Genomic DNA, 72,089 nt, shown 5'->3' on the forward strand with positions numbered 1-72,089 from the left:
AAATGAGCGGTAGCCTTTGTGGTTGCGGTGCATCTCAGGATTGATATGTGGCGCTCGCAAAGCCACATGGGTGCAGTCGATGGTGCCCTGCACCATGGAGAAGCCTGATATCCTGGCAAAGCCACGTGTGCTCGCCTCCTGCTTTCTCCTGGAGTGCAGAGCCTCTGTGACCTCCTGGATGAAGCGATGGCCGGCAAACTGGGAGACATTAGCTATGTCACCTACTCCAGGCTGGAAGAAGTTGGTGGCGAAAAAATTGAGGATCACTGTCACATTGAGGGTCACTGGCACGCTGTCATTGGTCTGCTCTGAGGCTACTGGTCTGGTTCCAAGAGTTTTGTGACCACCTTCCTTGTTGAAGCGGAGCCTCCAAATACACTGCTCCTGGCATCAGTGCAGGTAGGAAACGTGCTCTCAGAAGAACCTAGGTGGGTAAGGCCTCCTGCTGAGAGCCCTCCTGCCCCTCCTCCACCTCCCTCTGTGAGCAGCTTGTCCTTTCCTTCGCTGGTGCTACTCCATCTCCCTGTCATGCTCCAGCATGAGGGGGACTACAAGTAGAGCCCCCATGACTGGAAGAAAGTAGTCTGAGCAGATCCCTTGAATTCAAAAGCAAAGCCTTCTCCACTTGCAGCAACACTCCCTGTCACCTCACCAACTTTAAGTAACTTTAAATGTTAGCTGTGGCTCAGTGAACAGGTGTTACTGGTTGCCTGATTGCAGCAGGGAGCTGGAGTGAGTTTGTAAAAAGTTGGTGCTGGGTTTTGGGGTTTTTGTTTTCAGGTTTTAGGGCCTTTTTGGCCCATAAAAAACAGCCAGATGGCTGCCGGGCCCCTCAGAGGACAGTATTCCCAGATAAATTTAATTGGGGAAGAAACTGTGGTTGGAAGGGAAAGAAAATGGCCCAAAGATTTGGGCTGGGACCCCAGGAGGTTTGGAAAAGAAAACACAGTGATGGTTCAGTGCGAGGATAAGGAGATACGAGCTTGGGATATTATCCAAGCGGTAGAGGACTGTGGTGAGGGAAGCTGCTTTGCCTGCCGACCAAAGCCGAATGTTGGGTTCGAGGTGATGGTCAGTGGCTGAGAGGAGGTGGAAAGACTTTTACTCCGTCTGAAAGTTGGCGATGTTCTTGGAGGTATCTCTGCTATATTCGGAAGAGGTGGTGATCTCATTCTTAAACTTGCCAGTTTATATTGAGGATGAAGTGCTAATCAAAAAGTTGGAGTCGTGGGACATTAAAATTTGCTCAGCAATAAAGAGGAGATACTATCCAGGAACACGGGTAGCAGCTGGAACCCGTTACGTAAAGGTGCGGTTCCCAGAGGGGGTGAAGTCATTACCGTACAGCATGAAATTCGAGACAATGGAAGGAGTGCAGTACTTTTGAGTACTGCATGATAACCAAGTGAAGGTTTGTTATTATTGTCTTGGACACGACCATCTTGTAAGAAACTGTCCAGACTTGTACTGTTATAATTGCAGCGAGTCTGGACACATCGCTCGGAGCTGCAAGGCGGCAAGCTGTGGGGTGTGTCACAAAGGCCCCACCCGCTGTGAGTGTGAGGCAGAAGGAAGCTCTATGAATGATGAGGAGATGTGAGAAGGAGCAGGAGGTGTGAGTGGAATGGCTGGCGGAGTGGAGCAGTCGGAGGACACAGCTGGTAAATTGAAGGAGAAAAGAGCACAGGAAGAGGCAGAAAATTGCGGAGCAGAGAACAGGATGGAGATGGTAGAAAACACACCAAGTACAGTGGAAAAGAACAAAGACAGCAGTGGGCAGCAAGGGTCGAGTGCAGACTCGAGCCTTAATACGGTTCAGCTCTCCCTAAAGAATCTGGTGTCCGCAGGGGGAGAGGAGGTGGGAGCGGGGTGCATGGTAAATGTAAGTACTCCAAAGAAAGACGGGGAGTCGGACATCTCGGTGAGCAGGAGGGGGCAAGACAAGGAGAGGGTGCAAGAGGCAGGAGACTTAAAGGGGCAGCGGGACGGGATCGACGAGACAAAGGCGCCAGAAGGGAACAATATAGGTGCACCATTGTCCCATAGAGAGAAGGATCAGGGAGCAAGGGCCAGAGGTGGAGATGAGGTCGAAGGGAGCGGCACTGTTGGAGAAATCACGATAGCAGGAAGACTGTCTATGGGAGATGATGTATCTGACAGGGAGCAGGATTATGTATCTGATGGGGAGCAGGCACAGAGGGTTACAGAAGAGCTTGAGAGTGAGGTATTAGAGGGGGACAGAGACATAGAAGTGGGGGGTGGGGTGGCATCATTTGGAAAGGGAAAGGTTAGTGAGGGGCAGAAGGAGGGAGAAAGGGCAGCTCCTTGGCCCAAACTTAATGCAAGGAAGAGGCTGAAACAGCAGGGCAGGTTCAAACAGGAGGTGAAAAAGAGTCGGAGGCTGCAGGAAAAAGCAACAGCTGGCCGAAAAGTTGGGAAGGAGCATGTGAGGAGGGAAGGGCCAGAGGTTAAATGATGGGGAGATTATCAGGCATACTTCCCTTCTTTGGAGCCATGATTACATTGGTCTCGATTAATGTGAACGGACTGAGGGGTGAGAAGAAATTGCAGCAGTTGTTGCAGGGTTTTAAAGGCATGGACTTGTTGTGTCTGCAAGAAACCTTTTGGGATGAGGATATCCTAGAAAGAGTTCAGAAGGTTTGGAAGGGAGGGGTGTTTGCAAGTTGTGCAAACAATAACCGTAGAGGGGTGGTTGTTTTGGTGAGTCCGTCCATAAAAGAGAACGTTGCCTTGGTGGACAAGGACACTGAGGGGAGATTTTTATGGCTAAGGGTAAAAATAGAGGAATTTAATTGCGATCTCTTTAATATCTATGCACCGAACGACCATTGCAAGCGTCGCGAGTTTTTTCGGGGGTTATTCACTGAAGCGGCAGAGGTGGAAAATCCTTGTATAGTGAGGGATTTTAATGTATTTTTATCTCGGATGGACATTTCAGCCCAGATGACCTTTAAGGATGATAACTCCAGAGGGATGATTGTAAAAATGATGGCAAATTTACATTTGAGAGACTTATGGAGGGACCGGAACCCCATAAAAAGGGAGTTCTCCAGATCAGGCTGGGTGGGTGATGTTTTAAAACAGAGCCGAATAGATTTTGTGTTAATGCGGGAAGGGTTAAGTTCTGAGGTGATGGAGATTTATTATAAAAAAGTATTTTTTAGTGATCACTCAGCTTTGGTTCTTAGAATTAGGAACAGCAGAGTTAAGATCGGTTCAGGGGTGTGGATTTTAAACAATCAATACCTGAAAGAAATTGCTTATAAAGAAGGGATTTTAAATATAATAAAGAATGCTCGGAAGGAACCTTTGTTCTTGAAAGAAAGAAGAGTTTGGTGGGACAATTTCAAATATGAGGTAAAAGTTTTTTTGGTACATTATGGGAAAAAGAGAGCGGCAGCTAACTTGTGTCGAGAAGAGAATATAAACAAAAGGTTTATGGATGTCAGTAAAGCAGTTGACGGAGGGGATAAGGGAGCTGAGACTAAGTTCTGGGTGCTAAAGAAAGAGTGGGAATTATTGCAAGCTGAAAAATGCATTCTCCGTGCAAAGGCTAGAGATGCATTGGAGGGCGAAAGATGCACTAGATATTTTCTAGAGCAAGAGAAGCTGCGACAGAGATTATCATTAATTGCAGAGTTAAAGGTTGGGGAGAAGATCATTCATGAAAGTGGGAGATTTTAGAGGCGGCTAGCAGCTTTTATCAAGAGTTATATACAAAAGAAGACATTTCCAATTTGGCGATGGAGAAGGTTACTGCTTTTATTGAAGAGGGTTTAAAGGAGGATGAGAGAAGCATGTGTGACAAAGAAGTAGGATTAGCGGAAATAAAAGTAGCAATAAGTGGAATGAAGGGGGGGGGGGGAGTGGAAAGCCCAGGGTCCGATGGACTAAGTGTAGAATTTTATAAAGAATTTTTCGAGATTTTAAGTTCATTGCTCTTAGAAGTTTTTAAGGATATTAAAATTGAGGGAAGCCTGGCCCCATCTATGAGGAGAGGTATCACAAGCTTAGCTTATAAAAATAAAGGGGATAGTCGGGATCTGAAGAATTGGAGGCCCATCACATTATTAAATGTGGATTATAAGATCTTGGCGAGGGTTATGGCAAATCGTTTGAAGGAGGTGTTGCCGCAGATAGTTTTGCCCTCTCAGTCCTATGGAGACATAGGCCGGGACATCGCTGACTCTGTGGTCTCAATCCGAGATGCGATAGAGCTCATGGAAGAGAGTGTGACTGAGGCTTATGTATTAAAGATAGATCAAGAGAAAGCCTTTGATAGGGTCTCTCATGAGTTTTTATTGAAGGTTTTGGAAGCATTTGGTTTCAGGGAAAATTTCATTCAGTGGATAAGGATTTTTTATTCAAACATATTTAGCTGTGTTAAATGTAATGGTTTTTTATCCAAGTATTTTCTGATACAGAGATCAGTGAGACAGGGTTGTTCCCTGTCCCCATTGTTGTACACATTGGTAGCAGAACCATTAGGTTACATGATGCGAAAGAAACAAGGTGTAGTTGGGATTGTGGTTCCCAGTTCTGGGCTGGTGTCGGTGATACACCAATATGCAGATGGCACAACCTTAACATTGAGAAATGGGGAGTCAGTGAGGAAAGCTATGGATGTAGTGGAGGAATATTGTAGAGCTTCAGGAGCCAGAGTGAATTATAGTACGTCCCAATGCCTGGTTGCAGGGAGGGGTAGGGGGGAATGGTTGGGGGAATGTCCCTTTAAGGTGGTGGAGGTTTTGGAAGTTCTGGGGGTGCATATGGGGTGCAAGAAAGACAGGGGTGGAGTGGATCGATTAAATTGGGAACCGAAGGTTATGAAAATTAAAAAGATTTTGGGAAGATGGGAAAGAAGCTGGTTGAAAGTGCAAGGAAGAGCGACAGTGGTGTCTGCTCTCCTGCTATCTAATCTATGGTACTTATTGACGGTGGAGGGTATTCCTGAGTGGGTGGAAAAGTCCATCCGAGAGGCTTGTGTGAGGTTTTTATGGGAAGGGAAACCAGCCTTGGTGGTTTACAATACCATCATTGGACGGAGAAATCAGGGAGGACTCAATTTCCCAGATATTGATTTGAAGAAAAAATCCTTTAGAATCAAATGGGTGAAGAGATTTCTTCAGAAGTCAAATACAAGTTTTTGGAAGAGTTGTTTTGAGCATTTTTTTAAACGAAGTGGGATAGGAGGGCAGGGGATATTGTATATGGAATACAATAATATGTTTTTGAAATCGATTAAACTTCTCCCCAGGTTTTATAAGGGGGTTGTAGAGACTTGGGCCCAATTTTTAAAAAGTGTGCAGTTTATGCCCAAGGGGGCTGAGGAATTTTTAGAATAGCCCTTATTTTTGAACAGGTGGGTCAACATCGAAGGAGAGGTTTTATTTAATCAAGCTTTTATAAAAGCTGGGATTATATGTGTGAAAGGTGTATTATACGAGGTAATTCCAGGTTGGTTGCCGGAAGCGATATGGTGTGGGAGGAGGATCAGGAGGTAGAGGAAAAAGCAATAGGGATCATGTATGAGAAGATTGTGAGGGCAATGCCACAGGATTGGATGGAAGAAATAAATGCGGAAATCTCCAAACTAAGTAAAATGCGTCCTGCTTTTCCAAGCTTTCTGCTGGAGAAAGGGGGAGAGTTGGTCCAATTTAACAACTGTAATACTCGAGATTTCTATGAGGTATTTAGAGAATGGAGATTCAAGACACCTGCTGGTCAGGAGTTTTGGCAGACTATATATCCACAGCTGGACTTCAACAGGACTTGGAAGGGAGTGTGGGCGAATTTTAAATGTCCAGAATGGATTGAACTGGATTTCAAATTGGCTCATAACCGGATTTTTACCATGACGGTCTTGTGCAAGATTGGACGAGTGGAGGTGGCAACTTGCCCTGTGTGTAGGACACGGGATGAGACTCTGTCCCATTTACTGGTGTTATGTCCGCATTTAAATGGCTTTAAGTACAGTACTATGTTCGACAGTTGTGTGAAGCTTTTTTGCTGGGTGGGGACCGAAGAGCGAGAATGGGAATCCCGTGGGACTCAATTTTGAGATGGGGATTGCAGGAGAGTCTGCCCGAGTCTAGCAGAGTGGCAATTAATTTAATGTTCAGTTTGGCTAGATTCGTGATTGTGCAAAGAAGGAATGCTGTTTTTCAAGGGGAGGAGAGATCATTATAAGGCTCTGTGGATGTTTTATTCAGAAAGGAATTCAAAGATAGTATTTTACAGCCAATTTTTAAAGTACAATCAATTAATATATGTTACAGGAGACAAATTAAACTTCAGGTTTTGATGTTAAAATGTGGTGGCGGAATGACTGTGCAGAGCGGCGGAATTGATTTGTATCATACAATGAAATGATCACGATGTTGTAAATGTTCTTAATGTTCAATAAAGTATATTAATAAAAAAATAAGTGGGTAGCACCCTCACCTCTGAGTCAGAAGGTTTTGGGTTCATGTCCCACTCTAGAGACTTGAGCACAAAAATCTAAGCAGTACCGAGGCCCAGTCTACTCTCGGGTAGATGTAAAAGATCCCATGGCACTATTTCGAAGAAGAGCAGGGGAGTTATTCCTGGTGTCCTGCCCAATATTTATCCCTCAATCAACATCACAGAAACAGATTATCTGGTCATTATCACATTGCTGTTTGTGGGACCTTGCTGTGCGCAAATTGGCTGCCGCATTTCCTACCTTACAACAGTGACTACACTTCAAAAAGTACTTCATTGGCTGTAAAGCGCTTTGGGGGTGTCCAATGGTTGAGAAAGGCGCTATATAAATGCAAGTCTTTCTTTTTTTCTTTTAATGGTAGAAAGCTCCAAACAGTTGCACAAACTTACACAGAGCCAGTAGAAATCAAAAAGCAAGTCACCTGCAAGTTGTTGATGATCGCTTTAAATAACACTGGTGGGGTGTTCCCTCGTGCAGTTTAACGCACGTTCTGCTGTGAGTGATTTGGAGAGGGCGTGCAGTCAAGGGTCGATATCCAAAATAACAGGTCACGCGTCAAATCAGCGTTGCACGCTGATTGACGTCACGATCTGCTTCATTAGCATTCTTCTACTGAACGCAGGCAACGGCCGCGATACCAACCTGCCCAAAATGGCAGCCGTCGCGGCCCACGCCAGAAGTGGGCGGTGTCTGGCCTTAACAGCCGGCCTTCTTTCTTTTACGATGCTGAATTTCACAGCCATTATACCTCTACAAGAAATCATTTCAGTCAGGGGTAGTATTACGCTAAGGACTGCTTTCCCACCCCTTGATATCACTCCAAATTTTAAATCGGAAAATTGAGAGTGAGCAGCAAATACCATTGACTACCTGTCAACCTCCCATTCCCCCTCCCCACTAGCCTATTAATATGGTGCAGTCATACAATACCCAACAAAAAATAGTACAGTATTACTGGCAGGGCAACAACACTGAAAAGCTGAATAGTCAGGGAGAGGAAATTAAAAATAAACAAAGAAAAGCCCAGGAAAGTTCTTGGATTCAATTCTCTCTTTCTCTCAGTAAATGAAGCATTAGTATTGTGAGTCACATTTTGGTTGACTCGTTGCTGTAGCGCTCGCAGGGTGACTAGACTGGGATGGGAAAAGTTTAATAAGTTTAAATATAGCAGCAGCCGGCTGAAGATTGCAAGCCCCTGTTGACTAACGCTGGAGAGAATGCCATGAGTGGTCCAGATGCCATGTACTGAATAGAAAAGAGAAAGAGCGTAATTAAGTAATAAACTGAAGCACCTCAGGAGGGTGACGAGAAAAATTCTCCCAGGCAACCAAACAAATAACTTTTAACTTTGAAGTGTCTTTAATCATTCATGTGTCTGTGTCTGCATGCTTGGTTCTGTCTGCCTGCATGTAATATTAGAAGTGAGTGTGTTTGTATTTGGGGATATCTGTATCTGTGCATGTGTGTGCATTTGTGACTGCATGTATACGTTTATGCATGCATGTTTATTCCTGTGAATCTGTACACGCCTCTGTTTGCATCTGTTTATGTATGTGTGCCTGTTTGTTTGTGTATCTTCTCTTATGGTTACACCTGATTGAGGGATCTAGAACAAGGGGATATAGAGATAAGAGATTTAGAACAGAGAGCAGGATCATTAATTTTTCACAGAGGGTTGTGAGACTGTGGCGTGCACTACCAGTGTTAGTGATTGAAGCAGAAACTATGTTAATATTTATGAATAGGTTAGCTAGGTGCTTGAAGGACAGGGCAATAAAGGGATATGGGAATAGAGCTGACACATGGGGTTAGGACGACTGCTCAGACACCAATCTGGACTGGTTGGGCCAACAGCCTGTTCCTTGTTGTAGTTTCCATGTAATTCTGAGTGTATATGTCCGCATATTTATGTGATGATACCTGTGTTTGTGTGCAAATAGCTGTGCAAGATTGTATCCATTTCCACATGCACATCTTTGCATGCACACAAGTGCCAATGTGTATTGATTGGAGTGGGGAGGATAAAGGTTGATCCAATCTCAAGGGATGCCCCTAAATCTCTTATCAGTAAAGCCAATGGATTTTCATGGTAAGTGACTCGTTACAAAGGAGATCAGAGTCCAGTTTTTAATTAACTGGCTATAACTTAAAGAGAAGAAACCAAAGCTATTCTATCCATGGGTATATTTTCCTCTGATTGCTAATATGTGCAAAATAATTGCTGCAAAGGTAAAATGAAAACGAATATAATGCTGGCATTGACTTTATCACTCGCATTAACAAGTGGAGGAAAATGTACCTCTGAATAGTACCCCTGCAAGATTCAACTGTTATGGTAAGGTTGTAATATTCCTCAGCAGTCAGGACTGGATAGCGCCCTCAGATCTCTCACAAGGGACATCATTTAGAACATTGTACAATAGAGAGTGAACATCCCCAAAAGGAACACAGCTAAAGCCAACAAGTTGGGATATTCTACAATTGCTTTGATACAGTGATGGCTAATGCTCATCCTTGAGCCAGGATCAATCTGTTACTGATTTGCCCATTGGCAGAACGAATTAGAGCTTCACAATCTAACAACTTTTACACAAAATACCACTTTGAGGAATTTTTCTGAATTAACAGTAAAACTGTGAACTTGCTATAATTACGACTGGTCAATTTAAAACAGGCTAACGTCATGAGTAGAGCCTTGATGTAGACAATGGCGGTCCTATATTTGCTTCTGACTATAAAAGAGTGAATTCACAAGAATAGTATGGAAACAACAAATCTCATTTCTATTCAGAGAAATATCATAACAATGTGGTGGTGCATCCAATGAAACAGGAATTTTACAGTCTGTCACGGGATACTTTTCTAAGTAGAAAAGAAATATAATTGCAGCATTAGGTTGCGAGCATTGTTCTTATTCATCCACCAATGCTAATATTGCAATGGCACTCAAGCATTGAAAATTGCAAGTTTGGTGGTACCTGGCTTTTTTGCTATGGAGGAGGCACACCTTTTTGCACATTGTGCACCTTGGTAATGTCCGTCCTTCCATCTGCCCTAGGGCAGGTCCTAACTCAAGTCTTGCACATGAGATTCTCGAGCCACTTACTAGGGAGGAGTAGCTGCACTGGTTTCCTGTTGCCTTTCTCGTAGTTTTTATCTTCAGGGTAACATCTCCTAGGTGGACTGCAACCAAGGCTAAAGAGCCCCACCTATCCTTTACAAATGCGGGGTTGGGGGTATAGTAGTCTGGGATGTAATGTTTAAGTTATCCACCAGATGGAGCCAAAGATTAAGGTATCACATTCACCAGTGTTTAAGGTAATGGGTCATGTAGTCAATGTCCTGGTACACCAGTTATTAAGGTAATGTGGCATTGCATTATGGGTGTGACTCAGAGGTGAATCCTCCATCTTGGCATCGGGCAGTTAGAAATACTGTGTTTTGCTTGCAGCCTGTAAGAGATGTTTCTCTGCTACACCGTGTATTAACAGTTGGGTTTTGTTCCTTAAGATCTCGCTTCTCTCAGTTTCTGACCTTACCACTCGGATATCACATATTGGCGACGAGGATCAACAGATCACATCTTGAAGAAGAAAAAAAAAGAGCACTGAATAAAGGATCATGGCTGCTGTGGTAAGAAAGATCTCTGCTTTTGATGTTCAGACTCAGACCTAGGATGAGTACTGCGAGGTGCTGATGCATTTCTTTGAAGCAAATGATATAGATGATGTCGGAAAAAGGAGAGCTATTTTGCTCACTTCCATGGGAAGTCAGATGTATAATTTAATGAGAAACTTATGCAGTCCTGAAAAGCCTGGAGACATTACATTTGCTAACTTAGTGGCCTTGCTGAAGAACCATTTCAATCCCAGACCGAGTGAGATTGTACAGCGTTTCAAATTTAATTCATGGAACAGGAAACTGGGAGAGACTGTATTGGATTATGTAGCGGTGTTGAGAAAATTGGCACACAATTGCAATTACGGGAACAACCTGAAAGACATGCTGAGAGATAGGCTTGTTTGCGGGATAATGGATGATCAAATGCAGAGGAGATTATTGTCCGAGACTGGGCTTATGTATGAAAAAGTGTTGGAACTTGCTCAACCCATAGAGACAGTGAACCGAGATGTAAAAGAAATACAAGGTTCCGACTGGGCTACTACGAAGCAAGTTGCAAGTCAGGTTGTTGTGCACAAGTTAAAGTTGCATCAGAAACCACAACGTGATGATGTAAAGGCATGTTATAGATGCAATGGCGATCACCTGGTGAGGGAATGCAGGTTCCTGGAGGAAAAGTGCCACAAGTGTGGGAAAAAAGGACACATAAAACGTGCATGCAGGGCAAAAGCAACCGTGGAGGAATACAAACCAAAAGGGGGAGGAAAGCAAAACCTAGGAAGAGAAGTGAAAAAAAAGGGAGCACATCACATTAGCGGAGAAGCTGAGAAAGAAGACGACATGTTCATAATGCATAGTATGCTAGAGAACATTCCAAAAGTGGATCCTATCACTTTGCAACTGACAATAAATAACTCTAAGGTCAACTTTGAAGTGGATACAGGATGTGGCGTAACCATAATGAACAGGGAGGAGTACTCAAAATTGTGGAACCGTGCAAAAGTTCCAGAGTTAAAGTCTTGCTCTATACAGCTTAAAACATATACTGGTGAACGAGTGGCAACATTGGGTACAGCTACTGTAACTGTGCAACACAGGGACACCGTGGAACAGCTACCTGTAATTGTAGTATTGGGTTCTGGACCAAACTTGTTAGGTCGGGGCTGGATAAAAGAACTTAAATTAGATTGGGGAGCAATAAATCAAATAGAGGGAGGCAAACAGTTATCTTTGCAAGAAGTGTTGATTGAAAATGAGAACGTGTTCAAGGAAGAACTTGGCACATTTAATGGCCCCCCAGCTAAGATTTATGTAGACAAGGAGGCAATGCCAAGGTTTTTTAAACAACGACCTGTGCCGTATGCCATGAAACCGAAGGTAGAGGCTGAGCTTGACCGTCTTTTGAGAGAGAACATACTGGAACCCTTAAAATGTTCAGAATGGGCAGCTCCCATTGTACCTGTTTTAAAACCGGACAATTCGGTAAGACTCTGTGGAGATTATAAATTGACAGTAAATAGGGTGTCTAAACTAGAACAGTATCCTATTCCCAAAACAGAGGATCTCTTTGTGAAAATGGCTGGAGGGAATAAATTCACGAAGCTGGATATGAGTCATGCATACTTGCAGATTACACTAGATGAGGAATCCAAGAAGTATGTAACCATAAATACACACAAGGGTTTGTTTACCTATAACCGCTTACCATTCGGTGTCTCATCTAGTCCAGCTATTTTCCAGAGGACTATAAGAACATAAGAACATAAGAAGTAGGAGCAGGAGTAGGCCATACGGCCCCTCGGGCCTGCTCCGCCATTCAATAGGATCATGGCTGATCCGAATCTAGACTCACGTCCACTTCCCTGCCCTCTCCCCGTAACCCCTAATTCCCTTATCTGTTAGGAAACTGTCTATCTCCATTTTAAATTTATTTAATATTGCAGCTACCGCAACTCTCTGGGGTAGCAAATTCCATAGATTTACTACCCTCTGAGTGAAGAAGTTTCTCCTCATCTCAGTTCTAGTCTCACCCATCAGTGGAAACATCCTCACCGCATCCACCCGATCAAGCCCCCTCACAATCTTATATGTTTCGATAAGATCGCCTCTCATTCTTCTGAACTCCAATGAGTAGAGTCCCAACCTACTCAATCTTTCCTCATACGTCAACCCCCTCATCTCCGGAATCAACCGAGTGAACCTTCTCTGAGCCGCCTCGAGAGCAAGTATATCTTTTCTTAAATATGGAAACCAAAACTGCACGCAGTATTCCAGGTGTGGCCTCACCAATACCCTGTATAACTGCAGCAAGACATCCCTGTTTTTATAATCCATCCCCCTCGCAATAAAAGCCAAGATTCCATTGGCCTTCCTGATCACCTGCTGCACCTGCATACTAACTTTTTGTGTTTCATGCACCAGGACCCCCAGAGCCCTTTGTACTGTAGCACTTTGCAGTTTCTCTCCATTTAGATAATAACTTGCTCTTTGATTTTTTCTGCCAAAGTGCATAACCTCACACTTTCCAACATTATATTGCATCTGCCAAATCTCTGCCCACTCACTTAGCCTGTCTATGTCCTTTTGCAGGTTTTTTATGTCCTCCTCACTCACTGCTTTCCCTCCCATCTTTGTATCATCGGCAAACTTGGATATGTTGCACTCGGTCCCTTCCTCCAAATCGTTAATATAGATTGTAAAGAGTTGGGGTCCCAGCACTGACCCCTGCGGAACACCGCTAGTTACTGATTGCCAGCCCGAGAATGAACCATTTATCCCAACTCTTTGTTTTCTGTTAGATAGCCAATCTTCCACCCATGCCAGTATATTAACCCCAATCCCGTGATTTCTTATCTTGATCAGTAATCGAGGGGGTACTGCAAGGGATTCTGCATTTTTCAATCTATCTGGATGACATTCTGGTGACGGGAAGAACCGACCAGGAGCATCTGAGCACTCTGAGAGAGGTACTACAAAGATTGGATAAGGCTGGGTTACGGCTCAAGAGGAGTAAGTGCACTTTCCTGGGGAATGAGGCCGTGTTCCTGGGACACAGAGTGGATGCCACCGGGCTCCATCCAATCAAGGAGAAGGTACAAGCACTGCAGGAGGCCCCAGCTCCTACCAATGTGACTGAGTTAAAAGCTTACCTGGGACTGCTAAACTATTATAACAGATTTTTACCAAACTTGGCAACAGTATTAGCACCTCTTCACAAACTTCTGCGCAAGGAGACGCAGTGGCAGTGGGGAGAGGAACAGAGGGTTTCATTTGAACAGTCCAAGAAACTGATGCTGTCCACGGATGTGCTGGTTTACTACAATGCAGAGAAAGACATCATTCTCTCTTGTGATACTTCACCTTACGGGGTGGGGGCGGTTCTTTCACACAGCTTGGAAGATGGAACAGAAAGACCAATAGGGTTTATGTCTCGAACTCTGACACCAGCGGAAAAAACTATTCCCAGTTAGATAAAGAGGGATTAGCAGTAATGTTTGGGTTACAGAGGTTTCACAAGTACATACATGGCAGGAAGTTCACCATATGCACCGATCATAAACCTCTTCTACCTCTTTTTAATGAAATGAAAGCAGTACCACAGATGGTGTCACCCCGGATCCAGAGGTGGGCAGTGACGTTGAGGGCATATGAGTATGTCATCATTTACAAGGCGGGCAAGTACCATGGGAACGCAGCTGCCTTGAGCCATCTTCCACTGCCAGGTACACTTATCCGTGCAGCTCCAGAGGACAGAGTTTTGATGTTGGAGGACACGGACACGGCAATTGTGACCGCTGAACAAGTGAGGACTTGGACCGGTAAAGATCCAGTACTGTCTAGAGTCCGAGAATATGTGATGAGGGGTTGGCCACAGCATCCGGAAGGGACTGATTTCACACCTTACAGTGTCAGGAAGACAGAGCTGAGTGTGCAGGATGGTTGCGTGTTGTGGGGAGCACGAGTGATTATTCCACAGCCAGCACGACAGTCTATCCTAGGGCAACTACATCAGTGTCATCCTGGAGTTTTGCGTATGAAAGCCTTGGCAAGGAGTTACTTGTGGTGGCCAAAACTAGATGAGGAGATAGAAAATCTAGTCAAGACATGCAGCACTTGTCAAGTACACAGGAAGGCACCAGCAGCGGCTCCTCTCCACCCCTGGGAGTGGCCGGATAAACCATTGAGAAGATTACATGTAGGTTATGCGGGTCCATTCATGGGAAAGATGTTCCTCATAATCATTGATGCACATTCCAAATGGATGGATGTGTATCCTGTAAATTCTGCTTCCTCTACTGTTACTATAGACTGCCTGCGTAGGAGTTTTAGTAACCAAGGGCTACTGGAGATCATAGTAAGTGACAATGCCATGTGTTTTGTGAGTACAGAAACAAAAGTGTTCATGAGAAACAATGGCATAGTGCACGTGACCTCAGCTCCATATCATCCGTCTTCAAATGGACTTGCGGAGAGAGCCGTACAAACATTTAAGGAGATGATGAAAAAAAGTGCGGAAGGGAGTTTGGCAACCAAGGTGTCACGAGTTCTGTTCAGCTACAGAATAACACCTCAATCTACCACAGGACTCTCTCCTGCTGAGCTGTGGTTAGGACGTCGACTACGCTCCACTCTGGGCCTGGTTCACCCAGACCTAAAAAGGAAGGTGGAAAACCGACAAATTAAACAAAAGGAGAACCATGACAGAAGGACAAAGAGCTGCAGTTTTGGAGAAGGAGATGCGGTCCTTACCAGGCATTTCAGTTATGGCCCAAAATGGATTCCTGGCGTCATAGGCTCAATGACCGGTCCAGTATCATATACGGTCATGGTGGGAACTGGTCAGGTAGTACGCAGACATGTCGATCAGATACTGACCAGACAAGGGGAAATCGAACTGGAGGTTCCAGAGGAGATGTCAGAGGACAAGTTGGCCCCCAGTTATCCAAATGCATCGGTGGTACCAACACCACGAACAGAGCCTGTTTCACCTGGACCCCTTCGTCAAGAGGAAACCATCGTAGCAGAGTCAGATACTCTGAGTACTGCTCAGGAGCAGCAGGTGGCTCTACCACAACCAAGCAGGGACTTGACTGTAAGACGTTCACCAAGGTCTCACAAGCCGCCAGAGAGATTGATAACGACCTGCTAGATTCGTTCAGTATGGACTATCGTTAAAGGAGTTTCGTTATGGGACTTTTTAAGAATGTTGTTAAGAAATTAATGTAAACTTAAGAGGGGGGGGATATAGTAATCTGGGATGTAATGTTTAAGTTATCCACCAGATGGAGCCAAAGATTAAGGTATCACATTCACCAGTGTTTAAGGTAATGGGTCATGTAGTCAATGTCCTGGTACACCAGTTATTAAGGTAATGTGGCATTGCATTATGGATATGACTCAGAGGTGAATCCTCCATCTTGGCATAGGGCAGTTAGAAATACTGTGTTTTGCTTGCAGCCTGTAAGAGATGTTTCTCTGCTACACCGTGTATTAACAGTTGGGTTTTGTTCCTTAAGATCTCGCTTCTCTCAGTTTCTGACCTTACCACTCGGATATCACAGGGGGCACCCTCACCCATCGAACGCAAGTACCCGCGTTGGATGGCATGATGTATTCAGAGCCAATGCTTCGGACTCCGCTCGCCAGGGCTGTCTGGAGTGGAGCCCCAACCCAATCGTTCTGACTCAGAGGCAGGAACACTACCACTGAATCAGAGGTCACTCCGTCTGGATGTGAGTGTCCTGCTGGATGTTAACCCAGTAGTCAGAGACCATATTCTAGTCTCCACTCGCTGGGGCCCTTGTAATATACCAGTTTTGAAATCACTGCATCCTGCTAAACAGTGAATTAATGAGACATTCTCTTTCTCTGATCTCTATTGCTACAGCTTCGCTATTTTTTCTCTCAATATGTGGAAATGAGTCATGTTCCTCTAAAATAGAGGAATCCTGCAGATATGTGATCATTGATAATGCTTCCAGAACCATGAAAAAATTAAGTAGACAGAGTTTTCAAGGATTTAAGAACACTTGAAGGGCTAAATACCTGTCATGTGCCTCAGTAACACAATCCAACTGTCGACTGTACGAGCAATAGAATGGTGTCTGGTGCACTCATATACATGGTCAAAGGACAGATGTGGCCATTTGATTATTGCATCTAAATGAAAATCTAAATACACTATCCTAGAAGTGAATTTGCTCCAAAGAGCAAACTACTGCAGGCACATTAATCTTGTCCCACTTTCTGAGCAAACTACAGGACCAGAAAGACCTGCTGACAGGCTGTTGTTAAAATGTCTCGCTCAACTAAAGAGCCCAAGCTTCAAAGAGATTTACATAAGCCTCTATTTCCACTCTGCCCCTATGGGTGTTACTAAGCTGTTTGACCATTTCCACCCCTGTCAAATTTTCAGCCTAAAATTAGTCAGAACCTTAAGGGATTCTTATAAGGTGGAACCTATTCAGCCTAAGGACGGCGGAAATGAATCAGTAAGATGAAGTCTGAATAATTTTGCTCCTTATTAATATAAGACTGTAGAATTGTTTTGCTAAAGTTGATCTGATTACTCAAATTGTGCCATAAGCTGAATTTTAAATTAGTGACCTGTTTTAGATGAACTAAGTAACTATTTTGGATGTATTTTGCTTTTGCTATACATTATTTTCTGCTAATGACAGGATCAAACATTGCCAAAGGCAGGTGCAAAGCTGCACTAATCAGTGACTAAACCAAAAGCCAGTTGCAATTTGTTGAGAGCATTTAGGATGCATTCACACATCTGGAAGGATGTGAAGGCCTTAGAGAGGGTGCAGAAAAGATTTACAAGAATGGTTCCAGGGATGAGCGACTTCAGTTACGTGGATAGACAGGAGAAGCTGGGGTTGTTCTCCTTAGAGCAGGGAAGGTTGAGAGGAGATTTGGTAGAGGAGTTCAAAATCATGAGGGGTCTAGACAGAGTAGATAGAGGGAAACTGTTCCCATCGGCGGAAGAGTCAAGAACCAGGGGACACAGATTTAAGGTGATTGGCAGAAGACCAAAGGTGACAAAAAATGTTTATGCAGCCAGTGGTTATGATCTGGAATGCACTGCCTGAGAGGGTGGTTGAGGCAGATTCAATCATGGTTTTCAAAAGGGAATTGGATAAGTACCTGAAAGAAAAGAATTTGCAGGGCTACGGGGAAAGGGCGGGGGAGTGGGACTAGAAGTGCTCTTGCAGAGAGCCGGCACGGGCTCGACGGGCCGAATGGCCTCCTTCTGTGCTGTAACCATTCTATGGTTCTATGATTCTATGATTCTATCTTTAGTGTTGCTGCGAAGTGAGAATTACAGCAACACTAAATACTACTGTGTGCAAACAGGTCAACAGCACATCAATTCGATCTCTAGGATGATAGCAAAATACTGCGGATGCTGGAAATCCGAAATAACAACAGAAAATGCTGGAAAAACTCAGCAGGACAGGGCAGCATCCGTGGAGAGAGAAACAGAGTCAACGTTTCAGGTCGATGACCTTTCGTCAGAACTGGAAAAAAGCAGGAAATGGGAAGCAGGTTTGGGGCTGGGAAAAGGGGGAGGGGATGAAAGAACAAAAGGAAAAGTCAGTGATAGGATAGAAAACAGGAGAGATTAAGAGATATTGAGAGACATTAAAAGATATTCAAGGCGAGAGGAGGTGGTAATAGGACAGGTGAAGGAACAAAGGATGGCTCTAGATGGGGTGTGAATTGTGCTGGCAGACTGAAGGACAGCTGCCATGTGGGAGGGAAGAAGAAAAAAAGGGGGGGCCAAACAAAAATTGTGGATAAAAAAAAAAGAAAATATATATATGTGATAGGGGCCGAGGTTATGGTCTGAAATTGTTGAACTCTATGTTGAGTCCAGAGGGCTGTAGAGTGCCTAATCGAAAGACGAGGTGCTGTTCCTCGAGCTTACGCTGAGCTTCCGTGGAACAATGCAAGAGGCCGAGGACGGTGAGGTCTGAGTGGGAATGGAGCGGTGAATTAAAGTGACAGGCCACCGGGAGCTCGGGGTCCCCCTTACAGACTGAACGGAGGTGTTCCGCAAAGCGGTCACCCAATCTGCGTTTGCTCTCCCCAATGTAGAGGAGACCGCATCGTGAGCAGCGCATACAGTACACTAAATTGCAGGAAGTACAAGTAAATCGCTGTTTCACCTGGAAGGGGTGTTTGGGGCCCTGGACAGTGGGAAAGGGGGGCGATATAAGGGCATGTGTTGCATCTCCTGCGCTTGCACGGGAAGGTGCCGGGCAAAGGGGAAGGGGTGACGGGGGTGGTAGTCCTGACTATAGAAACCCTCAGCACCAAGTAGCTGCAGACCCAAGTTGGAGATCTCAGAACACAGTGTAAATATTCTGTTCTGTACATCAGGTCCCAAAGGGCAAAAATCAGCAGGGCAAGAGAGGAAAACAATTTAACTAATACCTCAACTCATTACCTATTCACTATTCGCTATTGATGCTGTAGTGTTCAGCTCAGTTTACAACTCCTCCAATAATGAAGCCACCCATTCCAGCCTACAGCAGGACCTGGACAACATGCAGGCTTGGGTTGACAAGTGACAGATATCATATGTGCCACATGAGTGCCAGGCAATGATCATCTGCAACAAGAAAAAATCCCATCCATCACCCCTGACTTTCAGAAGCACCATTGCCGAGACCCCCACTGTTAACATCCCCGTGGTCACCTTTGACCAGAAGCTTAACTGGATTAATCATGTCAACACAATGACAAGAGCAGGGCAGAGGCTGAGTACTCTGTGATGAGTGTCATCTCCAATCCTCTTAAAGCCTCACCACCACAAGGCTCAAGTCAGGAGTGTGATAGAATACTCACCACTCACCTGGCTGGATGCAGCCACAACAACACTCAAGAAGGTTAATACCATCCAAGATAAAGCTGTCTGCTTGATTGGCAATCCTGCTACTGAACTCAATTTCCACTTGCTCCACCATCAGCTTATTGTGGCTGCAGTATGTAGTATCTACCCATGCACTGCAGCAACTCGCCAAGCTTAGCTCAACGGCATCTCCCTCCTCTGCGACCTCTATTACTGAGATGGACAAGAGCAGCAAGATCATGGGAACACCATCACATTCAACTTCCCCTCCAATTCACACACCACCCTTGCTTGGACATGCTCCTTCGTTATTGTCCGGTCAAAATTCTGACATTCATTACCTAACACAATTGTTGGAGCATCATCACTACAAGGACTGCAACAGTTGAAGGAGAAGGCTTACCACCACCTTCTCAAATTATAGGCCTATAAGCTTTACTTCCATTTTTGGGAAAATTCTAGAAAATATATGAGAGAGTATTTTGAGGGGCTTGAGCTACTTCAAGATAGTCAGCATGTTCTTAGGAGTGGGAGCTCATGCTTAACTAATTTATTGGATTTCCTTGAGAAGAGGATAGACCTAATAGGTAGGGGAGAGACAGTTGATGTTTCCTACCTGGATTTTAGGATGGAATTTTACACTGTCCCACATGATAGACTACTACATAAGGTCCAAACACTTGGGATAGATGGGAATGTATTAAAATTGATTGTCAAATGGTTGGTTGGTAGACAACAATGAGTAGTGGTGCATAGGAAAGAATCTGGTTGGCAGCCAGTTACCAGTGAAGTGCCACAAGGTTCAGTGTTACGGCCATTGTTGGTTATAATTTTTATAAATGATTTAAAGGAAGGAATTGTGTCCAAAGTGTCCAAATTTGCAGGCGATACCAAATTGGGAGCAGCAGCAAATGATGAATATCTACCCGCACAAATTCAAAAGGATCCTGACAAGTCAATCAGTGGACGGAGATGCAGTATAATGCAGGAAAATGGCGAATTATGATATTTGGCAGAGGATAGGTTGATGTGGATTATCTGCCAAAAGGGAATGTACTTTAGGTATCGGAGTAGGGGAGAGATCTTGGGGTTTTAGTGGACAGGTCACTAAAACCATCAGTACAATGATTCTAGGGATTATAAGCAGTCCTTGAAGGATTTCCTTGGATTCATTTGTACATTAAGGACTGTACCTCCTTCTAATAAGTGGAGCCTCATCTCAAATAAAATGCAGCCTTCTTATCAATCATACACTTCCAGCACCCAGAGAACTTTCACTGAAGGCCATGTGGAGGCAGAAATGATGCCTCTGTTGGACCCAGTGTCCACCATTAAACCCAACTCAGTGCAAGTGTTGGTCCACCTTCATGGGATCTAGCACTTATGAAGTTGAATGCTGCTAGATTCTAATTTCTAACAAAGACTTTCCTTTTTTAAAATCTTTTTCTTCTTTAGACACCCTTTGAAACCAATCACAATAACTGAGTCTCTGAATTGTGAAGAAATCATAAAATGAGCTAAGCCCACACAGCCTACCAGCACAGAGCACTGGTAAGCACACCACTGCTTGTCCTACCAGGAAACTGATAACCAGTTGGTCGAATGACAAGTGTAGGTTTGAGCTCTAATGAGATGGTCATGAGGTATCAAAATCTCCTCCCAAGCAGTATGGCGAGCAGCACAACTAATCATAAAATCTGCTAGTGTATTGCCACCATTGCTTGGATCACAGCATTGGCACACAATCTTGTGTCATACAGGGTGGTTAGAGAAGTTGAATGTACGGAGTTTGAGGCTGATTCTCTGGAACCCAATCATGGTAGACACCAAACCCTGGCTATGAGCCTGTGTTCAAATCCATTGCTGTGAACCAGGTTTAATCATGGAATGCTGAATCCAGTTCCTCTTGTGGGAGGTTTTGGGAAAGAGGCATGCTCACAATGAATCTGACATTGGCTGTAGAGTATTCTACACCTGTAATCAGCACCTGTGAAGAGACGCTCGGTCACTCGACCAGGAAATACAAAGACTGGTTCGACGAGAATGACCAGGAGATCCAGGAGCTAATAAGACGCAAGCACAAGGCATTCCTGATCTGGAAGCAGCAACAGAACTCGAGAGCAAGAAAGCAGCTCTACAGAAACCTGAAGGCCGAGCTCCAACAAAAAACTCGCGACCTAAAGAACAGATGGTGGGTGGAGAAAGCGCAGGAGATCCAGCAGCTAGCCGACAACCACGACGTGCATGGATTCTTTAGCGCAGTCAAGGCCATCTACGGCCCAAGCACTCAAGGCCCTACCCCACTGCGGGCCAAGAACGGAGAGGTACTCATCAAGGACAGAGAGGCAATCAATGCCCGCTGGAAGGAGCACTTCGACGATCTCCTTAACCGCGACTCTGTTTTCGACGCGAGTGTCCTCAACTCCATCCCACAGCATGATACCCGCCACCATCTCAGCACAACCCCAGCCTGGCATGAGGTTGAAAAGGCCATCCAACAACTGAAGAACAACAAGACCTCAGGAGCAGATGGAATTCCCGCCGAGGCACTAAAGCATGTCCGAGAAGCCCTACTGGTGCAAATTCATGAACTAATTTCTCTTATCTGGAAGGAGGAGAGTATGCCAAGGGATCTCAGAGATGCCGTAATTGTGACCATCTTCAAGAAAGGTGACAAGTCCGACTGCGGTAATTACAGAGGAGTTACCCTGCTGTCTGCCACAGGGAAAGTCATCGCAAGAATCCTCCTCAATCGCCTTCTCCCAGTGGTGTAAGGCTCGTAAAATTGTACAGACTCCCCCAAACCAAGAAAAGGAGAGATTTTGGACTGTTTGAAGGAATATTGGGCCAAAAAGGGGTTTAAAATCAAAACCCCAGGATCTCTGCTAGTTTAAAAGGCATGTTCAGGCCTGTGGAAAAGCTGCAACAAAGGGAATGGGTTGGACACTGGGACAGACAATTTGAGTATTGGAAAAGGCCAGATTGTCTGAGAATGTTCTGGACTGTCCCAGTCATTCTACATAAAGACAATAGGCCCACGGAAGGACAGTTCCCGCCAAAACCCACAGGGCCATCAAGTATATGAATAATACAATACATGCCAACAACCAACAAAAGAGACCCTGGCCCCAGCAGGAGAAGACAATCGAACAACAGTTCAAACCACTCAGAAAGATTTTCAAAACCACTTTGCACACTTCTTAAAACTGATTTCAAAGCAATCCCGAAACCAGTTAAAGGCCAATTAAAAATAGATGGGACCAGCCCCGAAATTCAATAAGAATTTTAAAGTTAACGAGCCCGCCCAAAATCTAACAAGTTAAAAGGGTTTGTTTAGTATAAACTAAAGACCTGTCTCCAGAAGAAGTCAGTTCGATGAATTCGATGGGTTCGATCAATTCGATCAGTTTTGTTCAGTCAGAGAATTGAAACAGCAGTCAGTGAATTGAAGTCAGCAGTACAGTTCGGACAGACACAGACAGCGGCACAGCTCATTCGAAAGACATCAGCCTCGGGACAATCAATCGACGGAAGGACAACAGAAGGAGAATGGAAAGGAATCGCGGCAACCAAGGGCCCCACGAAACAAACAACCAACAATATTACCAACAACTAGGTAACATTGGGCCACCGGGCCACCGCGACCAACAAGAAACCAACTCGGAAGAAACTGAAGATCTGCAAGTTTTTCCCACTCTATAAACTATTCCTGCGTTTGGTGAGCATTATCCCTGATCCTTTAGATTCCAACTTAGCTAGTAAGGTGGGATTGGTAGGGGTGAAGTATTTTGTCTATTGTCATTCTCCCTCGTATATTCCAAAGTGTTCCCACTTTTAGAGTGATAAGATTTATTGTGTTGTGTATATTTTCTTGTCTCAAATAAAATCCAAGTTCTTTTCACCAACTCAGTTGTCTGCGGCAATTTCATTACAACCCCCAAATAAGTCCAGGTCTAGAACCAAGGGAGTGGGAGCGATTCGAACCGCTCATAAGTCAGAGGTGAAGCTGACCCACACACCACCCCTTACAGTGGCCGAACAGCTCCTCCCAGAGTTGCTATGTGGATTCCACCCACTAAGGGGCACAATGGACATGATCTTCACCGCATGTCAATTACAAGAGAAATGCAGGGAACAGCACCAACCGCTGTACATGGCCTTCTTTGATCTCACAAAGGCCTTCGACACTGTCAACCATGAGGGATTATGGAGTGTCCTCCTCAAATTCGGCTGCCCTCAAAAGTTTGTCACCATCCTCCGCCTGCTTCACGACAACGTGCAAGCCGTGATCCTGACCAATGATTCCACCACAGACCCAATTCACGTACGAACCGGGGTCAAACAAGGCTGTGTCATTGCACCAACACTCTTCTTGATCTTCCTTGCTGCAATGCTCCATCTCACTCTCAGTAAGCTCCCCACTGGAGTGGAGCTAATTTACAGAACAAACGGGAAACTGTTCAACCTCCGTCACCTCCAGTCCAGATCCAAGGTCGTCCCATCCTCTGTCGTCGAATTACAGTATACAGATGACGCTTGCGTCTGCGCTCACTCGGAGGTCGAACTCCAAACCATTGTCAACACCTTCACCGAAGCATGGGCCTTACACTAAACATCCGTAAGACAAAGGTCCTCTACCAACCTGCCCCCGCCACACAGTACTGCCCCCCGATTATCAAATTCCACGACAAGGCCTTGGGCAACGTGGACCACTTTCCATACCTCGGGAGCCTACTGTCAACAAGGGCAGACATCGACGACAAAGTCCAACACTGCCTTCAGTGTGCCAGTGCAGCCTTCGGTCGCCTGAGGAAGAGAGTGTTTGAAGACCAGGGCCTCAAACCCGGCACTAAGCTCATGGTCTACAGAGCAGCAGTGATACCTGCCCTGCTGTATGCCTCAGAGACATGGACCATGTACAGCAGGCGCCTCAAAGCACTGGCGAGGTACCACCAATGCTGCCTCCGCAAGATCCTGCAAATCCATTGGCAGGATAGGCGCACCAACATCAGTGTTCTTGCTCAGGCCAACATCCCCAGCATCGAAGCTTTGACCACGCTCAATCAGCTCCGATGGATGGGTCACATTGGCCACATGCCCGATACGAGACTCCCAAAACAAGTGCACTACTCGGAGCTCCGGCATGGCAAGAGAGCTCCAGGTGGGCAGAGGAAATGCTTCAAGGGCACCCTCAAAGCCTCCTTGAAAAAGTATAACATCCCCACCGACACCTGGCCCAAGACCGCACAAAGTGGAGGAGACGCATCCGGGAAGGCGCCAAACACCTCGAGTCTCTTCGCCGGGAGCAAGCGGAAGCCAAGCACAGGCAGCGCAAGGAGCGCATGTCAACCCAAGCACCCCACCCACCCGCCCCTTCAACCACCGCCTGCCCAACCTGTGGCAGAGACTGTAGGTCCCGCATTGGACTCATCAGTCACCTGCGAACTCATTTTTAATGTGGAAGCAAGTCATCCTCGGTTCCAAGGGGCTGCCTAAGAAGAGTATTTGTAGGAAAGTCATCATAGGCTGGAGCCGTTCCTCCTTGTTTCCTTTTTCTCCCACTGGCAGAAAGCAAAGCAATTAAAAATGCTAACAAAGCACTGGGATTTATTTCATGGGGTATAGAATTCAAAAGTAGTGACATTATGTTAAACTTGTATAGGTCTTTGGTAAGGCCGTGATAAGAGTACTGGGCAAAGTTCTGGTCTCCATCCTATAAAAAGGACATAGAAGTATTGGAGGAAGTGCAAAAAAGGTTTCCAAGGATGGTATCAGAATTGAGAGATTACAGCTATCGGGAAAGATTGAACCGGTTGGGGCTTTTTTCTTTAGCAACAAGAAGGCTTAGAGGTGACCTGATAGAGGTCTTTAAAAAGTAAGAATGTGGTAGGTGTGGAGAGAATATTTCCACGTGTGGCAGAATCCAAAACCACGGGCTATAAATACAAGATAGTTACTAATAAATCCAATAGGGAAATAAGGAGACATTTCTTTACTCAGGGAGCAGTTAGAATGTGGCACCCGCTACCACAGGAGGTGGGTGAGGCAAATAGTTTAGATGTTTTCAAAAGGAAACTAGACGAGTACATGAGAGAACAGGGAATAGAAAGATATGCTGAAAGGTTGAGATGAGGTCGATGGAATGGGAGGAGACTCGTGTGGAGCATAAACACCAGCACTGACTGGTTGGGCTGAATGGCTTGTTTCTGTGCTGTATATTCTATGTAATTCTACGTTATGTTCCCAGGTTGTTAAAAAAGCAAACAGAATGTTGGGATGCCTAGCGAGGGATATAACATACGAATCCAGAGAGCTGCTTTTGAAACTGCATTTAGCCCTGGTGAGACAACATCTGGAGTACTGCTTGGAGTTTTGAAATTCGACTCGGCACCAATTAAGAGGCTGGAGTCCGGCCAAAAATTGGTCTTCTAACCTCATTAACATTTTATGCGGAGCCTGCGGAACCCTGCTGCATCTCCACAGGCAGCACGTGCAATTGAACAGCAGAAATGTCAGGCTGTTCACCTCATCGGCAGCGGCCTGCAGGTATGTCCCAGAATGTGCAGTTGGGAGCAGGCAATGGGAAGTGGGGGTGGTGGGATGGTGGGTGATCGCAATGACTGTGGAGATGTTTGTAAAAATAGCCTTTAAAAAAACGTACTTTTATCTGGTGGTCACGACGACCACTGAAGTATCCTGAGCGGAGCGGGCCCGATATCTGCCCAGTTTCATAGAGGGGGCCTCCAATTGGGCATATTAGCACACACGAGACATTCACAGCCATTGGCAATTCTATGCCCGAGGAGCAGCCTGACTACAGGTCAGCTTGCAGCATGCGGCCCTGGTGAATCGGAGCCTACACGACACAGCTTCTCTGAGGAACTTCTGCCTGTAAATGTGGTTGGGACACTAATGGCGAGTGGGCACAATTCTCCACTAGTGCAATCTGACCTAGAGTCATAGGGCCAGAAATTCAGTAGGCTTTGTGCCCAGTTTTCGCCCAAAGAGGGCTTTTGCGCCACTAGAGGAGCTTGCGCTGATATTCAGTGCTGCGTTAATGGCGGCGGTAGCCGGTAGCGCAGCGCCGACACCGATGACGTCATCGGTGTGCGCAGTGCCCCGGTTCCGCCCCGCTCCCGGCCAGACCCCCATATTTAGTTGCGGCCACCTCTTCCGCAGCGGCCGCAAACAACGTTCAGCAACCGGGGCCATCCTGCAGCCTTATTGGGGCGAGTTAAGGTGGAGGTGCAGCCGGCCGCTTTTTCGGCGGCCGCCTGCCCGCACCTCCTTCTCCAGCCTCCTCCACCCCCCCCCCCCCTCACGGCATTGCCGGCTGCTTTCCGGGAGCCCGGCACTTCTCCGTGGTGCCGGGCTCATTTGCCGGCACTAGCAAGCGGCGATCTCGGAGTTGCAGGCACCTCCCCCTTAAGAGAAGGAGGAAGGCCTGCAGTACCGCAGCCTGCCGCTCCGCAGCGGGTGGCGCTGCAGCACCTAGCGCGCCGAAATTCAGTTTCAGCACCCCAAGCGGGGACGGCCACACCCTTGAATTGCGGCCGGCTTCGACTTGGGGCGCTGAAACTGAATTTCCGGCGGGCGCACGTGGCTCCGCGCGCAGCGGTAACTTTTGGGCACAAGCCAGCTGGTGGGCCCAAAGTGAATTTCTAGCCCATAGAGTCATAGCATCATAACGGCACAGAAGGAGGCCATTCGGCCCATCGCATCCGTGCCTGCTCTCTGTAGAGCAATCCAGTCAGTCCCATTCCCCCGCTCTATCCCCGTAGCCCTGCAAGTTTATTTCCCTCAAGTGCCTATCCAGCCTTCCCTTGAAAACATTGTGTGTCTCCGCTTCCACCACTTCCGTCGGCAGCGAATTCCAGGCCATTACCACTTGCTGCGTAAAAAAGTTTTTCCTCACATCCCCCCCGTATCTCTTGCCCAAAACCTTAAATCTGTGTCCCCTAGTCCTTGTACCATCAACTAGTGGGAACAGCCTTTTCCCATCTAGCCTATCCAAACCCGTCATAATCTTGTACACCTCTATCAAATCACCCCTCAACCTCCTTTGCTCTAATGAAAACAAATCCAGCTTCCCCAACCTGTCCTTCTCCAATCCCCCATCCCTGGAACCATTCTGGTAAATCTCCTCTGCACCCTCTCAAGGGCCTTCACATCCTTCCTAAAGTGTGGTGACCAGAACTGGATGCAATACTCCAGTTGTGGCCAAACCAGCACTTTATAGAGGTTCAGCATAACTTCTTTACTTTTGTACTCAATACCTCTATTTATGAAGCCCAAGATCCCATATTCTTTGTTAACTGATGTGCCTCAATAATTCCGAGACTCGAAGGTAGCAGAACAAAACAAGGCTTTTATTAACTTAGAACGAAACACGTAAGCGAGAGAGATGTCGTCCTTCTGGAGACTGGGGCTAGACTGAAAGCTAGCTTACAAACGGGGCCAGGTATGGGCGGAGCCCTACACACAGCACATTCCAGTATACAATACAGCACATTCCAGTACACAACACAATGAGGTCTGGGGGAAGGGAAATGACACTGAAACCGATCTCAGTCACAGGCAGTGATGAATGGAAATATTTCATCACATTCACCCCTTCTATAGATTTAGTCTGTTCGGGGGTTTGATAGTCCTCTGCGACCGACGTGGCTGTTGCGGTGCCGCGGGTGTCGGCTGGGTGTCCCCGGTAGCCTCCTGGGTCTCTGCCGGGGGTGCCGCCAGGGTTGTTGAAGGGGTAGTTGGTGGGGGTGCCGTTGGTCGGTGTTCTTCCGGGGGTGATGAAAGAGTAGTGGGTGGGTAAGAGTTGCTGTGATCGTCGTTGCCGCTATTGCCGTGGTTGTTGTCGATGCCGGCTGGGGCGACGTCTTTTATGGACACGGTGTCCTCCCTTCCGTCGGCGTGCCGGACATATGCGTATTGGGGGTTGGCGTGGAGTAGGTGTACTGGCTCCACGAGAGGGTCCGTCTTGAGGCCCCTCACATGCCTTCGCACGAGTACCGGGCCTGGGGTGGAGAGCCATGACGGCATGGATACGCCTGAGGTGGATTTCCGGGGAAAGACAAACATTCGTTCATGAGGCGTGGTATTAGTGGCCGTACACAATAGCGACCGTATCGAATGGAGCACATCCGAGAGGACTTCCTGCCAGCGGGAGATAGGGAGGCCCTTGGTCCTTAGAGCTAGAGTGACTGCTTTCCATACTGTCCCGTTCTCTCGCTCCACTTGGCCGTTACCCCGGGGGTTGTAGCTGGTGGTACGGCTCGTGGCGATCCCCCTGGACAGCATGTACTGGCGTAGCTCTTCACTCATGAAGGACGCCCCCCTATCCGTATGGATGTAGCTCGGCATACCGAACAGGCAGAACAGGCTGTTGAGGCATTTAATGACCGTGGCGCTGGTCATGTCTGGGCAGGGGAAGGCGAATGGGAACCGGGAGTATTCGTCCACAATGTTCAGGAAGTAAACATTGCGGTAGACGGACGGGAGGGGGCCCTTGAAATCTAAGCTGAGCCGCTCAAAGGGCCGTGTAGCTTTGATTAAGTGGGCTCTATCTGGGCGGTAGAACCGAGGCTTGCACTCAGCGCAAGTGCGGCAGTTCCTGGTCAGGGACCGAACTTCCTCAATCGAGTAGGGTAAGTTACGGGACTTTATGAAGTGGAACAGCCGCGTGACCCCTGGGTGGCAGAGGTCGTTGTGGAGGGTCTGTAGCCGATCCCCGGTGGCGCTGGCACACATCCCTCGTGAGAGGGCGTCAGGGGATTCGTTAAGGGCCCCTGGCCGGTAAATGATGTCGTACTCGAAGGTGGAGAGCTCGATCCGCCACCTAAGAATCTTATCATTTTTAATCTTCCCCCTCTGTTTATTATTGAACATAAACGCTACCGACCGCTGGTCGGTAAGTAGGGTGAAGCGTTTGCCGGCTAGGTAGTGGCGCCAGTGGCGCACTGCCTCCACGATGGCTTGGGCCTCCTTTTCCACGGAGGAGTGTCTGATCTCGGGCCCTTGGAGGGTCCTCGAGAAGAAAGCTACGGGCCGCCCCGCCTGGTTGAGGGTGGCCGCCAAGGCGAAGTCAGACGCATCACTTTCCACTTGAAATGGAGTGTTCTCGTCCACTGCCTGTAGCGTGGCCCGCTCAATATCCTGCTTAATGCTTTTGAAGGCGGCGTGGGCCTCAGCAGAGAGCGGGAAAGAGGATGCTTTCAAGAGGGGGCGGGCTTTGTCGGAGTAGTTGGGGACCCATTGGGAATAATAAGAAAATAACCCCAGGCACCTTTTCAGGGCTTTGGGAGTGTTGGGCAGGGGCAGCTCCCATAGGGGGCGCAATCGGTCGGGGTCTGGTCCGATTTCCCCATTCTCCACCACGCTGCCTAGTATGCAGAGGCGCGTGGTGTTGTAAACGCACTTGTCCTCGTTGTAGGTGAGGTTGAGTTTTTGTGCGGTTTTCAGGAACCTCTCGAGGTTCGAGTCGTGATCCTGCTGGTTGTGACCGCAGATGGTGACGTTGTCGAGGTAGGGGAAGGTTGCCTGCAAGTGGTGGTCATCGACCATGCAGTCCATCTCCCTCTGGAAGACCGAGACCCCATTCGTCACCCCAAAGGGGACTCTGAGGAATTGGTAGAGGCGTCCGTTCGCCTCGAAGGCGGTGTACGGGCGGTCCTCTGGTCTGATAGGGAGCTGGTGGTACGCTGACTTGAGGTCGATGGTGGAGAACACCCGGTATTGGGCGATTTGGTTCACCATTTCTGATATGCGGGGTAGCGGGTAGGCGTCTAGTAGGGTGTACCTGTTGATCGTTTGACTATAGTCGATCACCATCCGTTTCTTCTCGCTACCCCTTACCACTACCACTTGGGCGTGCCACGGGCTGTTGCTGCGTTCAATAATGCGCTCTTTCAGGAGCCTGTCTACCTCGGTCGCGATAAACCGCCTGTCCTCCCAGCTGTACCTCCTGCTTTTGGTCGCTATTGGCCGGCAGTTAGGGGTAAGGTAGCGAAGGCGGCTTTACCTTCAGGGTAGCCAGACCGCACACTGTGAGGGGCGGCTGGGACCCACCGTACTTGAGCGTGATGCTTTGGTGGTTGCACTGGAAATCCAGGCCCAAGATCACGCTCGCACATAGGTTCTTCATGATTAATACTTTAAAATTATCATATACAGTTCCGTTAACGCACAATTGTACCGTGCAGTAACCCAGAATGGTCGATGTCTGGGTTTTGTCAGCCATAGAGATGGTACCCTGAGTAGGGACCACCTTTAGGGAGAGTTGTTGTGCCAGTTCTGGGTGGATAAAGCTCTCCGTGCTTCCACTGTCAATTAAGCATTTAACCCGGCACCCGTTTACCTCGATGTCCACCATTGATCTGGATAGCGGGTGCGGCCTGGTCTGGTCCACTGTGACCGATGCCACTGTAGGGCCCTGATCGATACAAGATGGCGTCCACGCTGTCTGCTCACAAGATGGCGGACCCCACGAGGTCGGGCAAGATGGCGTCCAAGATGGCCGCTCCCACGGCGCACACGCGGCGGTGGCGGGTTTTCCGGCGGTTGGTTTTCCGGCGGGGTTCCCTCTGCACACCTTCCCGAAGTGCCCCTTCTTACCGCACTTAAAGCAGGTGGTGTCTTTCGCCGGGCACAGGTTTCTGGTGTGCTTTGGCTGCCCACAGAAGTAGCAGTTGGGTCCCTGACGCGTCGCGGCTGTCGTAGGGCTTCTGGGGGGAGAGCGGGGCCCAGCCGGTGTCGGGCTGTCGGGCGGGGAAGAAGCCTTCCAAGATGGCGGCGCTCTCGGTGCACACGTGGCGGCGTGGACGGCGCGGGCTGAAGAGTAGGCGTCCGAGTTTCTCTGGGCCACATCCAGGGATCGCGCGGTGTCCGCAGCCTGTTTCATGTCCAACCCCGTTTTTTCCAGCAGTCTTTGCCGGATGTAAGTGGAGCTGAGGCCTGTGATGAAGGCATCGCGAACAAGCTCGTCAGTGTACACTGCGGCTTTTACATCTCGGCACTTGCAGTCTTTGCCAAGCATTTTCAGGGTGCTTAGGAACTCCTCCACCGATTCCCCAGGTCGCTGTGCGCGGGTGGCGAGCAGGTGCCTAGCATACACCTCATTCGTAGGCTGCTGGTAATGCGCCTTTAAGATGTCGCAGGCGGCCAGGTACGTCTCGGCGTCTTGGATGAGGGGGTAAACCCGGTGGCTTACCCAATTCCGCAGAATTCCGAGTCTCATCCTTGCAGCGTCCGTAGCGTCTTTGACGGCTGCGGAATTGTCCAGGAAGAATTCCATACACTCAAACCAGTGTCCGAAGCATGCTGATGCGTCCGGAGCATGTTGATCCAAATCCAAACGTTCGGGTTTCAGGAGTTGATCCATAGTGTTGAAAATAAGTTAATAAAATTGATGTGCCTCAATAATTCCGAGACTCGAAGGTAGCAGAACAAAACAAGGCTTTTATTAACTTAGAACGAAACACGTAAGCGAGAGAGATGTCGTCCTTCTGGAGACTGGAGCTAGACTGAAAGCTAGCTTACAAACGGGGCCAGGTATGGGCGGAGCCCTACACACAGCACATTCCAGTATACAATACAGCACATTCCAGTACACAATACAATGAGGTCTGGGGGAAGGGAAATGACACTGAAACCGATCTCAGTCACAGGCAGTGATGAATGGAAATATTTCATCACATTAACCACTCTCTCAATATGTCCTGCCACCTTCAGGGACCTATGCACATTAACTCTCAGGTCCCTCTGTCCCTGCACACTCTTTAAAACTGTGTCATTAAGTTATTATTGCCTCTCCCGGTTCCTTCTGCCAAAATGCATCACCTCACACTTCTCTGTATTAAATTCCATCTGCCATTTGTCTGCCCATTCTGCTAGCCTTTCTATGTGCTGTTGCAGTCGATTGATGTCATCATTACTGTTTGCCACACCCCCAAGTTTGGTGTCATTGGCAAATTTAGAAATACTACTCTGTAGTCCAATATCCAGATCATTTATATATATCAAAAGAAGCAGTGGCCCCAGCACTGACCCTTGGGGAACACCACTGTCTACCATCCACCAGTCTGAAAAACAGCCATTTACCACAACTCGCTGTTTTCTGTCCATAAGCCAATTCCTTATCCAAGCTGTCACTGACCCACCTATTCCATAAGCCTCAATTTTGTTAACCAGCCTTCTATGTGGTACTTTGTCAAATGCCTTCCGAAAATCCATGTAAACAACATCCATTGCATTCCCTTCATCAATCCTCTCTGTTATTTCATCAAAAAATTCAATTAGATTAGTCAAACACGTTCTTCCTTTTACAAACCTGTGTTGGTTCTCCTTAATTAGCTTAAACCTCTCGAAGTGCCCGTTAATTTTTTCCTTGATTATTGTTTCTAAAACTTTACCCACCACTGATGTTAAACTGACCGGCCTGTAGTTACAAGGATTGTCCTTACACCCTTTCTTGAACAATGGTGTCACATTTGCCACTTTCCAATCCTCAGGCACCTCCTCCTCATCTAGGGAAGATTGGAAAATTATGGCAAGCCCTTCCACTATCTCCTCCCCCCAATTCCCTTAGCAACCTGGGATGCAAGCCATCTGGACCAGGCGACTTGTCCACTCTAAGCATACCCAGCCTTTCTAGTACATCCTGTCTATCAATTTTCACCCCTTACATTGCTTCTACCTTTTCCACTTCTACCGATATTTTGTCAGCTTCCGCCTCCTTAGTAAACGCCGATACAAAGTACTCATTGAGTATTCTAGCCTTGCTCTGCGCCTCTAAGCATATATCACCTTCTTGTCCCTAATAGGCCCCACCCCGCCTCTTACTACCCACTCACTGTTTACATGCCAGTAGAAGATTTTTGGATTCCCTTTTAAGTTTACTATCATTATACTCTCATATTCTGTCTTTGTCAATCTTATTTTCATCTTCACTTCCCCTCTCAACTTATTGTATTTGGTCTGGTTCTCCCTTGAAGAATTCACCTGACATTCATCATACACCCTCTTTTTTTGTTTCATCGTCTTCTCTATCTCCCTCATCATCCAAGGAGCCCTTGATTTGGTTCCCTTACCCTTCCCTCTTGTTGGAATGTACCTAGCCTGTACTTGGAACATCTCTCCTTAAAGATCACCCATTGTTCCGTTACAGTTTTTCCTGTCAGTCTTTGGTTCCATTTTACCCTGGCTAGATCCTTTCGCATCCCACTGAAGTTAGCCCTATTCCAGTTTAGACATTCCACTCTAGATTGTTCCTTGCTCCTCTCCATTGCTAATCTAAATCTTATGATACGATGATCACTCGTACCCAAGTGTTCTCCCACAGACACTTGGTCCACTTGGCCCACCTCATTCCCCAGCACCAGATCCAGCAATGCCTCCTTCCTAGTTGGGCCAAGAACATACTGGTCAAGGAAATTCTCCTGAACACATTTCAGAAATTCCTCCCCCTCCTTTCCCTTTACCCTAGCATTATCCCAATCGATATTTGGGTAATTAAAGTCCCCCAATATCACCACTCTATAGCTCTTGCGTATCTCTGCGATTTCCCTGCAGATTTTCTTCTCTACTTCCCTCTCACTATTTGGAGGCCTATAGAATACCCCCAAAACGTGATCATACCCTTTTTGCTCCTCAACTCTAACCAAATGGATTCTGCCCTTGTCTTCTCAAGAATATCCTCCATTTCCAACACTACAATATCTTCCTTAATCAGCACTGCCACCCCACCTCCCTTTTTTCCTTCCCTATCTTTTCTGAACACCTTGTACCCTTGAATATTAAGTGCCTAGTCCTCACCGTTTTTAAGCCACATTTCTGTTATTACCACATCATATTGCCACACAGATAATTGTGCTTGTAGCTCACCAATCTTATTCACCACACTTTGTGCATTTATATACATACATTCTAAACCCATTTTTGAATTTTTCGTAGTCTTTCTTAGTCTGCTCCTATCCAATATGGTACTACTACCGCCTCTAGTACTATCTTCTCTAGTACTATCCAACACACTCACTCTGTTATGCACCCTATTCCTCTTTTCTACTCCTATATGCTGGTGCCCATCCCCCTACCAAGTTAGTTTAAACCCTCCCCAACAGCACTAATAAATCTCCCCGCGAGAATATTGGTCCCGGCTCTGTTGAGGTGTAACCCGTCCGGCTTGTACGAGGTCCCACCTTCCCCAGAAACTGTCCCAATGCCTCAGGAATCTAAAGCCCTCCCTCCTGCAGCATCTCTCCAGCCACACATTCATCTGTTCTATCCTCCTATTCCTGTACTCACTAGCACGTGGCACCAGGAGTAATCCGGAGATTACCACCTTTGAGGTCCTGCTTTTTAAGCTCTTTCCTAGCTCCCTGCAGGACCTCATCCCTCTTTCTGCCTATGTCGTTGGCACCGATATGGACAAGGACCTCTGGCTGTTCACCCTCCCCCCTCAGAGTGTCCTGCAGCCACTCCATTGCTCCTCCTTTTCCTTCTCCCAGAGAACACAAGTAGAGTAGGATTCCAGTTGGGAAACCCACTATTCCAATTTTATAAAGCTATTCAAAACACTGCAGTGCCAGAATACCTGGCACAATATGTGTCAGCTCTGGCTCAGTTGGTAGCGATCTCACCTCTGAGCACAAAATCTAGGCTGACACTCCAGTGCAGTACTAAGGGAGCTGCACTGTCGGAGGTGCCGTCTTTCAGATGAAACTTTAAACCAAGGGCCCATCTGCCCTCTCAGGTGGATGCAGAAGATCCCATGGCACTATTTCGATGAAGAGCAGGGGAGTTATCCCCGGTGTCCTGGCCAATATTTATCCCTCAACCAACATCATTAAAAACAAATTATCTGATCGTTATTACATTGCTATTTGTGGGACCTTGCTGTTCGCACATTGGTTGCCACGTTTCGTACATTACAAAAGTATTTAATTGGCTGTAAAGCACTTTGGGACGTCCTGAGGTTGTGAAAGGCGCTATACAAAATGCAAGTTCCTCCTTTTTTTTCAAAGCTCTCTGATCAATTAAATGTTGAAAACAACAGCAAGATAAAAGTTCCCAAAACAGCCTTAACTTGGCTAACTTGGCACAGACCAGGAATCAAGTCTGGGATCCTTCTGGTCTGTATGTTTCAGTGCCATACCACACAGATACAGATACCGGAGCTGTGAGGATTTTTGATGAGCTGCATGCTGCAAGACTTCGCCATCCAGAAGGGCATATGGGTGCAAATTTCAGCCGAGGGGATGTGCGCCGTAGTGATGGGAGACATGACACTGCGATAATCTGTATCAGGAGGATTGCCCTGGCCAATGGCCAGAGAATTTCAAGTTAGTTTCATTAAGACACATTTTGCCTGAAATAACATCTGTCACGAACAGTAAATGAGTGACACCACCAGCCACACACCAGCAGTTACCAAGAGGTGGGAGTAATCCAAAGCTACACCCCGTAATTAACTTCCAATTGAAACTCATGTTCAAATTGCAGTAATGTAATGTAGCCAAGATGAATTTGGACAAGCTGGGAGAGAAATTGAACGCTGTAGCACCCGTTTCTTAGGCGTTACGCAGCCTCCTAATGTTCGAAAATGGAGTCCGAGATGCATGCGCTCACTTCCAATGAGAAGTGCGCCGGACGCCATCGTGGTAAAGGGTTTTTCTCGCACGCACCTAACAACCACTGGCAGCATGGAGCAGGCAGACTATGACGTCAATCAGTGTGCAATGCTGATTTGATGCCAGCGCTGACATTTTTGAACAGCACAGTCCAGCCTATGCCCGGCCTTAACCTTGCACAGCTGAACACGACATTAAGCTGCATGAAGCCCCCCCGTCCCCCCACCCCCCTCCCCCCCCCCCAAGCATCACTACTTAAAGGGATAATGAACTACAAACAGGTTAGTTCCTGGATTATTTTTGTGGCTGCTAGTGCAATTGTACATGTTTTTGGAGCTTTCCAATAGTTGCCTAAAGTTTCAATAGTCTACGGGCAGTGGTCTGGCTGGTGCTGAATTACTTTTTTGTTCATTTAAAAGCTTATGCTGAAACAAGTTACTTTCAGACACAGGTGGCCTGGTAGGCCTTTCTCTTGGAATTGAGCATGACTGGGAGAATGAAAAGAGGCCACGCAGAGCAGGACAAGCTGCTGGAAGAGGGAGGAGGAGGAGGGGGAGAAGGGCACGCAGCAGGAGGCCATATCCGCAGAGGGTCTTTAGGGAGCAATTCTCTTACCTCAACTTCAGTGAGGGCCAATGCTTGAGATGGTTTCATTTCACTAAAGAGATCATGACTGAAATCTGCCAACTGCTGCAGCCACAACTGCAACCTCAAAGCAGGGCAAGGACCGTATTGCCTGTGGTTGTCAAGGTGACCGTGGCTCTTAACTTCTATACATCTGGCCACTTCTAGGCTGCTGCTGCAGATATAAGCAACATCTTGTGGTTTTCAGTACACTGCTGCATAAGGGTGGCTGCTGAGACGCGCTATAGACAGAGAGACATTTTCATCTTAGTTCCTCTTGCCAGAGACAAACAGGCAGAGCGAGCATGATTGCAGGCTTCCCCATGGTGCAAGGTGCCATTGACTGCATACGCATTGCCTTGCATGCACCTCATCTGAACTCGGCCATTTTCATGAACCGTAAGGGATTCCAGTCCCTCAATGTGAAGCTAGTGTGTGGCCATAGGCAGTGCATCATTCATGCAGGTGAATGCCCATTATCCTGGCAGTAGTCACGATTCCTTCATTCTGCAGCAGTCCTCGGTGCCACCTGTATTTGATCCACCACAGTACGACAAAGGCTGGCTACTGGGCGACAAGGGTTATCCCCTTATGAAATGGCTCATGACTCAGGTCCAGAACCCATCCACACGTGTACAGCAGGCCTACAATGATAGCCATGCTGCCACAAGGACCATTATAGAGCACACCATCGGCATCCTCAAGCAATGTTTCTGCTGCCTGGAACACTCTGGAGGAGCCCTGCAGTACTCAACTGAGCAAATACAGGTAGACTACCCTTTATCCGGACTTCCGAAAACCGAAACCCTCTAAAAACCGAAGGTTTTTTCGTTCAGCGTAAGTCGTGCGTACGATCGAAAAAACCTTCGGTTTTTAGAGGGTTCCGGTTTCGGAAGTTCGGATAAAGGGTAAGTCGTGCGCACGACCCCCCGCCGACCCCCCCCCGCGGACCCCGACAACCGCCGACCCCCCCGCGGACCCCGCCGGCCCCGACAACCGCCGACCCCGCCAGCCCCGACAACCGCCGACCCCCCCGCGGACCCCGCCGGCCCCGACAACCGCCGACCCCGCCAGCCCCGACAACCGCCGACCCCCCCGCGGACCCCGCCGGCCCCGACAACCGCCGACCCCGCCAGCCCCGACAACCACCGACCCCCCCACGGACCCCGCCGGCCCCGACAACCGCCGACCCCGCCAGCCCCGACAACCACCGACCCCTCCGCAGACCCCGCCGGCCCCGACAACCGCCGACCCCGACAACCACCGACCCCCCCGCGGACCCCGCCGGCCCCGACAACCGCCGACCCCGCCAGCCCCGACAACCACCGACCCCCCCGCGGACCCCGCCAGCCCCGACAACCGCCGACCCCCCCGCGGACCCCGCCGGCCCCGACCCCCGCCGACCCCGACTGACTTACGCTGAGCGTCAGCGTAAGTCATGCGCACGACCCCCCGCCGACCCCCCCGCGGACCCCTGCCGACCCACCTTCCGAAATCCGAAATTCTCCTTTATCCGAAACTCGGCTGGTCCCGAGGTTTTCGGATAAAGGATAGTCTACCTGTATCAAGATTTGTGGTAGTATGCTGCATGCTGCACAACCTGGCCATTATGAGGGAACAGCCCTTGCCACCACCTATCAGACAAGAAGCTGAGGAGCAGGATCAGGAGAAAGTGGGGGAGGAGGAAATGCAACAGGAAAAGGAAATACAGGAAGAGGAAAAGAGGCTACAACATAGACAGCCCCTTTCTGCCCAGGCTCTACATGATGGAATAATTAATGAGTAACCTCAACCACACCTCCCCATTCACCAACAGTCCCACACTCCTTACCTTTCCTCTATCACTGACCATCACATCGTCCTCTTTCCGACAACACAAAAATAAAAACCACCATGATGGAAGGCTGCTGACCTCCAATTGAGGAGACTGCAGATGGCCTTCGAGTGCGACCGCCCGAGCAGCTCTGGGCTTAGAAGGCCCAGCTTAAGATGGCACTATTTCAGCCTGGGCTGCAGCAGTGTCGGCTGGCTGGCTGACAGGCAACAGCAAGGACACTGGTGGAGTGCCAGGGGTGGGAGCAGGAATGCTGTCCTCCTGAGAGAGGAAAGCAGGTTCATGCTGAATGGAGCCACTGCCATTCTCCCAAGACGGCGCAACAGCAATCCTACTGATCTGTTGGAGGACAGTTTGATGGACAGCGTTGACGCCCTGAACGCCCCTGTGGACAGTGATATCCAGAGCCATGATGGTAACAGTTTGAGCTTCCACTGCAGCACTCAGACCTTTGATGGAAGCTGTGTGTGCTGCAATGGAAGCTGTGACATCGGCCGTCAGATGCTGCATTATAGTGGGTTCCACAGCTGATGGAGGTGACTACCCATTCCCTGTTGGAAAGGCTGGGCTCCAAGCTCTGCGCAAGGCCCTGTGCCAAGTTGGTGCTGGACCCCTCCATGCTCCTTGACATTGAGCTCAGGCTTTCTGACAGCTTTTCCAGTGCACCAAGCATTTGCTTATGTACACCTTCTTCTGTAGCCTGGCCCATCGAAGTCCTCATCTGACTCCTTTGCAGCAGAACTAGGTGCGGCCTCGCAGTGTGACAAGCTGGCACCTGTGGTATCCTTTCTGCCCACCCTGGCACTTGTAAGAACATAAGAACATAAGAAACAGGAGCAGGAGAAGGCCAATCGGCCCCTCGAGCCTACTCCGTCATTCAATAAGATCATGGCTGATCCAATCATGGCCTCAACACCACTTTCCCACTCTCTCCCCATGCCCCTTGACTCCCTTGTAGTTCAAATGTCTGTCAATCTCCGCCTTGAATATATTCAACGACTCCGCCTCCACAGCTCTCTGGGGTAGAGAATTCCAAAGATTCACGACCCTCTGAGAGAAGAAATTCCTCCTCATCTCCGCCTTAAATGGGCGACCCCTTATTCTGCAACTATGCCCCCTAGTTCTAGATACCCCTACTAGGGGAAACATCCTCTCAGCATCCACCCTGTCAATCCCCCTCAGAATCTTATGTGTTTCAATAAGATCCCTCTCATTCTTCCAAACTCCAATGACTATAGGCCCAACCTGCTCAACCTTTCATCATAAGTCAACCCCTTCATCACAGAAATCAACCTAGTGAACCTCCTCTGCACTGCTTCCAATGCAAGTATATCCTTCCTTAAATATGGAGACCAAAACTGTACGCAGTACTCCAGGTGCGGTCGCACCAGTGCCCTGTAAAGTTGCATCAAAGCTTCTCTACTTTTATACTCCATACCCCTTGCAATAAAGGCCAACATTCTATTAGCCTTCCTAATTACTTGCTGTACCTGCATGCTAACCTTTTGTGTTCCATGTACTAGGACCCCCAGATCCCTTTGTACCGCAGCATTTTGTAGTCTCACTCCATTTAAATAATAATTTGCTTTTTCATTCTTCCTTCCAAAGTGGATAACCTCACATTTTCCCACATTATACTCCATCTGTCAAATTTTTTCCCATACACTTAACCTGTCTATAATCCCTTTGCAGACTCTTTAGGCTGGATTTTACCAGCCCTGGGGAGGCGGGTTTGGAGGCGGGACTGCCGGGAAAATGGCAGAGTTTGGGGGGGGTGTGCCCAACCCGCCCCCAACCCATCTTGCCAGGAGGCAGGTAGCCGACCCACGCCGGGTCCCGCCTCGAGGAGGCGGGAAGGGGATTAATGCCAATTAACTGCCTGTTAACAGGTAGTTAACAGGCAGTTTTTTGGCTAATCCCTATTTTGAGCCCTGAAGTGTGGGCTTCCCGACGGCTCCGAACCTCGCCAGGGTCAGCGAGGCGGGCCGTCGGTCTGCGGGAGTCGGAGGGGCCGAGATGTCCGGTGTGCAGGTGAGTAATGGGTGCATGTGTGCAGAGGTAAGTGTGTGAGGTGTGTGTAAAGTGTTTTAATAAGTTTTACTTACCTTTAATTCTTCCTGCAGGCTTCCTCCCTTCAGGTCTCGGGAGTCCCTCAGCTCACCGGCACAGAAAGCAGAATGGCCACTGAACTGTCAAAAACTGCAGCCTTCTGCTTTCTGGTCAGGAAGGCTTTCTAATTGAGTCTTGAGTAAAGACACAACTTAGAAGACAGATTGTCAGTGTTTGACAGCTTCACAGAGCTGTCAAACGATGACATTTCATCTGTCAAAAGCTCTTGACAGATGAAATGGCACTCGCTGACGTCACCTGTAACTGGCTTTCCCTTAATTGGCCTGCTGAGCCCGCTGGGCGGGCTTAACAAGGTCAATCAAGGGAATATAGCATGGGTTGGCCACAAGTCGATGGAGGTGGGACTAAAACCCAACAAGTGGGAGTCCCGCCTCCAAAAGCTCCCCATTGACAAAATCCAGCCCTTTGTGTCCTCCTCACAACTTGCTAACCCACCTCTCTTTGTATCATCAGCAAATTTGGCTACAGTATACTCAGTCCCTTCATCAAAGTCATTAATATAGATTGTAAATAGTTGAGGCCCCAGCCCTGATCCCTGTGGCACCCCACTAGTTACTGATTGCCAACCGAAAAATAACCCATTTATCCCGACTCTCTGTTTTCTGTTAGTTAGCCAATCCTCTGTCCAATGCCAATATATTACCCCCAACCCCGTGCACTCTTATCTTGTGCAGTAACCTTTTATGTGGCACCTTATCGAATGCCTGGTATCTCGCCACATGCAGATCTCTCCTCTATCCTAGCCTCTGAAATACGTGTAGTGTCAGTATCTGAGCTGGTAGCTGCGAGGCTAAGATCGAGTGACGGCATCTCTTCAACTTCACTGTCTTCTTCCTCTTCCTCCTCTGACTGGGGGAAGGCTTCAGTTCTTGGGGGATCTGAAATGAAAAAGGGACCAGGGTTGGGTTGTGGTAAGGGGAGAGAAGAAAGTATGAAGTGCATGCTTACACCATCTGCAGCTTCTAAGTCAGTAGAGATTGCGGGATGCGGGAGAAGTGGGATGAGAGAAGGAGGATTAGGTATGCAGATACCCTCAGCATCGATTGCTTCCGCCCCACCAGTGGCCACGGCCTCAGTGATGCCCCTTCCCATGATGGCCGGCACTGTCTCCTTCATGGGGTTTAAAACATGCTGGCATGCTTGTCCTCCTTCAGTTCTTTGCTGCTGCCTGCTGTCACGCGCCACCTTCTCCTGCAAGAAAGAGGGAAGTGTGTAAGCAAGTGCCCTGCAATATGTTTTGGGTGATGTGACTGCCAGTATGTGCAAGCTTTGAGTTGTGGGTGTGAGACTTAAAACAGTGTGTGAGGGGTGAGGGTGAGGTAAAGCATGTGAATTGAAGGGTTGAGTACTGATAGATAGAGATTGTTGGTAGGTGAGTGATGGGGTTGTAGTGAATTGAGCAGTGGATGAGGCTAGTGGTGCAGTTCGTAGGATATGCTATTTGAAGGTGAACTCACCTTGACAACTCATGAATCGTTAAACTTCTTCCTGCACTGCATCAATGTTCCTGGAGCAACATTCCTGGCATTGACCTCTGCTGTTATTTGTTCCCACTGTCTCTTGCCCCCCTGCAGATACAGGATGTCTCTCTTTCTCTCCACCTCTTGCACCAAGGCATCCAGTGCAGTGTCTGAATACCTTGGTGCACGCTCTCTCCCATGTTCAGCCATTCCTCAAAAGTATCACAGCAACGATTCAGTTTTCAAATAACTCCCACTACTTCTTGCAGCCACAAAGAACCTCACTTTTAAGAGGTGCAGGCTGCCCTTAAGTGGCACTAGCCACTCACGATATCGGTCCCCCTGCTGATGCGTGCAGCCAACGAATGGCGCAGGGAGCACTGGCTGTACGCAGCAATCACTGAAAAGAACAGGCAGCACGAATTTAATGGGTTAATTGCGTACCATGAGCCGTAGGCCCATTTTCGGGGGTTAGCCAATTTCTCCCTCACTATCTTTAAACCATATTTATATTGTAATAAAAACGCAGTAAAGCTGCTATGTGGGAAACGTGGTTTCTTTAAACCTAAGAGGGGAGTGGCACTTCTTGGGATATCACAAGCGTGCAGCCGTGACTTTACATCCATTAAAATTAATGGGCAGAATATCTGACATCTGCTCCCGGTATGTGCTGCTGGCTGATGGAAGCAGCAGATTATGCATTCACCCCTATAGTTGATCATCTGGAACAGGCTCGGAGACCTCATAATGAGAATCTGCTGTCACACTGATCAATAGGCTTGGTGGAGCAGTGTCCAGTCTCACAGGATAAAAAACTCATCTGGACCCTCTCACCAACCCCTCTGATCACTGCATATAAGACAGAAAGCAGAAAACGCCAGGCCGCCCCAGCCCTGCTGAAGTGACAGAGACTTTGCTGGACGATCTCAAGCACCAGCTTACAGAGGTTGAGGACTACCTCAATCCCAAGAGCCTCTCATTGACAAACTTCAACGAGCCACCTCACATACTCCTGCCATTGGACAGTATCTGGAGGAAGCATCAGATTAGATTGTCGAGCGTACTGTAAGCAAGGGGAAACACCGTGTTGCCAAATAGAAGTTAATGGCCCAGAAATTCGGGTCGGGGGCTTCCCGCGGGTGCAAGCCCCCGACCTACACTTACCTAGCGCGCCGGCAGTTAACCTCTTGGCCTGCGTGGAATTCCTCTCCGAGGCCTGTCCCAGAGGCCGGCGCGCTATGCTGGCGTGTCCCAGGGGCGTAGTTAGTGCGATGCGTCCCCTGGGATCACATGAGCAACAGGCAGCCAATCGGAGCAGGGAATGCTCCATTCATAAGTCTTGACAGATAGACCTGTCAAAACGTATGAATGCTGAGGCTGTAAAACTGTTCTTTACCTTCAAATATTTTTTTTTTAAATCACACTTTGTAAATAAACTATAAATGACATTAAATAACTATTTTAAACAAAAATTTAAATTTTTGAAAAAAATAATTTTATAAAAAAACAGGGCTAAAAATAAACTTACCTTGCTTTAAAGTATTTAAAAGTTAAAAACCTGTGGAAAAAATGTTTTAATTTTAAATAATTGACCACTTACCTTTGAAAATGAAGTCCTTACAGCTGCTTTTTACATTTCTAAAATGTACAGACTTACCCGCACGTTAAAACCTGAAAAAAAAAGGAAGTTCAGCGCGCACGCGCAGACTCCCGCGCGCACGCGTTCGACCTCTGAACCCCTTGGTTCAGAGGATCGGAAGTGCCGGTTTCCCGCGCATACGTAGTGCATGCAAGATTCCGGCACTTCCATCGGGTCCACGCGTGAGCACTCCGTCCGTACTCACGCGTTGGGACCCGAATTTCTGGGCCCATGTTTAATTCGAATAAGTTATGTGTACTGAAAATGAACTGTGTGCATAATGTCTTTGTTATGGTGCTGCATAGTGTCTCAGTAGGTGACAGGAATGGTATTTTTGTCACTTCAGCATGAGCTAAAGGCAATGTAAATGAAGATCTAACTGTTGAGAGCATGGCAAAGATATAGGGAGCACTATTCATGCGTGCATGAGGTCATTAGGAGGTGGTTTCTTCAATGAGAACTTACTAAATATTGTTGATGTTGGCGTTGGTGCAAAATAACTTGTAAATGGGCTTCACTTCTAGCTTATCATGGTGGTTAAACCTATTCTTTATACTGGGCCGGGTGCCTTAAGTTACCATTAACAATAAATTGCCATGTGGCAGTGCAGAATATGGCATTCTTATTGCTTGAAGTAAAAATGCATAGTTAGTGCTTGTTTAATTCCAAAAGTTCTTCAGTATTAGCACCTTATAAAATAGGCCTCTTTACTGTAATCTTTTGGGTTAATATGAGGAGTGTGTCTGACAAAGTCCACACTTTGCTATCTTGAGTGTTAATGGTAACTGTGCTTAGCCTTGCGGTTGAATAGTCTGACAGCACTGTTGAGGCTAACAAAACAAGAAAATGATAACAATGGCCCAGAAATTCGGGTCTCCACGGGTGAGTACGCACGGGGTACTCACGCGTGGGCCTGATGGAAGTGCCGGTTTTCTGCATGCACAGTGCGTGCGCAGGAAACCGGCACTTCCGTTCCCCTGAAAGCAGGGGTTCAGAGGTAGAACGCGTGCGACGTATGAGGCAGCGCGTGCGCATTGAACTTCGGCGTTTTTCTGAATTGGTGCAGTGAGGGTAAGTCCCCAGCATTTACACATTTAAAAAGCAGGAGTAAAGCCCCCCAGAAGCTCCGTAACGCTCAGGAGGAAGAACTCTTTCAGCAGTGGGGCTTCTGAACGGCACATTTTTGGTTGTGAAAGGGAGCAAAGTTATTTTAAGAAAGTCTGAGGTAAGTTTCCAACTTTAATTTTTTTTTTTAAACGGGTTTTGAGTAATGTAGGTATAAGGAGCAACTCTTGCTGTGTGCAAGGCCTAATTGAATTTGATTTTTTTATTAAATGTGAAAATGACTGTTTAAAAATGAATAATTTTACATTTACAAAATTTTTAAGAAAGAAACTTTTCATCAGTAATATATATTCTTTTAAGTAAGTATGTATGTATGTATATATTCCTTTAAGTATGTATATATTCCTTTCAGTATGTGTATGTATGTATGTATGAATGTATGACTTTCAGAAAATGTTACTTATTGGAAAATCATCTCGGGCTGTGATATTCATCAGGCGGGTATGACGTGTTCCCAAGCCGATAATGCATGTTTCCTGCCATAGCCCGAGGTGATTTTCTAGCCACTCACTTTATTAAAATTACTTTAACAACTCTTCCCATTTTTTCCTTACAAGGACGTCTGTGTAAAGAGGAGGCCTGTGAGCGAGAAACATGCCCTCCAGAAATGGTGCCCTGATGCTCTGTGTGATTTTGCTTCAAAGAATTCGAAACGCCAGGGAACAACATAGAAGAGTGAGGAACCATAACCGTCTCCTGATCAGAAGGAACAACTACCCACCCCAGAGAGTGTACAGGGAGAGGCGATCATTTGAGATGCTGTCGGAGGAGTTGTGTGTGAGGAGGCTGCACTTCATTGAAGAGGCAATCGGCTGACTATGTGACATGTTGAAGGAGGACCTTCAACCACGCTCGAAGACCTGCACTGCCTTGTCAGTGAACATGAAGGTAACCACAGCATTGAACTTCTTTGCAAGTGGGTCATTTCAAGCAGGCACCGGTGACATAAGCAGCATCTCTAAGAATGCTGCGAGGGTCTGCATTCACCATGTCACAGATGCCATTTTCCGTAGACTTTCAGAGTTCATTAAGTATGACTTGTCCACTCGACATCAAAAGGAGATGGCCCTTGCATTTCATCACATTGCTGGATTCCCCAAAGTGATTGGGGCCGTCGATGGAACCCATATTGCATTGAAGGCACCACTGGATGCACCTGTGACATACATCAACAGGAAGGGGTATCATTCATTGAATGTAATGATAGTATGTGATGCGCACCTCAGGATCCTAAACGTGAATGCAGCACACCGGGGAAGTAATCATGACTCCTTCGTCCTCCGTAACTCTAACTTATATGATGCCCTCAGCAAATTGCCTCCAGGATCAGCATGGATATTGGGCGACAAGGGCTACCCGCTAAGACCATGGCTGATGACTCCCTACCGCAAGACCAATAATGAGGCTCAGGAGAGATACAACCAGGCACACGTGTCCACACGTCAAGTGGTGGAGAGGACAATCAGAGTTCTGAAATCACGCTTCCGGTGCCTGGATAGGTCAGGGGGGACCTTGCAGTATTCTCACCAGAAAGTGGCAAGGATTGTGATGGCCTGTTGTGCTTTGCATAACTTTGCCCTGCAGGAAGGACTGACCCATAACACTGCAGAAGAGCTCCCTGCTGAAATGGAGGATGACTGCGATGCCAATGTGCCTGTGGCCAGGCCTCATGGGGAGGAGCCAAGTGCTGCCGAAAGTAAGGCTGCTCGGGAACTGCTAGTAGCCAACTCCTTCACGAGGTAGCGTCGCCTTGTACCTACCCCTCCCCCCGCAAGGCAAAGAAAGGAGCAGACACAGTTTAAAGTGAAACAGTGAATTTTTTTGCAGCATCAAAGAGTTTTCAGGTTCAGTTTTGATGTAGATAGTTTATAACTTTTAAATGTTAACTAGCTATTTTCTACTTTTCAAACATTTGTAAACATGAATAGTTCAGAAAAAAATTTGTAAACAGTTTAAAGTAACTTTTTTTGGTTTCTTAATGCAATTAAGACATTGAAGATGTTAACTACCTATTTTCAACTTTTCAAACATTCGCAAACATAAATAGTTTGGAAAAAACTTTGTAAACAGTTTAAAGTAACTTTTTTTGGTTTCTTAGTGCAATAAAGACATTCAAGATGGAAACTAGCTATTTTCAAATTTTCAAACAGTTGTTGTAAAAATATTTTTGCTAAAATAAAAGTTGAAATTTTTTTCAAAGTGACTACAGGCTGTACTTTTTAAACGAACAGGTTACATATCCTTTCATTCACAAATATACATTTCCAATGAAAAAAGCAAAGACAACATTTAACATGTAAATAAAATGAAAAATTAAACAATTGAACGATTTGCCCCCTCGCATCTGTGCCTGAGGGTCCAAGGAGGTGCATTGCGCAAAAGGTGACACCCTAACGTTTCCTGCGCCTTCTCCCTCCCCGTGACTGGAGCCCTCTGCTGCCACTTGAAAGGCCCCCGTGTGCCGTCTCTTGCCCTTCAGCAATTGTCTCATGACAGGGTTGCTGCTGCTGCAAGTCAACGTTTGCTTGCATCATGACTGGCGGAACAGCTGGCTCCTGGGCCCGCACTGTTTCTGCACTGTGAGCAGGTAAGGGCGCTTCTGCAGGAGTCAAAGTAATGGCAGCAGAATGTGTTTCATGCGAATTAAATAGTGTAACGATATTCTCATTAAGCGCCACCAACTGCAATGCTATCTGATTAAGTGTAATGCCAAGATTATCGATTCCCTGCTTGATAGAGGCTCTAGAGTCAACATCCTTCTCAGTAAGAGAACACATCAATTGACTGAAACCTTCAATCTGTTGCACCTCAGCTTGTAAGTGCTGTTCTAGTAAATGTCTTTCTGCTCTTCCCACCTGTGCTGCAGTATCAAGCTGGTGTCTGTCTGTGGGGCTACAGTCATCAGTGACTCGCACAGAACCAGCGAGGCCAGGAGCAAGTGAGATACTGTGCAGCAACGCAGGGTCCATACACTCCTCTTGCACTAGCTGACATAGCACAAGTTGCTCCTGCTCCTCCACCACCTCACTTACTGCTCCCACTGCATCAGCAACCCCTTCCCCAATGCCCTCTGCGGCCGCAGACTCAACGCACTGCTCATCCCGTGTGTGAGAGGTATGCTGTCCAACTGTGAAAAGGAAACAGTAAACATTTGCAAAGGTAAAGCATGATCTGCCACATCACAGATCTTCAACACACACCTAACATTTTTAAACATATAGCTGGCCAGCGCAACTCACGTTCAGGTGTAACAATCTCTGATTGAGAATCAGCCGAGGGGTGATCGCTAGTAAATCCAAACAGCTGCTGGACCCTTTCCTCTTGTTCGGTTAAATCCCTTAGCGTGACAACACCACCGCCTGTCAGTGCACGTTCTCTGGTGTTGTGAGCACTTTTACTCTAAAATGAAAGCAGAAAATATGAAGCACCCACCTGCATTTGAGACAGGGACACCAAATGTTTTGAAGACTCACTGATTGAATTTTTACAGCTCAAACCAGTGGAATCAAGATAAGAGCACAATAGATGACCCTGAGCTGGCCCCAAAGCCATAAAATTTTATTGCAACCTCAGGTGACTGGACCAAGAAGTCACTTGACTATACTATATGCATTGAATAGCTTTTTAAAACTAGTTCAGTTAAATTTAAAGCAATGTTACAGTTGACTTTTCTAATAACTGTACAAACCTTGACAGATCGCAATAAGTCACTAAATTTCTTGCGGCATTGTTCCGCTGTACGTGGAATGGTGGAGTTCGCGCTGACAGCCTGGGCAACTTCTGACCAAGCTATCATCTGTCCTTTTCGCGGCGCCCTGGACTTCTCATTCCCAATGATGCGCAGGTGCATCGCCTACACCTCGTTGAGGAGATTGCTGAGGTCATCGTCAGTGAAATTCTGAGTTCTTTTAATGACGTGAATTGTGCTCATTCCAGCCATTTCACTTTGCTAATTAAATAAAATGAATGAAAAAAATGCTTTCAAGGCTTTTAAAACTCTTTAAATTGCTTCAAATCTCTTTAAAACTATTTAAGATTCTTCCAATTCATGTAAAAGTATTTAAAAGTTTATAAAAGTTACCAAAAGATTCATAAAAATACAAAGAACCTACTTACCATGCTGCTTCTGCATGTACCGAGGCTTTGGAGCTTGTGAAAAAGATTGGGGGCGTGTCCTATGCTAATGCGACCTCATAGGGCGGGTCTCCCTTACACTCCACGCTGGACGCTCCGCGCAGGCTGCACTCCTGGGCGGCGTGACGTCAGACGCTGCCCGGGAGTGCTCCTCAAAAAAACAGAATTCCACGCGCGCCGAGAGCACAACGGCCGGCGCGCTAGGTAAGTGCACATCGGGGGCTTGCACCCGCGGCAAGCCCCCGACCCTAATTTCTGGGCAAATGTCATGGAGTCTCTGCTGCATCATTTTGAGGGTTCGTGGGAAGTGTGCAAATTGCGGAATCCATGCAGCATTTTCCTGGGGTTACTATTAGGAAAGTATCTCATGGAACAAATTTGAGGCTTACAGCACTCACAGTTTTCCTTTATTACTTCAGGTATGTTTCTTCATGGAGTCTGTATTTTGTGACCATAATGGCCTGAGGTAGATGGTGAATTTTGAAAGTGTAAATTTAGAGCTGTCAAATTTACAATCTGGGAAAAAGAAAGTAATAGCTTTCCAAAAGAGATTGTCAGTGGATGTAATGAGCCAATTAGCAGCAAATCGGAGTACAAAGGTGGGAAAGTATTAGAGCTCGGAGCAGGCAATTAGTAAAACCAACAAACCTCATTATTTTTGGCTTTGAGGTAGTCACTAGTTGGCTTGCTCAGACAAGAAATCTTTCCACCATTCCCATAATGACAAAGCAGTTGAAAACTATCCAATTATTCATTAGGGAATAATGACTAGAGAAAGTTTAATTGGATGATTTGTTAGAAAAACTGCTTCTGTTTCCAGGTACTGTAACGCCATGCGGGAAAAGCCAAGGTTGACTTAAAGGTACAGTTTTAGAACAGCCTTATTGCATAGGTTAGGGTCTAAGATTGTGCTGTTCTAGGCTTCAGTGACTTGGAACCTGAGGCTGACCCAACAGGTGGCACTATGCCTGAAAAATTTGTGTAGCATTCATAAATTGCACTGCAATAGTGAATTGTTATTTATTTGTGTTACAGTGGTTACATATTTGCCAAGCATCACTGTGAAAACAATGGCGGATCAAATTTCATGAGAACAATTGTAAAGTACTGCACATAAGGAGAAATGGGCAACGCACATACTCCGAGAATGATGTTGAAATAGCTGAGGATGCAGTTGAAAGAGACGTTGGAGTCTTAGCTTTCTTGTAGTGTCAACTCCTCTTTGGCTGTCACACACTTTATTATTGTGATGTCTCTCCGTTAGTGTCCAACTCCATTCCATGATTCTTTGGGGGTGATTTTCATTCAGAAGTCGGGAAGGAGGCGGGACTACAACTTTCGGGGTTGTAGTCCTGCCTCCATCGAGATGCAGCCAACCCACGCGATTTTCACTTGATTGACCTTGTTGAGCCCGCCCAGCGGGCTCAGCAGGCCAATTAAGGGCCACCCGGCAACAGGTGGCGTCACAGACTGAAATTTCATCTGTCAAGACATGTTGACAGATGAAATATCAGTGTTTCACAGCTGTTTGAAGCTGTCAAACACTGACAGTCTTACTTCAAACCTGAGTCCTTCTACGCAGACTCAGTTAGAAATCTCGCCGGCAATGAAAGCTGCAGGCTGTCACTTTTGACAGCTCGCGGCCATTCTGTTTTCTGTGCCGGCTGAATGATGGACTCCCGAAACCTAGAGGAAAGAAGGCTGTAAAGGTAAGTACAGGTAATTTAAACTTCTTTACACACTTTAGACACACCAAACACACTTACCTTTGCACTCATGCACCCATCACTCACCTGAACACTGATATCTCGACCCCTCCAAGTCCTTCAACCCGACGGCCCGACTTCTCTAACTTGGCGTGGTTTGGAGCCGTTGGGAATCCCACATGACAACCTTCAAAATAGGGATTAGGCTAAAAACTGCCTGTTAACTACCTGTTAACAGGCAGTTAATTGGCACTAATCCCTTCCTGCCTCGGGTCGGCGGGTCCCAGTGCGGGGCGGGAACCCGCCTCCTTTGGAAACTTACATGGAGGTGGGTTTTGGGCGGGATGGTATCGGGACCCCCGAATTTGGGAATTTAACCCCCGCACGCCTCCAATCCCGACTCCACGACACACTGAAAATCGACCCCTTTCACTTTTTGTGTAAATCTTTCTTTCCATGCCTATTCTTTCTCTCTAAGCCTCCCAATCTCTCTTAAAGGCTCCAACACATGTTTCTTTATTCATCTGCAACATTTCTCTCTGTTACCTTTTTTAAACCCCAGGGTATGCAGCATAGAAACATAGAAACATAGAAGATAGGAGCAGGAGTAGGCCATTCGGCCCCTCGAGCCTGTTCTGCCATTTAATGAGATCATGGCTGATCATCCAAATTCAGTACCCTGTCCCTACTTTCTCCCCATATCCCCTTGATCCCTTTAGCCTTAAGCAAGATGGCAGCCACTATGTATTATGTTGGAGGTAGACAGAGAAAGTGATGTACTGGGGGCTCAGGCTGGGAAAGGAGGGCTGAGTTGGGAGCAAGTTATAGGGTGGGGCCTGGAATTGGTACATGGAAGACACCAAACAGAGGGAGCAGGGGGAGAGAGATTAGCTGGAGGCACTGGGAGGAGGAGCTGGAAACACATTAACATAGAAACATAGAAGATAGGAGCAGGAGTAGGCTATTCGGCCCCTCTAGCCTGCTCCGCCATGCAATGCGATCATGGCTGATCATCCAAGTTCAGTACCCGGTCCCTGCTTTCTCCCCATACCCCTTGATCCCTTTAGCCTTAAGAAATATATCCAACTTCTTCTTGAATATATTTAATGAATTGGCCTCTACTGTCTTCTGTGGTAGAGAATTCCACAGGTTCACCACTCTCTGGGTGAAGAAATTCCTCCTCATTTCTGTCCTAAAAGGCCTACCCCTTATCCTTAGACTGTGACCCCTGGTTCTGGATTCCCCGACCATCGGGAACATCCTCCCTGCATCTAGTCTGTCCAGTCCTGCCAGAATTTTATAAGTTTCAATGAGATCCCCTCTCATTCTTCTAAACTCCAGCGAGTACAAGCCCAATCGACCCAATCTCTCCTCATACGTCATTCCTGCCATCCCAGGTATCAGCCTGGTGAATCTTCGCTGAACTCCTTCCATGGCAAGAATATCCTTCCTCAGATAAGGCGACCAAAACTGCACACAATACTCAAGATGTGGTCTCACCAAGGACCTGTACAATTGCAGCAAGACATCCTTGTTCCTGTACTCAAACTCTCTCGCTATGAAGGCCAACATACCATTTGCCTTCTTAACCGCCTGCTGCACCTGCATGCTTACCTTCAGCGACTGGTGCACAAGGACACCCAGGTCTCGTTGCACTTCCCCTTCTCCCAATCTATTGCCATTCAAATAATAATCTGCCTTCCTGTTTTTGTGAAGGGCAGGGTGCAGCCCAGCCATCGAGAGAGGTTGTGGCTCCCAAGAGCAGAAACAGAGATCAAGGTCATTAGAGGAGGTCAAAGCATCTGCAGAAACAGGGAGAGGACAAAGGCTGCAGCAGTCAAGAAAGAGAGAGTGTGGCGATACCTATTTTTTTAGATAGTTGTCGAAGCTATGCGTTGTTCGAAAGAGTATCAATGTTTTATTCGTCAACTGAACATGTTAAACTTACAGGAGTTTCAGGAGCCAGGGCTGAACTCCTCAAGAAATCAGCCTAAACTAGACGAACCAGAGAGCGAGAGAGAGCCACATGTGGGACACGTGACCATGGCACAGACGCCGCACACGTACAGCAAACGAGCGTGCCGTGTCTGTTGACTTAAAACAATGTTCTGTTTATTCACTTGAGTAGTAACAAGTTCCATCTTCTGATTATGATCATTTTATTCTTTAACTTCAGCATAGAAAGCAATTTACAAGCAGAATATAATCACAGATCGAGCACGCGAACTTAGGCATGGGTCCTTTCGTGCTGTTTAAATAAAGGAAAAAGCTTATATTTATACATTATTTTCTTATCAAACTGGAGCTAGCATTGCCTAATATGGATGTCTCTGGCTATTGCAGAGTCCAGAGACACAAGTCAACATTTTCTTCAGCATACATCAACAACGTTAGAAGCACATAAAAACACTGTGCCCTTGCTGTGGTAAGCATAAACCTTCTAGGGGGAGAAATTCACTATTGCCCCGCTTGGGGCGCTAATTTTTAAAAGTTTGAAAAGTTATTGGCAGGCTCTAATGATTTCAAACTTTTGAAAAATTCGCCGCTTGCACTCCAAGCAGGAAGTGAAGTGCTAAATCAAATGCTCCACTTCCTTCTTGGAGCGCAATCGGCAGCAGGCAGGGCGGTGACTTCAGCAGCGCCGCACACTGGGCCGTGCAGCGCGGCCGCGTTCAAAGGCTCCTTCCCTCCCTTAAAGGGAAGGGCCATCGCTGCAGGTTCTGCAATAGAGAAAGTACCTACCTGGACCACCAAGACAGCCGCGATCCCACGCAATAAGCCCGGCACTCAAGCAAAGTACCGGGCTGATCAATCGTGGGCAGGAACCCGCGAAAAAAACTGGAACATGAAAAATATGTTTTTTTTTACTTACCTTAGCCACCTCGCCTTTAATCATCACCCCCGAAGCGGCCGGCCGCCCGATGCAGCTGTCAGTGTTTTTGACCGGTGCTGCTGCAGGGGGCGGAAGTCAATTTTGGGTCCGGGGCGCTGCCGGGGCGATGCACACGGTGATGACATCACGATCTCCGGGCGAAGGAGGTCGGGGCACAGCGCCGTAGCACCACCGCAAAACTCCCGCTGAATATGGCGGGAGTCGATTTCAGTGCCGCGCCTGGTCGCAAAGCTATTTTCACCCCATTAATGCCCCCCGGGGGCACTAAGGGGAGGCGCAAAGGGACCCAATTTCACCCCCCCACCCACCCAGTCTCTAGACTATCTTATTAGACCATAACATTTCTAACCTGAACATTCTATTATTAAAATATCCAAGGCCGTTTGGCTGTTGCTAATGAAATCTGTGTGTGTCTCGCTCTCTGGGCTCGATTTTAATAGCCCTGAGGAGGTGGGTTTGGAGGCGGGTCAGCTGCTAAAATCAGAAAAAATGGCTTCAGACACCCAACCCGCCTCCATCCCGCTCCCACGCGATTTTCGTGAGTGTCTGTTCAGCTGCCCCCAAACTGACCCGACTCCAGCTGGTGGGACAGATAGTTAAGGCAGTTAAGAACCTGTTAACTGCCTTGATAATCCTATTTTGCTAGAGGTTTCCCATTTTCCTGTCTCTGGCTCATGTTTCCCGTCTTGTCAGAAACAGTCCTGCTCCAAGGAGACGAGTTGGAGGTTTGGGATAAGATTTTGTAAATCTACTGGCCTTGTGACTGTTCAAGCTGACACACATCTGCTGTTTGAACTGATTGGGATAATTTCAGGCCACGTTGAGTGTGCGCTAGCTAGCTTCTTGCCACAACTGTAATCTATAACAACGGGATGGGAACCATTTACATCCTCTCATCCTGGCTGTCAGATTCGGAGGAAGAGCAGCGCGGCTTAGTGCTGCCGGATGAACAAGTGGCTCAGCTCACAGCCTCCTTGGAGGAAGATGAAGAGGACGAGGAAGAGGACGGGGACGAGGAAAAGGACGAGGAGGAGGACGGGGAGTGACGCCTTGCGGGGCCGGATGTGGCCAATCCAGCAGCAGGCGACCACATTGCTGGCCGTCAGGCAAGGGATGCACTCATCCATGCCAGATTCACGTAATCTTACGCTTCAACCACAGGTGGCTGGCACATGGAGATGAATATAAGTCCAACATTCTCAAAACCCCAGGCATCACCTGTCCAATAAACGGTGGTTTGCGCTCAGTGTCACCACCAACATTCTACATGGAAATCACCCTGAGCCCTCACTCTTGAACTTCCATTTCCCAGAACACAGAGGCCACACTTTAGGTGATCTCAGCAGATCATTAAACCTTTTCCCACACTGAACCCATGTGCGTCTGCACACAGACCTCAAGCTCAACTCCTCAGCAATTTGCAGCCAAGCTGCCTTGGTTTGCTGAGGAGGCCTCCTCTTTCCGTTAGGAGGGAAGAGGAGCTCCAGACATCCTCTAACTCCCTCAATAAGAGCATGGAGAGAGCCCTCATTGAACCTGGGTGCAGCCTTAGTTATTGGGGCTGCCGTTCCTGCAGCAGCCAGCACCTTCAAGAGAAAAAAGCATTAATATCACTAAAGCAATGATTGGAACAAATCTGGCATCTTTTTCATTTCATCGTCAGATAATAAATTGATATATTAAAAAATCATAAGTATCTTTCTGGAATAATATGCCCGGCAATTTCATTCATTAAATTTTGTTCAGAACAGACGCTGTCAACTCTCCTTTCTATATAATACAGCACCAATCCATCCCATTGACATTTTTACCAAAGGGGACGTGGCCTCTTTAAATTTTCATTCAAACAACGCGAGAAACTGACAGCCTCCAAGCAATTGCCTGGCGGGGCCCGCACGCCGGCCATAACTAGGCCGATCAAACCGAAATCGTAAGTGATGGGAGGCGGCAGCCGAGCACGGGTCAGAAAGCCGCCGAGCAGCGGGCCCGCCCTCAACCCGCCTCCTCCATTAAAATCGAGGCCTCTCTCTCTCTCTCTCTCTCCAATGATAGCAACCATAATTTCTTCCCCTATATTAAATGAACTAAACATGAACACCTTTCAGAAGCTGAATTAACCGAATTCCATATGCCAACAGCTCTCTCTCTCCCAAATTTTAAAATTCTCATCCTCATTTATTCACAGCCTCACCATTCTGTATCTGTGTAACCTCCACTAAGCCCGACAACCCCCAAAACTCCAAACGTTCTGTTCCTCTGCTGGACAGCCTTGACTCACTGGTGGCACTCGGCTCTGAGCAGAAAGGCAGAAGCTTCATGCCCAGCTCCAGAGACTTGAACATCTAGGGGGGGAAAATTCAGTCGCTTTGCGCCTCCCGTTAGCGCCCTAAGAGGGCGCTAATGGGGCGTAAAGCAACTAGCGCCCGGGCACAGCGATGCTTGCGCCGCTCGCGAAATTGACTGGACATTTTACGGCGGCGCTAAACACTACCGCCACAATCTCCTGCGCCCGCAGATCGTGACGTCAGTCGAGCGTGCAACGCCCCGGTAGCGCCCCGGACCGGATATTGAGTGGCGCCCCCTGCCTTTCCGCCTGCCGCTAGCAACGACAGGCAGAGGGGAATGTTTTGCAGTCGGGACGAGACTGGGGGAGCGCTATTTAAAGGCGGCCGCTTCATGCCTTTTTTTGTCGGCGACATTCTTGCACCACGCAATCTGAGAGAGAGAGAGAGACTTCTGGAGAGATTCAATGCTGAGTGAAGGAGTTTTGGGTACTGAGCAGCACCTTGCAGGTTCATTTTGATTTGACCTTCCTTGCATCGATTTAGAAGAGACTATGAGTGCTGCACTCTGAGCTCTTTCCCTGGGCCTCTCCATTGTTCTTTCCAGCAGAATTGATGTACAGGTCTCTCCAGGCCGAGATTCAAGGCTGCAATGAGCAGGGTGTGGATGGAGAGCAAGATTGACCCTTCCCTTTAAGAACTGGCCGGCGCCAGTGTGTCTGTGTTCCATTGCTGACTGACATCACATGAGCATTTTTTTTTATTTGTTTATGGGATGTGGGTGTCGCTGGCAATGCCAGCATTTATTGCCCATCCCTAGTTGCCCTTGAGAAGGTGGTGGTGAGCCGCCTTCTTGAACCGCTGCAGTCTGTGTGGTGATGGTACTCCCACAGTGCTGTTAGGTAGGGCGTTCCAGGATTTTGACCCAGCGACGATGAAGGATCAGTGATATATTTCCAAGTCAGGATGGTGTGTGGCTTGGAGGGGAACTTGGAGGTTGTGGTGTTCCCATGCGCCTGCTGCCCTTGTCCTTCTAGGTGGAAGAGGTCGCGGGTTTGGGAGGTGCTGCCGAAGAAGCCTTGGCGAGTTGCTGCAGTGCATCTTATAGATGGTATACACTGCAGCCACTGTACACTGGTGGTGGAGGGAGTGAATGTTTAAGGTGGTGGATGGGGTGCCAATCAAGCGGGCTGCTTTGTCCTGGATGGTGTCGAGCTTCCTGCTTCCTGAGTGTTGTTGGAGCTGCACTCATCCAGGCAAGTGGAGAGTATTCCATCACGTTCCTTATTTGTGCCTTGTAGATGGTGGAAATGCTTTGGGGAGTCAGGAGGTGAGACACTCGCCGCAGAATACCTAACTTCTCACCTGCTCTTGTTGCCACAGTATTTATGTGGCTGGTCCAGTTAAGTTTCTGGTTAATGGTGACCTCCAGGATGTTTATAGTGGGGGATACAGCGATGGTAATGCCATTGAATGTCATGGGGAGGTGGTTAGACTCTCGCTTGTTGGAGGTAGTCATTGCCTGGCACTTCTGTGGCGCGAATGTTACCTGCCACTTCACCAGGGCTCTGAGGTAGCGCCTCGCTCCTCGGGGTTAGGGCCTTCAGAGAGGTGTGTAGCGCCTGATTTAGCGCTCCAATCACCTCATGGAGCGATAGAAGCCAAGTTTGCAGTCAGAGGTGATCATTAGCACCAGGCGCTAAACCTTGCGCCCAGCCGCTAATTGCGCCCCAAACGGGGCGATACCGAATTTCTCCGCCCATAATCTATAATATGCCAGCAGCATCACAGAGAATGACCATGTCACTGGGAACAGTGCAGCCAGTAGGAGGTGCTACTGGGAGCATTTGGTGATGGGGTTGGCAGGGGGGGGGTGATTGAGGAGCAGTGGACACATGACAATCAGCATTCTGTACCACTGACTGCTCGCTCGTGCACAGAAAAAATGAAAAAACCATTGAAGTGAACTGAAGATACACAAGTGTGGATCACCTAAAACTATAGCGGGAAGGCCAAGGTTAAAAAATCCCAACCATGTAACAAAGCAGTATGCCAGAACAAACCCACAGAATGAAGGGAGTCCCGTCGAGGGGAAGGTTGTCGGACAGTTTTATAAATGAGATGGGATACATTCTGGCGAAGGGTCATCGACCTGAAACGTTAACTCTGTTTCTCTCTCCACAGATGCTGCCTGACCTGCTGAGTATTTCCAGCATTTTCTGTTTTTATTTCAGATTTCCAGCATCCGCAGTATTTTGCTTTTGGATACTTTTACAGGTAGTTTTGTGAAATTTTTCAGAATGCAGTTTTTTTGGGGGTACGAAGCGAGGTGGGTGGGAAATCAACAATGGTCCTTTAAGAATTTGTTTTCGCTCTGGTTGTTAACTGTTGATTGGTTCCGTTTTTTTTGTGAATGGAATTTTTTCACAAAGAGAAAGCAAGTTCTCCTTATGCGCATAGTGACCCCAAAATTCCTGTGCTCAGGAGGGCTCTGTGGCAGCATAAGCTGTGTGGAGGAGTTGAAGTCTGGGCAGGGACCAACTTTGCCTCTTTATTTTTTAGAGAGAGTAATTCTGCTTCTTGCTGACATCATAAGGGAAAGGCTAGACTGATGGGTTTATGTCACCCACCAGAAAATCCACCAGCTCAGCCCCCTTTGACCCCACTACATGGTACACCTGCATGATGCAGCCATGCTTGCGTGTCAAGAAAGGACCCTGGCGGAAGTAAGGCCCAAAATGCAGATAATCCTTCACTACAACTTAAATTTTGCACTTTAAAAAAAAAAAATCCTGCGGTTCTCCAGCCAGAGCGGCCAAGACCCACCAACAGAGCAACAGTGTGTCCTTGAGAAATGCCTGGCCCCAGGTGGGGCTGATGCCCAGGGAATACTGGACATGGCGAGGGTGGCTTCCCACTTCATGAAAAAGCTCCCAACTCCAGGAATTGGGGCGGGGTCAGTGTCAGGACTCAGACAGACTGGCAGGCAGATGTTCCATGTCGCTGCACATCTGGCAGAGGAGCAAGGCCCCACCCAGGAATTTCGGGCCCACTAGTGGAAATGGTGATTTTTTTTTTTACAGATTGTGCTTTTTGATAGGTTGGTTTCAGCCAATCAGCAGGCTTTGCACCCTATGGACACCTACCTATACACCCTATGGAGAAGCCAACAGGATTTTTGACTTTGGGGTCTGAAATGTTCTTCCATCCACCATTTTGAGCAGTTCTGAACTTATTCCAAGACAATAATTACACAAGTCCCTTTTAAAGAGTTTGAGGGGAATTTTAGCCTAAAAAAAAATCAGGCGGATTGGGAGCATGGAAGTAGTTAAATTGTTAAAAATGGCATTCCCGGCCTGAACACGCCCCCAACCCGCCCACTTCCGATTTTAGCGGAGGTGGGATGGGGGAGTGGGACGGGGCGGGCAACCAACCCGCTCCCAGGAGGTGGGACATGAATTTAAATATTATAATAAGGCTGGAAGCCTCTTTTTTAACCTCCATTTTGTTTTTAACTGCACGTGGACGGGTTTTACACACTTCATAAAACACGGCAGTTACAGCAAGGCGGGGACTACTGGATCCAGAAGGTTATTGCCTTTTTACATACCTCCTGGATCCAGGGTCCTTGCCTGACCCACTCCCCTCAATCAGACCCTCCCCCTCACAAGGCCTCTGATCAGCGCCCCTCCCCCAGGCCTCCCATTCCCCACCGATGTTGCTGAGGCCAGCCACGATCCTCCGCTGGCCAGCCACGATCTTCCCTTCACCACCCCGATCATCCGGCCCCGATCCTCTCTCCTCCCCCACCCCCCGATCGTTTGCCCGACCACCCACCCCCGATCCTTTTAACGGCACGACCCGATCCCTGATCTCTGGACGACCCCGCACCCCCCACCCCCATCCTTTTAATGGTCCGACCCAATCCCCGATCCCTCCCTCCCTCCTCTGTGCGGCCTAGTGCCGCAGGCCTACCTGCCAGCCAGCCAGCCTCTCAATCTGGCTGGCTGCGGCGGGAAACCAAGGCCTCGCATGCAAATCAGGCCCTACCGTTAAAGTCGGCAGGGCCTGCGAGAAATCCGGTCTGCCGGGTTTCCCAATCGCCTCAGGGCCCAGGGTCCCCCACACTCCTGCCTCCCCCCACCCCCCAACCTGCCCACCTCCTTAAAATCCAGCCCTTTAAAACTGATCCAAGGGATAGTGAAGCCTGCATATTCTGTATATATAAATGATTTTTATTGCCTCCCTTGATGTAGAGAGCCCGCTCTGGGTGCCAGAATGTACATTGCCAGGCTGGTAAAGAGGAATTTTGTGCGAGATTTTCACATAAACCAAACGCAACCAAATACCTTAATAAGTGCCTGCGGTGAGTATATGGATTTCATGTGCTTTCCATCACGCATATCCAGTTCAAAAAGAAATGGCAGTTTTTAGCACACACGGTATCTTTAAAAATATTATAGTTACCACATAAAAATATCCCGTGGGGCCATAATTGCGGGGTGGTTGCTAGTTGAAAATGCGTCTTCACATTTATTATTGCTTGCCATCCATCTTCTACCCTTTCAGCACTGTGAGCAGACCTGCACCATTCAGAGTCAAGATACAGTGCTGCAGTATGTATCCTGCAGCTGATTATCGCTTTAATGTTGTTGGACCTGGTTCACAATTAGTGAATGATATATTGTTGACAGTAAATGATGGGTGAAGAGTGAATTAATACTTCCACATATATTTTAATCTCTTCCAAAATAGTGTAATTGAAATTAAATTAGATGAAAATTGTAGTGTAGAAATCTCCCTCTATTCTTTTTTATAATTCTGATTAAAATGATCACACACAATGGAATTTTAATAGCATGAATAAAACCAGGGCCATTGAAAATAATGTGACCATATCACTCTGACTAGACTGCTTTTGAATTATTGGCCAAGCATGATTACAAAATGATTTCTTATCTATGCCATATTCACTTTCCTTTCCTTAAAATTCTCCTGTGACTATACACCCTTTTGCAGGAGCTTGTTGTGTTCAGTTATATTGAAAGTAAATTGCTTCCAATATATTTTCTTTATAACACCAACAGTTGACAAATTTTCCCTTATTCACTAGTTCAGATAAATTTTATTGCGAGATGAGATTCAATGCGTTTTCTGCATGAGGTGCAACATTTTATAGGAATCGGTTTAGCCTGTCTTATCACTCAAAGGAACAATAAAATTCATCAGGCCGTAGACCCATCACAGTGCACTGGAGTGCAGGAGGATCACTCTAACATGGAACAGGACTGAATGTGAGGTAATAACGGTGAGAGTCCTTTGTGGCTTACACAGTATGCAGATGATTATCAAAGCATCGAGTTTTCTTTGCAGTTTTAGTACTAATTGCTTCTAAGCAGCATGATAATGTATAGCTCACAGGCATTCTTCAGATACACAAATAACTCACATTTTCTGTGCATAATAGTGAAATAAACCAATGTAACATTGCAAGTCGATGATATAATGCTTCAGTACGGTCTTCGTCCACCAGTTATATATTATGGCGAGTAAACTTGCAGCTGCATGCCTTGCGTTATAACATTTGTAACAAGCACCTAATGATGACATTTCTTCCTCATCACAAGGACGCAGTAACCTGTGCAAATTGTTCATTTTTTATTTTCATTTTTTCTTTCCAATTTCCTGAGAATTTTTTATGTTGGATATTGGCCCTGAAAAGCCAGGATTGGGTGCATTCCGGCATAGGTGCTGAGACACGTGCACCAGGAACGTCTGCTGATGACCCTCGATGACGTTCCGAGGTTGGGGAAAGTCTCCCTGAATTGCATGACTCGGACTGGCACCCATGTCACTAAGGGTGCATCTGGGGCACCCGCCATATTGGGAAGGCTGTAGAGTCTGATGATGGGGGGCTGGGGTGGGGTGGGGTGCCATGTTCCCTCCCCATTACCGGAAAAAACATTAGGATACTCCCGGTGGCCCCCTTGGTAAGGGGGTTGCATCAAAAAATAAGTTTAAAAAAAAAATTCGATCCCTTTAAGGGGGTCCAGACCTCAATGCCAGGTGGGCCCCACTTCTGCTCTTATAAGAACATAAGAATTAGGAGCAGGAGTAGGCCATAGGGCCCCTCGAGTCTGCTCTGCAATTCAATAAGATCATGGCTGATCTTCGACCTCAACTCCTCTTTCCCGCGTGATCCCCATATCCTTTGATTCCCCCAGAGTCCAAAAATCTATTTCAGCCTTGAATATACTCAACGATTCAGCATCCACAGCCCTCTGGGGTAGAGAATTCCAAAGATTCACAACCCTTTGAGTGAAGAAATTCCTCCTCATCTCAGTCTTAAATGGCCGACCCTTTATCGTGAAATTATGCCCCCTAGTTCTAGACTCTCCAGCCAGGGGAATCAACCTCTCAGCACCGACCCTGTCAATCCCCCTCAGAATCTTATATGTTTAAATTAGATCACCTCTCATTCTTCTAAGCTCAAGAGAGTATAGGCCCAATCTACCCAATCTCTCCTCATAGGAAACCCTCTCATCCCAGGAATCAATCTAGTGAACTTTCATTGCACCGCCTCCAAGGCAAGTATATCCTTCCTCCGATAAGGAGACAAAAACTGTGCACAGTACTCCAGGTGTGGTCTCACCAAAGCACTCTAAAATTGTAGTGAGGCTTCCTTACTCTTATACTCCAAACCCCTTGCAATAAAGGCCAACATGCCATTTGCCTTCCTAATTGCTTGCTGTACCTGCATGGTAAAACTCTGTGTTTCCTGTACGAGGACACCTAAATGTCTCTGAGCACCAACATTTAATAGTTTCTCACCATTTAAAAAATATTCTGCTTTTCTATTCTTCCTACCAAAATGGATAACCTCACATTTCCCCACATTATACTCCATCTGCCACCTTATTGCCCACTCACTTAACCTGTCTATATCCCTGGCTCTTTGTGTCCTCCTCACAGCTTACTTTCCCACCTAGCTTTGTATCATCAGCAAACTTAAATACATTACAATTGGTCCCTTCATCTAAGTCATTAATATAAATTGTAAATAGCTGAGGCCCCAGCACTGATCCTTGCGGCACCCCACTAGTTACAGCCTGCCAACCTGAAAGTGACCCGTTTATCTCTACTCTCTGTTTTCTGTCTATTAACCAATCCTCTATTCGTGCTAATATATTACCCCCGACCCCATGAGCCCTTATCTTGCGTAACAACCTTTTATGTGGCACCTTATCGAATGCCTTGTGGAGATCCAGATATACTACATCCACTGGTTCCCTTTTATCTACCCTGCTTGTTGGCAAGGTATGCCTGGCCTCCACCAACCATAGGCTGGGGGAACTCCTGAAATAGGGAGTCCCCACCCCCAGCACCATCTCCTCCTACATTGATGGCCTTGTAAGGGGAGGGCAGTGCCGTCGTCCCCACAAGGCCATCAGAAAGTCGAGGACTGAGTCAGGGCTCATTCCGGCAAACTACCACCGAAATTACAGCATTAGCATACCGGAGCAGCCACAGATTTTAGGGGCCAATAATCCAGGTTTGTTTGGGATATAAATGGATGATATCTTATGGCTGAAAGCCAGGGGAAATTTCACTGTTAGAAAAATGCCCAGTAAGCATTTTCCGCATTTGATCATTTGGTCATATTTATATTATGATTATATAGTTTAATACTTATTTGATAAAGTTGCTTGAACAGATAGTCAGAAAATAAAAGTAGGAAAGCATTACAACTGGGATTGGGGATCGAGAGAGGTTTATATGAAGCAATAGGCTAGGTGGTCTCAAATTAGTTTACTCTACTACTACAGACAAAAATTTGCCAAGCATCACCTTGGTGATGAGATTATTGAACAACTATTAGGATAAATCACTGGGGGAATCATTTCCAGGAAAAGATTGATTGGCCAACCAGATAGAGAGGCAGCTTGTATTTCCTTTCCACGTAACACCATTTGGAAGAAACCAAGGGATAATTGAGGGTGCAATTTCAAACTTGGTCTCCTCTTTTCAACTTCTGCCGACAGTTGTGACTCACAGACAAATGGGTATGTGTGGTAAACCACTGTATTGTATATTGCCACCTCTGGGTGGCGCTGTGTATGGAGGCATGCCTCAGCTGACTCCACCCACCACTGTGTGGGTTTCGTTCAGACTTGTTCAGTCACTCACGAAGAAGCATGGTCTCTTCTTAGCTAATAAAAGCCTTATTCATCTCTTCTTTCGACTCATCATCTCTTCTTCGACTCATCACCTTTTATGAAGTAATTGATAAGCGTATCAATTTTATTAGCTAAAAGTTAAATGGCGACACCTGAGGAGCAACAACAGCAACGGATACAGCAGACATTGCTGAGAGCCCTCAGACCACCACGCCTGGACCTCGACCCTCAAGATGTGGGTGCATCAGCCAAGTTTGAACACTGGCTGAGCTGCTTTGAATCCTTCCTCGCAATCTCACAGGTTACAGAGGAGGATCACAAACTGAAAATTTTGACCGCCCAGGTGAGCCATCAAGTATATATGCTAATCCGGGACTCTAATACGTACGTGGCGGCCCTCGAGCTACTAAAAGGGCAATATACGCGCCCAGTGAACACAATTTACGCCCGACACCTCTTGGGATCCCGCAGGCAGCAACCGGGAGAATCGGTAGGGGCATTTGCACGGGCGCTACTGGCACTCTGCAGAGACTGCGATTGTAAAGCGGTAACGGCTGTGGAGCACGCGCAGGGACTCGCCTGTGATGCCTTCGTCAGGGGCCTCCAGTCAGACCACACCCGGCAGAGACTGCTAGAAAGCAAGGAACCCGACCTGAAGACGGCCATTGCCCTTGCGCTCTCGTTAGAGGAGGCCCACCGAAACCTCGAGGCATACCCCCGTAACGGCGCCGAGACATGGCAATCGAAACCGTGGGACACGGGACCGCCGCCCCCGGCACCAACCGCTGCAGCGACCCAACCGAGACAGCAGCCTCCGGTAAGAACTGCTTCGATGCCCAGTAACCAGGCCCAAAAATGCTATTTCTGTGGCCAGTTAAAACATCCCAGAGCGCACTGCCCAGCTAAGACAGCTACCTGCTCGGGCTGCGGGAAGAAAGGCCATTACGCTAACGCCTGCAAGGGGAAGCCAGCCAGCAGCGCAGCGTGCGGGCCGTGGGAGCAGCCATCTTATCCGCCATTTTGTGTACCCCCGGCCGCATGGCATCCGCCGCCATCGTATCCAACGCACTCAACCGCCATTTCGTCACCGGAACCGACCACCGTCTCGGCGGATGACTATAGTGACTCACTAAGCCACATACTGGCCTCCGTGACGCTGGATCCTCATCAAAGCCACCTCCTTCCCCCTGACACCAGAGGCGTGTGCAGCCTTCACTCTTATCAAGAACGATATCGCGAAGGCCGCAATGCACGCGGTGGATGAGTCCATCCCCTTCCAAGTGGAGAGCGATGCCTCCGACTTCGCCCTAGCCGCGACCCTTAACCAGGCGGGCAGACCCGTGGCCTTTTTCTCAAGGACCCTCCAGGGCCCCGAGACGAGACACTCCTCCGTCGAAAAGGAGGCCCAGGCTATTGTAGAAGCGGTGCGTCACTGGAGGCATTACCTGGCCGGGAAACGATTTACCCTGCTCACTGACCAGCGTTCAGTAGCTTTTATGTTTAATAATAAGCAGAGGGGTAAAATCAAGAACGACAAGATCTTGAGGTGGAGAATCGAACTCTCCACCTACAATTATGATATCTTGTATCGGCCAGGGAAACTCAATGAGCCCCCAGATGCCCTATCACGTGGTACATGCGCCAACGCGCAGAGTGATAGGCTGCAGTCCCTCCACAATGACCTCTGCCACCCGGGGGTCACCAGGTTTTTCCATTTTATCAAATCCCGTAACCTGCCCTACTCCATCGAGGAGGTCAGGACCATGACCAAGAGCTGCCAAATCTGCGCCGAGTGCAAACCGCACTTCTATAGGCCGGACAGAGCAAGCCTGATCAAGGCCACCCGCCCCTTCGAACGCCTGAGCGTCGATTTTAAAGGGCCCCTCCCCTCCGCTGACCGCAATGTGTACTTCCTCAACATAGTTGATGAGTACTCCCGTTTCCCCTTTGCCATCCCTTGCCCAGACATGACCAGTACCACGGTCATCAAGTGTCTGAATGACATCTTCGCTCTGTTCGGGTTCCCCAGCTATATACATAGCGACAGGGGCTCATCGTTCATGAGCGACGAACTTCGGCAGTACCTGCTAACAAGAGGTATCGCCACGAGCAGGACCACCAGTTACAACCCCCGGGGGAACGGCCAGGTGGAAAGGGAGAACGCGACGGTTTGGAAGGCAGTCCTCTTAGCACTAAAATCTAAGGGCCTTCCGACCTCCCGCTGGCAGGAGGTCCTCCCTGCAGCGCTCCACTCCATTCGGTCACTGCTTTGTACTGCCACTAATGCGACCCCTCATGAGAAAATGTTCGTTTTCCCCCGGAAGTCTACATCGGGAACCTCGCTACCGGCATGGTTGACTTCTCCTGGGCCCGTCCTACTGCGGAGGCACGTGAGGACGCATAAAACGGACCCCCTGGTCGAGCGGGTGCACCTCCTACACGCCAACCCCCAGTATGCCTGGGTGACATACCCAGACGGGCGGGAGGACACGGTCTCCATACGAGATCTCGCACCCTCGGGTACCCCTGAATTACCACCGTTATCCCCCTTACCACCGTTATCCCCCTTACCACTGTTATCCCCCACCACCCCTCCCAACCCAACCCTTGCAGACGGCATGCCAAAGCCCCAGGAATCTTCGCCAACCACCCAGACACCAGACCCGACGTCGGATGCTGTAACACCACCGCCGCCACCACGACGATCAGGACGTCAGACAAGGCCTCCTGATAGACTTAACTTGTAGTACCCTTCACCCCGCCGGACTTCACATTAAACAAGGGGTGAATGTGGTAAACCACTGTATTGTATATTGCCACCTCTGGGTGGCGCTGTGTATGGAGGCATGCCTCAGCTGACTCCACCCACCACTGTGTGGGTTTCGTTCAGACTTGTTCAGTCACTCACGAAGAAGCATGGTCTCTTCTTAGCTAATAAAAGCCTTATTCATCTCTTCTTTCGACTCATCATCTCTTCTTCGACTCATCACCTTTTATGAAGTAATTGATAAGCGTATCAGTATGTAAACCTAAACAAGTGGGCATAAACTGCAGCAATGTGCTTTCATTTGCTTGTTTGATAAGAAGAGAAACAGGAATCTAAAGAGCACAACATACCATTGAAATAAATTAATAAAATGGCACAGGTTTGAGAATATCTGATTGAGTAACATCTGAATGAAGTATTCAATTGTAGGAATTGCCAAATTCCTATCTAAGAACTGAGGTCGACTCAGGTGATCAAACAAACAAGTTTTAATGCAGAACTAACGAGTTTAAACAGTTTGTCGAGATCGATACAGGAGAACCACGAAAACAGGTCTTTGCTGGTCGGAGGCTCCACGAGGACTGCCAGGGCGATCCCGTGGATGGTGTCATGATGTCATCACATTTCTCCCGCGCTTGGGTGGTCACGTGATTAGCGGCATGACGTCATCGCGTTTACCCGCGCTTTGCCGCAGTCTTAAAGGGACCGCGCCCCGTGCATGCAAACAGTATGTACAAACACAGAAATCACTAACAGACTGGTACAGGCTTAGGTTGGAGTAAAATCTCGTTAAAGGGAATTATGTACAGTTGCTCAAAGTCCCTCAGTGGCTCTGCCACATGCGCCCCCCAGAATTCTCTTTAACGGAAAAAGTCAAACGGTGAGGGGGTCTAACAAGCCTGTCAGAATGACTCCTGTACTCCTGAAGCGGAGGCTGCTGGAGTGGGCGATTGCACTTGATCCAGTGTGACAACGATGGGTGGCCGACCTCGTCTTGGCGGCTGTGCTGTCTCAACGGGGCGATCGAGGTCCAAGTGTGCCGGCTTTAAACGGTTGACTGAAATGTGGTCCGGTTTACCACCGACATCGACCTTGAAGGTTTTGTCTCCAGCCTCTAACACCCGGAAAGGACCAATATATGGGGCCTTGAGCGGATCCCGATGCGCATCGTGGCGGATGAAAACGTATTCAGCCTTTTTAAGCTCTGTGGGCACGTGTGATCGCTGAAGCCCGTGGCGCGACGTGGGGACCGGCACAAAACATCTGGCCGCCTCCAGGTGACTGTTAAGCTGGCCCGACGCGGACCATGGCTCCGTCGGCGTTGGCAGGAAATCCCCTGGGACTCGCAGCAGCTGACCATAAACCAACTCTGCAGAGGAAGAGTGAAGGTCTTCTTTGGGAGCCATGCGAAGGCCCAACAGAACCCACGGTAGCTTGTCCGCCCATCCAGCGTCCTGGAGACTGGCCCTCAGTGCGGCTTTCAGCGATCTGTGAAAACGTTCACAGAGGCCATTCGCCTGAGGGTGGTAGGCTGTAGTGTGGTGCAATTTGATGCCGAGTCCCTGAGCCACTGCATTCCAGAGTTCGGAGGAAAACTGCGGTCCTCGATCCGAAGAAATGTCAGCGGGCGCTCCAAAACGGGCGACCCAGGAAGAAATGAACGCTCGGTCCATGTCAACCGACCAGTCTACCGGGTCCTTGCCAGTCCTGCCCTCGAGGGCCTCGTACAGGGGCTGCATGAGCAGTGCTGCCTTAGGCACGAAACGGTGATAAAAGTTTACCATGCCTAGGAATTCCTGCAGGGCCTTTATGTTCTGCGGGCATGGAAAGGATGTCACCGCCTCTACCTTCGCTTGCAAAGGAACCGTCCCCTCTGCGGTGATGCGATGCCCCAGGAAATCGATTTGTTGCAGGCCAAACTGGCACTTAGCCGGGTTGATAATCAGGCCGTGTTGGCTGAGGCGTCGAAACAGGGAGCATAGGTGACAGAGAGTCGGGAAAGCACAGGCGACCGCGCGTGACGTAGTGTTACTGCGGCAACAGGGGATGGAATTGAAGGTTGCCGCGTTGATCAACCGTTGGTTTTTCACGTCGACCAGGAGGCTGTTGGCGCACAGGAAATCCGCGCCGAGAATGGGTTGAGAAACCTTGGCCGTAACGAACACCCAGTGAAAACGTTGCCCCCCGAAGCAAACCTCCACACGCCGTCTGCCGAACGTCCGAATCGCCCCGCCATTGGCCACTTGTAGGGCGAGGCCGTGCTTCCCTGCCTGAACATCGAGGGGGGAAGCCGGCAATATGCTGCACTGCGCTCCGGTGTCGCACAGAAAACGACGGCCGGAGAGTGTGTCGGTAATGAAAAGCAGCTTGCCCGCGTTGCCGATCGCCATGGCGGCCGTGGGGCGCCCATTAGACCCGTTCCTCATTATTCGCAGTTGTTGGTGTTTTTTGGGGGGAAAGCTGCAGCGAGGACGGCAACGTCTTGCCTTCGCGCCGAACTACACATGGTAGAAACACAGCCCTGTTGACTGACGAGCTGTGGCGGCGTCTGTGGGGAAGGGGCGCCTCATGGCGGCTTCTGCGGGGGATGGGCACCTCGTGGCAGTGCAGTACTGCTGCGTGACCGCGAATATTTTGTCTGCCTCTGCCGCGAGTGCCGCGTAGTCTTCTACCTCGGATCTGGCCAGGGCAGCTTGCACCTGCTCAGGCAGCTGGCTGAGGAAGAGTTCCCGGAAAAGGAAGCATTCCGGTTCAGAGCCCAGGAGTGTGTGCATTTGGCTCATCAATTCCAAAGGCTTGGAGTCCCCCAGCCTGGGCATGGCGAGCAATCGAGGTGCGCGCTCTGATTTAGTGAGCCCGAATACTTGCAGCAACTGCGCCTTGATGGTATCATACTTGCCCTCCGTTGGAGGGTTCCCGAGGAGGCTGATGATCTGCGAGGCAGTGGAGCTTTCGAGTGCCGAGACCACGTAGAGGTATTTAGTTTGATCTGCAACGATGCCTCTCAGAGTGAACTGGGCTTCGACCTGGATGAACCACGAGGTCACCTGCTGCTCCCAGAACTGCGGTAGCTTCAACGAAATGGCGTTGGCCTCCATGTAGTGTTCTTTTCGCGAAAAACATTCGCAAAAGACAGGGTCACCAATGTAGGAATTGCCAAATTCCTATCTAAGAACTGAGGTCGACTCAGGCGATCAAACAAACAAGTTTTAATGCAGAATTAACGAGTTTAAACAGTTTGTCGAGATCGATACAGGAGAACCACGAAAACAGGTCTTTGCTGGTCGGAGGCTCCACGAGGACTGCCAGGGCGGTCCCGTGGATGGCATCATGATGTCATCACGTTTCTCCTGCGCTTGGGTGGTCACGTGATTAGCGGCATGACGTCATCGTGTTTACCCGCGCTTTGCCGCAGTCTTAAAGGGACCGCGGTCTGTGCATGCAAACAGTATGTACAAACACAGAAATCACTAACAGACTGGTATAGGCTTAGGTTGGAGTAAAACCTCGTTAAAGGGAATTATGTACAGTTGCTCAGAGTCCCTCAGTGGCTCTGCCACACAATATAATTTAGTCTTATTTACTGGTTGCATAGTTTATTACTTAAAAAAGTTTTTTCTTTCACTTTGGATGAAATATTTGTTTTAAACACAAAAGCCTGGAAATTGCTTTTACATTTATGGTTACAACAGCAGGAATTGTGCAACTGGGAGCTGCAATTTTGCAAAGTCCTAAACTCATGCACTTCCCATCCCCAAGTAAATTCCAGTGATGCTTCCCTACTGGCAGTGCAGGTTCTTGCACAAAATTGGCATTTACCTCATGATCAATGCAAATCCACTAATGTATGCTACTTATGAGGGGAGACTACAATTTTCTTGTTCCTTGTACTGCACATTCAGCGCATTAATGTCATCCATTTTAAATGGATGTTAAAGGCCATCCAGATTCTTGCAGCTCGATCACTAATCCCTTGAAACTGTCGTGTTCATATCTATTTGTTGCCACACGTATGAGGAGTGCTTTCCTCACATGATTCAATGTGGGAGAATCTGGAACTAGGGGTTCACTGTTTAAAAATAAGGGGTCGCCCATTTAAGAGAGAGATGAGGAGAATTTTTTTCTCACAGAGGGTCGTGAGTCTTTGGAACTCTCTTCCTCAGAGGGCGGTGGAAGCAGAGTCTTTGAATATTTTTAAGGCAGAGGTAGATAGGTTCTTGGTAAGCAAGGGGGTGAAAGGTTATCGGGGGTAGGCGGGAATGTGGAGTAATCGGATCAGCCATGATCTTATTGAATGGCGGAGCAGGCTCGAGGGGCCGAGTGGCCTACTCCTGCTCCTAATTCGTATGTTCATATGTATGTAAAGCCTAGAAATTGGGTTGAGGCGCCAAACTGGCGCCAAGTTCGCCTGAGCGCAGGATTTAGCGCAGCGTTCGAGGCTTTAGTGATCGTCAGATATTCAGTTTCATTGCCCCTAGAGGGAGACGGGGCGAGGCTCGAGGCGCTCCGCATCCCTCTTAGGGCGCTGAAACTGAATATCGCAGCACAACGTGTCGCAGCGCCACACGCTGCGGCACGGCATGCTGCGGTACTGCAGGCCTTCCTCCCACTGTTAAGGGGGAGGGGCCTGCAACAATGCGAACCCCGATCGCGAGTGCCGGCAAACGAGCCCGGCACCAAGTAGAAGTGCCGGGCTCTCGGGAAACAGCCGGCAATGCCGCGGGGGGGGGGTCAGGAGGCCAGGGACGGAAGTGCTGGCAGGCGGCCGCCGAGAAAGGCGGCCACCCCGCACCTCCACCTTAACTTACGCCGCTGCCGGCTCAGTAAGGCCCCGTGAACCGGGCGTGGGTAGCGAACGGCGCAACTGCGGCGTTTGCAACCAAATATCGTGAACGGGGCATGAATGGGGCGCTGCGCACACCGATGACGTCATCGGTGGCGGCGCAGCGCAAAAGGCTAACGCCACCATCATCGCCCCAACTCAATATCGCGGGAGGCACAGCCAGTGGCGCTACAGCCACTGCCTGCCTCTTTAGGCGCTAACAGGTGGCGCTACTCACCCAATTTCTCCCCCGGTGTGCCACGAACATCAGATGGCCTGAAGGTGGACTGGGCACAACCGTCCAGATGTCATCAACAGACAAAGTTACCCGCCAATGATGTAGGAGCATTGCCTCTGCAGGCTCAGTTCAGTAGGGAGCAGTCACAGAGTTGTGCCACCTGTTTGGAGGAGACCTACAACCAACCTCCAACTTAGGGATGGAATTGCTAGTGGCAGTTAAGATGAACATGACTCTCAGATTTTACACCTCTGGCTCCTTTGAAGCTAGCCCAGGAGACATCTACAAAATCAGTTAATTTGTTGTCCAAGGTGATATCAAACAGGTGGGGCCAACACCTTTGTCTTTTCAGCAGCGCCAACAGCTTCATCTCCATCCCCACTGAACAGCAACAGCAACATAACAGGTGAGCTCAATTTCACTGCACAGGTGGAATTGCCAAAGTAAAATTGAGGAGAACCGTGTGATCCTCATAGGTCCCTTGGTGTAATACAGTGGTCTACTGAGCAGAAAGGGCTTCTACTTCATCAGTATGCTGCTGGTCAAGAACCACCAACACAGGTCAGTGACGCAGCTCGTAAGACATGCGGAATAACCCCTCAAGTTGTAGGTAGGCGTTTGTTAGATCTAACTTCGAAAAGATCTGGCCACCTGTCAGC

Source organism: Somniosus microcephalus, chromosome 3 (genome assembly GCF_052327205.1).
Source record: "Somniosus microcephalus isolate GS21.2 chromosome 3, FLI_Smic_1.0, whole genome shotgun sequence".
NCBI classification, from domain to species: Eukaryota; Metazoa; Chordata; class Chondrichthyes; order Squaliformes; family Somniosidae; genus Somniosus; species Somniosus microcephalus.